This window comes from Myxine glutinosa, chromosome 7 (genome assembly GCF_964187855.1).
Source record: "Myxine glutinosa chromosome 7, kmMyxGlut1.1, whole genome shotgun sequence".
NCBI lineage: Eukaryota > Metazoa > Chordata > Myxini > Myxiniformes > Myxinidae > Myxine > Myxine glutinosa.
Genome location: NC_136267.1, coordinates 150,151,835 through 150,223,923, shown reverse-complemented (window position 1 = coordinate 150,223,923; position 72,089 = coordinate 150,151,835). Strand labels below are relative to the sequence as shown.

The window sequence follows — 72,089 nt, the reverse complement described above, 5'->3', positions numbered from 1 at the left end:
TTCAAGTGTTGAACGTCAAGCTTGGAAGCAGCTCGTCAGAACCGTGCAGCAACCTCTCAGGTACGAGTTTCTCAGCAGGTGATGAAATAATTCCGAAACGAGCACTGTACTCGGCAGAGAGAGTACCTCCACCAGTTAAAACAGTACCCTCGGCAATAAACTGCTCCGACAACACCAACCCTCTCCCAAGAGTATGGCACCCAGGCTGACCAGGTGTCCCGTATTTTAAGGGATCGTCCCGTTTTTTGCTCAAATGTCCCGCGTCCCGTTTGAAAGCTTCCTGGGAAGCCCTTTTTCCCATATTTTTCGTCCTCCGAACAATATTTGAAAAAGCAAAGGAATGGCAGCATGCAGCGTGGCGTGTACACTTCCATCCTGGCAACAATATGCTGTCAAGAAGGCCAATCAGTGGCTTGAAACGAAACACTGTCATGGCATCATGAGACTCGACAAACGGGACTGGGAGTGATGAAACTTTGAAGGACCAAAGTTCACTGAAAAAGAGGAAGGTGTCCACAAAAAGGACGTTTGTCTTTCGTGACGAATGGCTGCTTTCCCCTAGTTATGACTGGTTGATGAAGGATACTGAAAATAGTCATGGAGCTTACTGTACTGTACTGTGTGCTCGCGGAGTTTCTCCATTTCCCACGGCGGCTTATCGAATATCAAGCGCGATATTGTTCAAAAAATTCATGAGGGGTGACCTTCCTCCAAACAGCTGGAACGAAGAGACAATCAGAAAGATAAAAACTGATTGCTGCTTTCGCCAGGAATCGAACCCAGGTCTCCCACATGGCAGCCAAAAACTCTACCACTGAACCACCAATGCTCAATTTGCTAAATTACCATTCCCTTCCCGGTGTTGTTTGACCGTGCTCTATCCTTTCAAGTGTTGAACGACAAGCTTGGAAGCAGCTCGTCAGAACCAAGCTGCAACATCTCAGCAACAAGTTTCTCTCCAGATGATGAAATAATTCCGAAACTCGCACTGTACTCAGAAGAGAGTGTACCTCCATCAAGTAGAACAGTACCCTCGACAATAAACTGCTTCGACAACACCAACCCTCTGTAAAGAGAATGGCAGCCAGGCTGACCAGGTGTCCTGTATTTTATGGGATCATCCCGTTTTTTGCTCAAATGGCCCGCGTCCCGTTTGAAAGCTCCCCGGGAAGCCCTTTGTCCCATATTTTTTGTCCTCCAAACAATATTTGAAAAGGCAAAGGAAAGGCAGCATGCAGCGCTGGCGCGTATACTTCCATCATGGCAACAATATGCTGTCAATAAGGCGAATCAGCAGCTCGAAACGAAACACTGTCATGGTCGACAAACGTGACTGGGAGCGGTGAAATTTTGAAGGATCAAAGTTCACTGAAAAAGAGGAAGGTGACTACAAAAAGGATGTGTGTCTTTCGTCACGAATGGCTGCTTTCCAAGAGTTATGACTGGTTGATGAAGGATACTGAAAATAGTCATGGAGCTTACTGTGCTGAACTGTGCGCACGCGGAGTTTCTCCATTCCCCAGGGCGGTTTATCGGATAGCAAGCGCGATACTGTTCAAAAAATTCAAGAGGTTTGACCTTCATCCAATCAGCTGGAACGAAGAGACAATCAGAAAGATAAAAATTGCTGCATTGAATCAAAAACAATCACTGCATTGGCTGGGAATCAAACCCAGGCCTCCCACATGGCAGGCAAGAATTCTACCACTGAACCACCAATGCTCGACTTGTTAAGCTACCATTGCCTTCCCGGTGTTGTTTGGCAGTGCTCTATCCTTTCAAGTGTTGAACGTCAAGCTTGGAAACAGCTTGTCAGAACCGTGCAGCAACCTCTCAGCAACGAGTTTCTCAGCAGGTGATGAAATAATTCCGAAACTAGCACTGTACTCGGTAGAGAGAGTACCTCCACCAGTTAGAACAGCACCCTGCAATAAACTGCTCCGACAACACCAACCCTCTCCCAAGAGTATGGCACCCAGGCTGACCAGGTGTCCTGTATTTTATGGGATCGTCCCATTTTTGCTCAAATGTCCCGCGTCCCGTTTGAAAGCTTCCTCGGAAGCCCGTTGTCCCATATTTTTCGTCCTCCGAACAATATTTGAAAAGGCAAAGGAATGGCAGCATGCAGCGATGGCGCATACACTTCCATCATGGCAACAATATGCTGTCAAAAAGACCAATCAGTAGCTTGAAACGAAACACTGTCATGGCGTCATGAGACTCGACAAACGGGACTGGGAGTGATGAAACTTTGAAGGACCAAAGTTCACTGAAAAAGAGAAAGGTGTCCACAAAAAGGACGTTTGTCTTTCGTGACGAATTGCTGCTTTCCCCGAGTTATGACTGGTTGATGAAGGATACTGAAAATAGTCATGGAGCTCAATGGACTGTCCTGTGTCCTCGCGGAGTTTCTCAATTTCCCAAGGCGGCTTATCGGATATCAAGCAGCATGCTGCAGGAAGCACGCACAAGGATAAACTGATTAGTCGCCGCATATCAAGCAGCATGCTGCAGGAAGCACGCATAAGGCTAAACTGATGGGACACCGCATATCAAGCAGCATGCTGCAGGAAGCATGCACAAGGATAAACTGATGGTCGCTGCATATCAAGCAGCATGCTGCAGGAAGCATGCACAAGGCTGAACTGATAGTTACCACATCTCAAGCAGCATGCTACAGGAAGCACGCACAAGTCTAAACTGATGGGTCACCGTATATCAAGCAGCATGCTGCAGGAAGCATGCACAAGGCTAAACTGATGGTCGCCTCATATCAAGCAGCATGCTGCAGGAAGCACGCACATGGCTAAACTGATGGGTCACCGCATATCAAGCAGCATGCTGCAGGAAGCACGCACAAGGCTAAACTGATGGGTCACCGCATATCAAGCAGCATGCTGCAGGAATTACGCACAAATCTAAATTGATGATGGCCGCAACAAGCCAAGTGATATAAACCTTCTTCACAGTAAAAGACTCTTTAGAAGCAGAAAAGGTGAGAATAAACATTTAAACATAACAAACATTCAAACATATTGTTACGGTCCGCGGATAAGGATGTTGTTTGCCGAGCGGATGGCACCGCGGCCGAACAGTTTTCCCCGACTAAACCCGATTCCCAAACGTTGGCCGGATCGCGCCACAGATATTCAATTTGGAAACCTCTAAAGCGACCGAATGTAAAGAGGAAGAAGAAGACGTACAGAAGAGTAACGGGATTTATTATTTACACACACAAGCAAAAGGAGCAGTCAAGGTTATATACAGGGAACATGGAAAAAGCAGGTGACACAGTGAAAATACTAGCTTATCTAAACTGGTTTAATTAATACCCCAAGACAGAACAAACGAAGACGACTCACACGGGGAATGATGATAGGAATGGCGGAGGTGGATGGCTTGGAAGGGGGAGGCCGGTCCACGGATACCGCAGCACGATCGGCGCGTTTGGCAGCCGCCGTTCCTTTTCGGTCCTGCTCAAAACGTCCGTCCAGGCCCCAAGCTGCTGTGGCTGCAGTTTCAGTGGCTCAAGCTGCTGTTGATGCAGCCGCGGTGGCTCAAGCTGCTCTCTTCAGGGATCCCTTACTCAACTCTCTTCTCGGTGATCTCTTCGCCGCAACTCTTGTCATGGACCTCTCTCACGGCTTCCGTGCGCGCTCTTTTATATCGCCGCGGGCAAATCAAGCCACCGGCCTCCCGGACACGCCCATCGGTGAGCTCCTTCGGCCCTGATTGGTGGGCACAGCCCTCTGGCTCCACTCTTGATGACGAGGTCCAGACCCGCCCTTCTTCCCCAACCTTGCCTCGTGGCCAATGGTGGTTGAAGAAAACCGCCCAAAATGCATTTGGCCATTGAAATGAAATGAAAGGGAATCTACTCTTATTTCACTTGGTGCAATGGAGTATTTAAATTAATGGGAGACACAGCCTTACCCTAACACACATAATAAGGATATAAGCTACTGAACAAGGGTATTATAGTGTCCTTCAATGTATGCTTTATGGAAGTAACTACCGGAACGCCCTTTGACCTTTATACAACAGACTGGAGGCAGGAAGGCGATATTTTACAACAATTTACTTTACAATAAAAACACAATAAAAAAAATACAATCCTCATATCCGCAACACTGCACCCTCCTCCTCTTAGGCACGTCCCGGGCCTATAACTTTAGCTTAGTGTGACACGTAGGTGTAGTTCCCTCTACATTTAACCTGACCCTGAGTGCGACAGTTTTAAACCATAAATAAATATGTCCCGCTGCTCCATTGCACCCTGCCTAACAGACTCACGCCCACACCTAACCGAATTGCGGAATGGTCTTCAAACTATACACTGACGGTGGGGAGCATTATTTACACTGACGTGACTTTATTTACAAAACTAACCCAGGACCTGTGATTGTTCTTTCTGGGGGGAAGACAGTCTGCTCTGCATCGACGCACCATGAAAGCACCCTAAAACGCACCAATACACCCTCAGGCACCAATCGGTGCACAGTCATCACTGTTCAATAATAAAAATAAACCAACAACCCCTAACCCTGCAGGTGGTCTCTTGCTCTTCGGCTCCCTCTGCTGGCTATTATTATTTTCCTGATGTTGTCATCTTCTTTGCTGGCGGCCTATTTGTATCAAAATAAAATGCACCCAACGTGTCCATTTCTTTTTATTTATGGCCCACAGGGGCCGACTATGTATGGTTCACCTGTGGGGCATCGGTGCCCTGTGGCCAAGGTCCGCCAGCAAGATTTCGGGCCCTCATGGCCGGTTCCAGCAGAGGGGTCATGCCCCAACCCATGGGGTCCATCAGTGGTGCTCAGCCACAGACATGTGGTTCATAACATGGTGCATCGATGCAGACAGCTGGTTCTGGGAGTTCCGGGCGCACAATGGCGGACTCACGCACGCTCCACTCGGCGCCCAGTGGCGCACAGGTCCTCATGTGGGAGACAAAGGGGGGGACAGACAGATGAGCGAGGGGTAAGGTCACAAGGGTACACATCAATCAAGGCAATGCAAGGTGAAGTGCGTACGGAGAGCGAAGTGAGAAAAGCTCGTCCCTACCGTATGTCACCCCCCCCTGTCACCTATCTACCCTTGTCCTTACCCCATATTTACAAAAATCTACACATTTACAAATCCGTCGCTACCGTCACATCTTCCCCCTATACCAAATTCGTCTTCACTCCCTCTACTTCAAAATTTTCCATCACCAATTCATCATCAATCCTCATAAGGAGGGAGAGATGGAACATCAAGCACAATGTCACACCCACGTCATGATGCGTCTCACAATCCAAAACATTTGCACAATAAAAATAATAAAACATGGCATGGTGTAGAGTTACGTCACCTCAGGTGAGTGGATGCAGATGGTGCGAGGAGATCTTCATCCTAACTATCCTCTAAATGACATTAACACACTTTACACTACCCGGGGTCTTTCCCTGCCAATCCATTGGCCACTTACACTATGGGTTCTAAAAACCAATTCCCATTGACCAAACTGTGGTGCTTCTCAATTTGGGGTCTCACTCCCCCGATGCAACTCCCTGTGCCCTTGCACAATTTCAGGACTGGGGCGTGTAGCTCTCCCAGCAGGTCTACCCACCTGCACACCTCCACCACTGCAGTTGCCACCCGAGCTTACCTAGCTCCTCACCCTAACCTATCTAATTGGGGAAGGCCCCTCCTGGCTCTGTCACCCCTCGGTGCCCTCTGGCACTGGGCTACCCGGGTCCGTCCTCCGGATCCTCGGGCCCCATCCACAACAACTCTACCGGCTCCCAGAGCCCACCTGCGGCCTCACCTGGCCGACATCCTCACAGTGGTAGAGTGCCCAAACCAACTACACACACTAACAGGCCACACGCCCAGCCATTTCCACAACACTAATGCACCCATCCAAATACCATTCTTTCACCCGCACCACAGATGCCAATATCCAACCACAATTTACCTATGCCCTCTAGCTAACACTTACACTACCCTCCCCAGGTATTCGTGATGGGGGTCCATCCTTCCCCCATTCACACCTTCGCACCATCCACTCCACTCCATAGTTTCCACCATACTCACTCCACGACCATCCATTCCAATACTCCATATATTCCACACAACCATTTATTCCATACACCTGTTCCTCATACCTGTTGTTGCATACCTGTGCAATCACACCTGGTGCCACGTGCACCCTCCTTCCTCCCTGGACCATTTGGTCAACACAATACACATCACTATCACTATCACTCTCACACTGCTCCATACACCTGTCCAGTTGCACACCTGTGCAATCACACCTGTTCCTCACACACTTTTCACAATACGCTTCCGAATACACCTCCAACACTCACACGGCATCATCTAAACTACCTGTTGCCCTGCTAACTCAGTGCTCCCCGTCTTCCCTTTAAACTAAGCACATACCACGTCATTATCATCCACACTAATCTACCTGCGTCCCCACTACAGGTATCATTGTCACTAACTAATCTTAACGTTACCTATTGTCATCTTCTCTAGATCCCTATCATTATATCCTAACCCTCCCGGGCTAGTTTTCACTGCCATAAACCCCATAAGACAAGTGCTCCTTTGCCCCCGCTGAGAGAGATGGCAGAGTTGCCATCCCACCACATCGATCGGGCATCTCCCACTATCAATTTTGCACACCAAATTTCAACCAATCAAAAATTTGCCAATCACTACCCATCATCTGCCAATCATCACTCTGCCAATCATCAAATTTTGTTTCTATAATTTCGGGGCCAAAACACTATCCTCGTCATCAGTCTTCTCACTAGTGCCTCTCGGTGCGCCAATTCACTTCTAAAGCTCGGCTTCGTACAGCCGAGCAATGAATGCGGGTTGCTTGGTGCCGGCGGCTGGATACGTCCCGCATTCGGTGCAGGGACGGGGGCTTACCCGGGCCAAGATCCCATGCACCATCTCGGCACAGAGCCATCCAATGGCCCGATCTCGACCTGCCGGAACGCCTCAACAAAAAGGGGTCGCCATGACGACCCTTCCTATTGGGCTGCCCGCTCCGCCTAGTGGAGCACGGACGCGGCCGTTCAAAGCGCGGCCCGGCGTGGATCGCGTATGGCGATTCTTTCGAAACCGCCGTGGTTCGGATCGCCGCTGGTCCTCGCGGCACGCGAAGCTGCCCGGCGCGCACCCAGGGCCCGATTCAGCTAGAAGTCGCTCTAACCGCTAACCCGGTTACCGTCGATGCTTCACCTGCATGCTCACATGCATAAGCTACCCATTTCACCCTCACCGAGCTCGGTGCTCCAACGCCGCACGTACACCCCGCGTACTTCGTTATTGTACTCATTCTTTCGCTCACAGACTTGGTCACACACCTGACCACCGCACACCTTTGCACACACTCGTTGTTCGCACACCTCACCAACACACCTCTTCGCGCCCCCTTCTCGGTCACCTCCTCTGTGACAATCACAGGTGTGCTCTCACTTGCACACCCAACCACATGCCTCACTACTAACTCAAGTGTGCATTCCCACACACGCTGTACCATTCCAGGTGTGCATCCTTCCATTCCAGGTGTACATCCTCTCTCACCTGCCACAACCAACTCACGCTCCGTGTCACTCTTACTACTCTCACCACCACTCTTGACAGCACACTCTTTCCCCATGCACCCGTCCGTTACACACCTTTCTCGCGCACACTCTTGCGCACACTCTCCCGTTACACCCTCTGTAACACTCACCACAGGTGTGCATTCTCCCTTACTCTTGACAGCGCACTCTTTCCCCATGCACCCGTCCGTTACACACCTTTCTCGCGCACCCTCTTGCGCACACTCTCTCGTTACTCCCTCCGTAACACTCACCACAGGTGTACACTCTCTCGTTACATCCTCTGTAACACTCCCCACTCCGCGCTTCCATGTGCCCCCTCGCACACGCGGTATGACCAACTTACTCTCGACAGCACACTCACTCCTCGGCGCGCACTTTTTCCTCACACACCCCAGAGTCGGACATTCTCGCACACCTCCTCCTTCGCACACCATACCTGTCGCACACTTCACCAACGGCCTCTCACGAACACCCGGATCCAAATCAACCCCCAAGCCGACTGAAGCTCCCCTCACATCATATACATTTCCACGTATATCGCCACTCACCTTGGCACCTCGTCTCCGCACCTCCTTCGCCACCTGCAAACTCTTTATTTGGTTAGCGAGCACATAATCACGATTTGAGCACCGACCTTGTACATATTCCATCACCTCCTCCTGTATTTCTCTCTTAGTTTCTGTCCGTCTCTTCTTAATTTCACTCACCCCCTCTTCCACCTCCTTTAACTTTTGCTTCACCTCTTTTATCTCCCGGTGCGTTTCCTCAATCTCGTCCTCTAAGGCTACCTTGACCGTCTCTATGTGCGTCCTCACCTCCCGGTCCTTCATCTCCATTACTTCTGTCACCTCGTCCAACCTCGTTGTCAGTCCCTCACGTACCATCTGACATTGCCTCTGTGTCGCTATTAAGTCATTTTTAATGTCGTTTTGTGTCGCTTTTAACCCTCCTAGTACCGCAGTGTTCCTTTGAACCTGCTCCACTAACTCCGTCTGTCCCACCGTCAGCTGTTCCACCTCCTCCGTCAGGTCCTCTATGCCGCCTTGTAACTTTGCCGTCCCATTTCTCACCTCTTTTTCCATACGCTTCTCGCCTCGCTTTACCTCCTCGCGTACCCCCGAGACCTCCTCGCTTACACCTCGTCGTATCTCCTCCTTCATCTCCTCCATCTCTTTTGTAGATACCACCCTCATCTGTCCCAATTCATCCCTCTGAGCATCCAATTTACCTTCTAACCAGATTTTCACCTCCTCTATCTGGTTCCCCATCCGTTTAATTTCCCGGGCGGATTGCTCCCCTACTTCCCGCAATTTGTCGTCCATTGTGTTTTCTAACCCCCTTAACCCATTTTTCACCCCCTCTATCTGATTCTCCTGGGCAGCCATTCTATTTTCCACCCCCGTTAACCCATGTTTCACCCCTTCTATCCCATTGTCTAACCCCTCAAATTTCTTGTCTAACCCCTAAAATTTCTTGTCTAACCCCTCAAATTTCTTGTCTAACCCCTTTAGATTGTTGTCTAACCCTTCAAATTTCTTGTCTAACCCCTCAAATTTAGCTTCTAGCCGCTCCCCCATTTGCTCACCCATTTCTCTTTGCTCTTGGGTGGACTTATCACTTTGGGCATCCATTTTTGCCATCATTTGAATCATAAAGACTTGCATGTACTCTGGCATCTCTGGCTCGGCTGGCGCGACCACGTGCGCAGCGCAATTTGGTGCTGCTACGGTCACGGGCGCGGCAAAATTTGGTGCCGCTACAACCACGTGCGCGATGGCTCCATTTTGTGCGCCTGAAACCTCCTCAACCACATTGCCATTTTTCTCCTCCTCCCTTTCCTCCACATACATTTCCCCGAGGTCCTGGGTCGATCCTACCCCGTCTATCTCTCCCACTGACATCCCGTCGCCTTGACCAGCCATGGCGCGATTTCAAAATTCGGGTTCTGTCTTTAAAACAATTTCAGCAGCTTGTAATTTTGAGCGCGTTAAGCGCGCTTCGGGTCCGTTCCCTCTCCCGACACCAATTGTTACGGTCCGCGGATAAGGATGTTATCCGAACAGTTTTCCCCGACTAAACCCGATTCCCGAACGTTGGCCGGATCGCGCCACAGATATTCAATTTGGAAACCTCTAAAGCGACCGAATGTAAAGAGGAAGAAGAAGACGTACAGAAGAGTAACGGGATTTATTATTTACACATACAAGCAAAAGGAGCAGTCAAGGTTATATACAGGGAACATGGAAAAAGCAGGTGACACAGTGAAAATACTAGCTTATCTAAACTGGCTTAATTAATACCCCAAGACAGAACAAACGAAGACGACTCACATGGGGAATGATGATAGGAATGGCGGAGGTGGATGGCTTGGAGGGGGGAGGCCGGTCCACGGATACCGCAGCACGATCGGCGCGTTTGGCAGCCGCCGTTCTTTTTCGGGCCTGCTCAAAACGTCCGTCCAGGCCCCAAGCTGCTGTGGCTGCAGTTTCGGTGGCTCAAGCTGCTGTTGATGCAGCCGCAGTGGCTCAAGCTGCTCTCTTCAGGGATCCCTTACTCAACTCTCTTCTCGGTGATCTCTTCGCCGCAACTCTTGTCATGGACCTCTCTCACGGCTTCCGCGCGCGCTCTTTTATATCGCCGCGGGCAAATCAAGCCGCCGGCCTCCCGGACACGCCCATCGGTGAGCTCCTTCGGTCCTGATTGGTGGGCACAGCCCTCTGGCTCCACCCTTGATGACGAGGTCCAGACCCGCCCTTCTTCCCCAACCTTGCCTCGTGGCCAATGGTGGTTGAAGAAAACCGCCCAAAATGCATTTGGCCATTGAAATGAAATGAAAGGGGATCTACTCTTATTTCACTTGGTGCAATGGAGTATTTAAATTAATGGGAGACACAGCCTTACCCTAACACACATAATAAGAATATAAGCTACTGACACAGGGGATTATAGTGTCCTTCAATGTATGCTTTATGGAATTAACTACCGGAACGCCCTTTGACCTTTATACAACAGACTGGAGGCAGGAAGGCGATATTTTACAACAATTTACTATACAATAAAAACACAATAAAAAAAATACAATCCTCATATCCGCAACAATATTAATCATTCAAACATAATAAACATTCTAACATAATGTACATTCAAACATAACAAACATTCAAACATAATAAACATTCAAACAAAACAAACATTCTAACATGAACATTCAAACATGACAAACATTCAAACATGACAAACATTCAAACATGACAAACATTCAAACAAAATAAATATTCCAACATCATAAACATTCGAACATAATAAACATTCAAACATAATAAACAATATAACCAAATAAACATTCAAACCTAAGAAACATTCCAACAAAATAAACATTCAAATGTAACATACATTCAAACATAATAAACATTCAAACTTCATAAACATTCAAACATAACAAACATTCAAACATAATAAACATCCAAACATCATAAACATTCAACCATAATATACATTCTGGCATAATAAACATTCTCACAAAAGAAACATTCCAAAACAAAAAACATCTCACAAAATAAACATTCAAACGTAACATACATTCAAACATAATAAACATTCAAACATAATAAACATTCAAACAAAATAAACATTCTAACATAATAAACATTCAAACACAATAAACATTCAAACATAATAAACATTTAAAAACAATAAACATTCTCACAAAATATACATTCAAACATAATAAGCATTCAAACATAATAAACATTCAAACAAAATAAACATTAAAACATAATAAACATTCAAACATCATAAATATTCTGACATCATAAATATTCTGACATCATAAACATTCTAAAATAATAAACATTCAAACAGAATAAACATTGTAATATAATAAACATTCGAACATAATAAATATTATAACATATTAAACATTGCAACATAATAAACATTTCAACATAATAAACATTCAAACATAACAAACATTCAAACATAAAAAACATTCTAACATAATAAACATTCTGACATAATAAACATTCAAACATAATAAACATTATAACATAATAAACATTCAAACATCATAAACATTTTCACAAAATAATCATTCAAACGTAATAAACATTCAAACATAATAAACATTCAAACATAATAAACATTCAAACATCATAAACATACTCACATAATAAACATGCAAAAATAATAAACATTCAAACATAATAAACATTCAAACATCATAAACATTCAAACAAAATAAACATTCTGACATAATAAACATTCAAACATCATAAATATTCTAACATCATAAACATTCGAAAATAAACATTCAAACATAATAAACATTCTAACATAATAAACATTCTAAAATAATAAACATTCAAACATAATAAACATTCAAACATAATAAACATTGTAACATAATAAACATTCAAACATAATAAACAACATAACATAATAAACATTCAAACACAAGAAACATTCCAATAAAATAAACATTCAAACGTAACAAACATTCAAACATAATAAACATACAAACGTCATAAACATTCAAACATAACAAACATTCAAACATAATAAACATCCAAACATCATCAGCATTCAAAAATAATAAACATTCAAACATAATATACATTCTAACATAATAAACATTCTCACGTAATAAACATTCAAAAACAAAAAACATTCTCACAAATTAAACATTCAAAAATAATAAACATTCAAACATAATAAACATTCAAACAATATAAACATTCTCACATAATAAACATTCAAACAAAATAAACATTCAAACATAATAAACATTTAAAAACAATAAACATTCTCACAAAATAAACATTCAAACATAATAAACATTCAAACATAATAAACATTCAAACAAAATAAACATTAAAACATAATAAATATTCTAACATCATAAACATTCGAAAATAACAAACATTCAAACATAATAAACATTCTAACATAATAAACATTCTAAAATAACAAACATTCAAACATGATAAACATTGTAACATAATAAACATTCAAACATAATAAATATTATAACATAATAAACATTGCAACATAATAAACATTCCAACATAATAAACATTCAAGCATAACAAACATTCAAACATAAAAAACATTCGAACATAATAAACATTCGAACATAATAAACATTCAAACATAATAAACATTATAACATAATAAACATTCAAACATAACAAACATTTTAACAAAATAAACATTCAAATGTAATAAACATTCAAACATAATAAACATTCAAACATCATAAACATTCTCACAAAATAAACATGCAAAAATAATAAACATTCAAACATAATAAACATTCAAACATCATAAACATTCAAACAAAATAAACATTCTAACATAATAAACAACATAACATCATAAACATTCAAACATAAGAAACATTCCAACAAAATAAACATTCAAACGTAACAAACATTTTAACAAAATAAACATTCAAACATAATACACATTCAAACATAATAAACATTCAAACATAATAAACATTCAAACATCATAAACATTCTCACAAAATAAATACGCAAAAATAATAAACATTCAAACATAATAAACATTCAAACATTATAAATATTCTAACATCATAAACATTCAAACATAATAAACAACATAACATCATAAACATTCAAACATAAGAAACATTCCAACAAAATAAACATTCAAACGTAACAAACATTCAAACATAATAAACATATAAACATCACAAACATTCAAACATAACAAACATACAAACGTCATAAACATTCAAACATAACAAACATTCAAACATAATAAACATCCAAACATAAACATTCAAAAATAATAAACATTCAAACATAATATACATTCTAACATAATAAACATTCTCACAAAATAAACATTAAAAAACAAAAAACATTCTCACAAAATAAACATTCAAAAATAATAAACATTCAAACATAATAACCATTCAAACAAAATAAACATTCTAACATAATAAACATTCAAACATAAACATTCAAACATAATAAACATTTAAAAACAATAAACATTCTCACAAAATAAACATTCAAACATAATAAACATTCAAACAAAATATACATTAAAACATAATAAATATTCAAACATCATAAATATTCCAACATCATAAACATTCGAAAATAACAAACATTCAAACATAATGCACATTCTAACATAATAAACATTCTAAAATAACAAACATTCAAACATAATAAACATTGTAACATAATAAACATTCAAACATAATAAATATTATAACATAACAAACATTCAAACATAATAAACATCCAAACATCATCAGCATTCAAAAATAATAAACATTCAAACATAATATACATTCTAACATAATAAACATTCTCACATAATAAACATTCAAAAACAAAAAACATTCTCACAAATTAAACATTCAAACATCATAAACATTCAAACATAATAAACATTCAAACATAACAAACATTTTAACAAAATAAACATTCAAATGTAATAAACATTCAAACATAATAAACATTCTAACATAATAAACATTCAAACATAATAAACATTCAAACATAATGAACATTCAAACATAACAAACATTTTAACAAAATAAACATTCAAATGTAATAAACATTCAAACATAATAAACATTCAAACATATTAAACATTTAAACATCATAAACATTCTCACAAAATAAACATGCAAAAATAATAAACATTCACCCACAATAAACATTCAAACATCATAAACATTCAAACAAAATAAACATTCTAACATAATAAACATTTTAACAAAATAAACATTCAAACATAATAAACATTCAAACATAATAAACATTCAAACATCATAAACATTCTCACAAAATAAATACGCAAAAATAATAAACATTCAAACATAATAAACATTCAAACAGCATAAACATTCAAACAAAATAAACATTCTAACATAATAAACATTCAAACATCATAAATATTCTAACATCATAAACATTCGAAAATAACAAACATTGAAACATAATAAACATTCTAACATAATAAACATTCTAAAATAATAAACATTCAAACATAATAAACATTGTAACATAATAAACATTCGAACATAATAAATATTATAACATAATAAACATTGCAACATCATAAACATTCCAACATAATAAACATTCAAACATAACAAACATTCAGACATAAAAAAAACATTCAAACAGAATAAACATTCCAATATAATAAACATTCAAAAATTATAATAAACATTCAAACATAATAAACATTCTAACATAATAAACATTCAAACATTATAAATATTGCAACATAATAAATATTTTAAAGATAGCTTGGTAATTATTTACTCTTTCACGTAAACATTTTTCCAACTTTTAGTGCATGTTTCCATTTGGAAACACGTTGTTTTCCCTTTATTAGTTGAGCAGAACATAGTTATTTCAGAGTAAAGATCGAATAACCGAAAACTTTTTGCCTTCACATTTAAATATTGTGATGCTTATCGATTTGGTCGAAGAGCAAAATAACCCAATGGACGCGATAATTCTCACACTTTGACCATGTCTCCTCCGTCCACCCTGAACCTCCAGGACTTCTAGTGGGTTCGAAAAGGTAATTCCAAAGAGTTCTAAAGGGTAATTGTGATGGGTTCTTAAGGGTAATTGTAATGAGTTCGAAAGGGGAATTGTACTGGTTATAAAGGTAATTGTAATGGGTTCAAAAGGGTAATTGTAATGGGTTCTAAATGGTAATTGTACTGGTTATAAAGGGTAATTGTAATGGGTTCTAAAGGGTAATTGTAATGGGTTCTAAAGGGTAATTGTTCTGGTTATAAACGGTAATTATAATGGGTTCGAAAGGGTAATTGTAATGTGTTCCAAAAGGTAATTCCAAAGAGTTCTAAAGGGTAATTGTAATGGGTTCGAAAGGGTAATTGTAATGTGTTCCAAAAGGTAATTCCAAAGAGTTCTAAAGGGTAATTGTAATGGGTTCTAAAGGGTAATTGTAATGGGTTCTAAAGGGTCGTTGTACTGGTTTTAAAGGGTTATTGTAATGGGTTCGAAAGGGTAATTGTAATGGGTTCTAAAGGGTGATTGTAATGGGTTCTAACGATTAATTCCTAAGAGTTCTAACGGGTAATTGTAATGGGTTCTCAAGGGTAATTGCACTGGTTCTCAGGTATAAATGTACTGGTTCTAAAGGGAAATTGTAATGGGTTCTAAAGGGTAATTATAATGGGTTCAAAGGGTAATTGTAATGGGTTCTAAACGGTAATTGTAATGGGTTCTAAACGGTAATTGTAATGGGTTCTAAAGTGTAATTCTAAAGGGTTCTAAAGAGTAATTGTACTGGTTCTAAAGGGTAATTGTAATGGGTGCTAAAGGGTAATTGTATTGGGTTCTAAAGGGTAATTGTCATGAGTTCTAAAAGGTAATTCTAAAGGGTTCTAAAGAGTAATTGTGCTGGGTTCTAAAGGGTAATTGTAGTGGGTTCTAAAGGGTAATTGTAATGGGTACTAAAGTGTAATTGCAATGGATTTTAAGCGGTAATTGAAATGGTTATAAAGGGTAATTGTAATGGGTTCTAAAGGGTAATTGTACTGGTTATAAAGGGTTATTGTAATGGGTTCAAAAGGGTAATTGTAATGGGTTCTGATGGGTAATTGTAATCGGTTCTAAATGGTAATTCCAAAAGGTCCCAAAGGGTAATTGTAATGGGTTCTAAAGGGTCATTGTAATGGGTTATAAAGGGTAATTGCACTGGTTCTTAGGTGTAATTGTACTGGTTCTAAAGGGCAATTGTAATGGGTTCTAAAGGGGAATTCTAAAGGGTTCCAAAGGGTAATTGTAATGGGTTCTAAACGGTAATTGTAATGGGTTCTAAAGCGTAAATCTAAAGGGTTCTAAAGAGTAATGGGCATATGGGCAGTAATGGGCGTCGCACCGCGGAGTGAAAGGGGGACTATGGTTTTCCCCTCCGTCCGTGTGTCCGTCCGTCCGTCCGTCCGTGCGTGCCGGCATGCGTGCGTGTGTGCGGGCGTGCGTGCATGCATGCGTACGTGCGTGCGTGCATGCGTAAGTGAAGGACCACATTCGAATTTGGTGTGTGGGTGCAACCCACGTCAAAATCCAGGATGGCCGCCGCCATGTATGTCTGATGCCATGTATGTCTGAACCTTGTGAGTGGAATATCTTGAAAAATAAGCGAAGTACCAACTTCTAATCTGGTGTGTGGGTGTATCTAGGCACAAGGAAGAACCCTTTTGAAAATTGGGTCGCCACGTCAAAATCCAAGATGGCCGCCGCCATGTATGTCTGAACCTTGTGAGCTAAATATCTTGAAAAATAAGCGATGTACCAACTTCTAATCTGGTGTGTGAGTGTATCTGGGCACAAGGAAGAACGCTGTTGAAAATTGGGTCGCCACGTCAAAATCCAAGATGGCCGCCACCATATATATGTCTGAACGTTGTGAGCGAAATATCCTGAAAACTAAGCGAAGTACCAGCTTCTAATCTGGTGTGTGGGTGTATCTAGGCATAAGGAAGAACCCTATTGAAAATTGGGTCGCCACGTCAAAATCCAAGATGGCCGCCGCCATGTATGTCTGAACCTTGTGAGCGGATTTTCTTGAAAAACAAGCATTCTGAGTATTGCGCTGCAATACATGTCCCCTACCAAAGTTCAAAGTGCCATTACTTTGTCAAAAATGATCGAATATGCAAATTTATGCATGGTGGATGCTGGTTTTCAAACTTGATCTGAGGTATGCTGAGACACGTGTGTCACGCCTCGCCTCGTTGATAAGCCCGCAAGGTCGCTCCGTGGAGCGGCCTGCACGTATTGCACTGTGTGAATTATATAAATTATTACCAACTCACGGTCTGAGGTACTAGCGATTCAAGAGATATCCATTTTTTATGGCACATTGGAGAAGCCAATGCGAGGTTTCTTCTTCCTCAGCTTGTCACAACTCTGTCAAATGCGATCGAGTTCAAAAAGTCAGAATTTGACCAAATCTGTTTTATTCGTTTGTTAATATACCTCAGCTAATGACAAATCTAAAATTAGAATTTTATTTGAGGTTAAAATGACCGCGACAGGTCGTGTCCAACGATGCTTTCAGTCTGTACATGTGATAAATAATTAAATCCGCACACATGACCCCTCTTCTTCTTCACACAATAACAACTTCTAGCTTCCAGATCGTACATCCAATCATCTTGAAATTTTGCACACTTGTTACTCGTCATGACTTCTACTACAGTATGAAGTTTCACGTCGATCAATAAAGCGATTCAAGAGATATCCATTTTTTCAATATTTCGTTTAATTAACGATATCTGCCAAACCACGTGAGCTATCGCAAATTCCAAAAGGACATTTTAGTAGACTGACATACGGAACAGATTTGTGAAGTTTCCCCTCGATTGGATCAAAAATGAGGGAGGAGCTCGGTTTTAAAGGTTCATGCTTAAAAACGTCGCACTCTGAAACCATGTGACGCATGACGTCATGCTCGCTGACTGTTTTGTTCGTCATGGGTATGCGATTCTGCCTGCAAAGTTTGGCCTCGATCTGTTCAGCCGTTGCAGAGAAAAAGGGGTTTTCGTGTTTTCACGAAAAACAATATGGCGCCAGAACCACGTGATCTGTGACGTCATAATTAGCATTAAAATATTCTACAGACCGAGTCCCTCCTATGGTGAAAATTTGATCTCAATCGGTCCAATTATTGCAGAGAAAATCTTTTTAAAAGGAAATTAAAACTTTAAATGGCACTGAGTTAAGGATCATCAGAATTATCAGAATTCCCAAAGTTCAAAGTGCCATAACTTTGTCAAAAATGATCGAAACGTCGTGAAGTTCGAACTTGATCTGTAACTTATCATGAGGAAACCATGTGCCAAGTTTGAAATCATTAGCCTTAAGCGTTTAGAAAAAAAGTCCAGAAAACTGTTCTTTGCGTGACGGACTGACGGACTGACGGACTGACGGACTGACGGACTGACGGACTGACGGACTGACAGACTGACGGACGGAGGGACGGCGTGCAAACCTATAGTCCCCTCCGGTGTACACCGGTAGGGGACTAATAAGCGAAGTCCCAACTTCTAATCTGGTGTGTCAGTTTATCTAGGCATAAGGAAGAACGCTATTGAAAATTGGGTCGCCACGTCAAAATCCAAGATGGCCGCCACCATATATATGTCTGAACATTGTGAACGAAATATCTTGAAAAATAAGCGAAGTACCAACTTCTAATCTGGTGTGTGGGTGTATCTAGGCATAAGGAAGAACCCGATTGAAAATTGGGTCGCCACGTCAAAATCTAAGATGACCGCCACCATATATATGTGTCTGAACATTGTGAGCGAAATATCTTGAAAAATAAACGAACTACTAACTTCTAATCTGGTGTGCGGGTGTATCTACGCATAAGGAAGAACGCTATTGAAAATTGGGTCGCCACGTCAAAATCCAAGATGGCCGCCGCCATGTATGTCTGAACCTTGTGAGCAGAATATCTTGAAGAATAAGCGAAGTACCAACTTCTAATCTGGTGTGTGGGTGTATCTAGGCAAAAGTAAGAACGCTTTTGAAAATTGGGTCGCCACGTCAAAATCCAAGATGGCCGCCTCCATGTATGTCTGAGCCTTGTGAGCGAAAAATCATATCATAGCATGTTTTCTGCATCTTCCACTTTGTCAACTCACATCACTTCCCTAACGGGGGACCTCGGCATATCGCTTGTTGTACTGGTTCTAAAGGGTAATTGTAATGGGTGCTAAAGGGTAATTATAATGGATTATAAGGGGTAATTGAAATGGTTCTAAAGTGTAATTATAATGGGTTCTAAAGGGTAATTGTAATGAGATCTAAAAGGTAATTATAAAGGGTTCTAAAGAGTAATTGTACTGGGTTCTAAAGGGTAATTGTAGTGGGTTCTAAAGGGTAATTGTAATGGGTACTAAATGGTAATTGTAATGGATTATAAGGGGTAATTGAAATGGTTCTAAAGGGTAATTGTACAGTGTTCTAAAAGGTAATTGTGCAGTGTTCTAAAGGGTAATTGTAATGGGTTCTAAAGGGTAATTGTAAAGGGTTCTCAAGGGTAATTATAGTTGGTTCCAAAGGGTAATTGTAATGGGTTCCAAAGGGTAATTGCCTGAGTGTCCCATGTTTTTTTTCCCTCAGACATGGTAGCCCTGATGGCTCCGGTACATCAAATAAAATAACATCAATCAAAACGTATAAATAAAAACCTTGTGGTCTCAAACACAAGCATTGGTGGCTCAGTGGTAGCATTCTTGCTTGCCACATGGGAAGCCCGTTTTTGATTCCTGGCCAAAGCAACAATTTATTTTTATCTTTCTGATTGTCTCTTCATTCCAGCTGGTTGGAGGCAGGTAAGAGCTCGTGAAGTTTTTGAAAATTATCACGCTGCGAAATATATTAATGTACACTGTACAGTCACGTGAAAAAGTAAGTCCATTGTACATTTTGTAGTCCATTGTATAATTTAAATAAACATAAATGCAAATTTTGCATGTGGAAAAAGTAAGTACACCCCTACATTTATCACTACTTCAAATACCTAAAATTAGAATCAGGTGCACCAACTCAGGTGCATATGATTAGAACATCATTAGAGAGGATCTTGGAGGAACCTGTCTTATTTAAACCTCAGACATTTAGTTTCGTTTGTTCTTTGTTGTTGAAGTGTGCGGAGTCACCATGCCTAGATCAAAAGAGCTCTCTGAGGCCTTCAGAAAGAAGGTTGTAGATGCTTACGTGTCTGGGAAGGGATTTAAAAAGATCTCCAAACATTCTGAAATCAATCATTCGACTGTCCGGAATATCATCTACAAGTGGAGAAGATTCCAAACAACTGCCAACTTGTTCAGGCCAGGCCGCCCCAGAGAGCAGACCACAAGATGCTGAAAGAAGTCTTTAAGAACCCCAGAATGTCATCACGGAACCTTCAGGTAGCTCTTGCCACTGTTGATGTCAAAGTGCACGAGTCTACCATTAGAAAGAGGCTGCACAAATTTGATCTACATGGGAGGTGCGCCAGGAGGAAACCTTTGCTGTCCAGAAAGAACATCAGGGCAAGACTAAAGTTTGCCAATGAACACCTCGGCAAAGACCAGCACTTCTGGAACAATGTGCTCTGGACAGATGAGTCAAAGGTAGAGCTATTTGGCCACAGTACCAGAAGACATGTTTGGCGAAAACCAAAGACAGCATTTGACCACAAGAACCTGATACCAACTGTAAAGCATGGTGGTGGAAATATTATGGTTTGGGGCAGCTTTGCTGCATCAGGGCCTGGGCAGCTCACCATCATAGAATCCGCTATGAATTCTTCATTGTACCAGAGGGTGCTTGAGGATAATGTGAGGCCATCTGTCGGAGAGTTGAAGCTCAATCGAAGGTGGACCTTGCAACATGACAATGACCCTAAACATACCAGTAAATCCACCAAGGAATGGCTGAAAAGAGAGAAATGGCGGGTTCTGGAATGGCCAAGCCAAAGCCCGGATCTAAATCCCATCGAGATGTTGTGGGGGGATTTTAAACGAGCTGTGCATGCAAGAAACCCCTCAAACATCGCACAGCTGAAATAATTCTGCATGGAGGAGTGGGCAAAAATTTCTCCCAGTCGATGTCAGAGACTGGTAGACAGTTATAAGAAACGCCTGCTTGAGGTTGTTTCTGCCAAAGGGGGCAAGACCACCGATTGGAGCCAAGGGGGCACTTACTTTTTCCGCATGCGAAATTTGCATTTATGTTTATTTAAATTATACAATGGACTACAAGATGTAAATGTTTCATGATATTTGTTATATTATATCACCTTTATCTATCAATATTGTTGAAATGAGGATCAAATAGCTGTATGTTGAAATATGTTTAAAAAGTCAAAACTTTAGGGTGTACTTACTTTTTCACGTGACTGTATATCAAACTCGTTAATGTAAGAGAGCCGTTGGTCTGTGTGTCACCATTTTTCTCAGAGATGGCTGAACGGATCTTCGTCAAACTTTCAGAGGTTCATCATTGAGTGCCTGGGAGTGTTTCAGGCCAAAAAACCAAAATTTGTTTTTTTTTTGTAAGTTCTTTTTTTTGTGTATTTTCAAAAATCGCTCTTTCGTGCCTAACCCTTTTTGATTAATGACAGTTATATATACAAGTACACATTCGCTTAAATAAATACAAAACAATCACCAGACATTTGAACACAAATAATAAAACAATTCCGGAAGCGGTCAAAGTTGGTGGTAAGGCTTCTTCCTGAACGTCATCATACTTAACTCAGAAACGTGATCAACGGTACATTCACCAGCATATATTCGGACGAAAAGGTATTCGGACATCAAATGATGATTTGACATTTGTGATGGATTCTGATTTGGATGTAATTGCTTTTCCATATTTGCCCACATTTCAAATACTAGGACGTGCCCGTACGTGGGTGCCCGTTCCTTGCCAAAAAAAAAAAAAAAAAAAAATTTCCAAATTTAAATCAAGTTTACCTCCCTGTCTTTGCTAGCCATGACATTCGATGCCATTGACCATTGCCACTCCTACGCCACGGTGAGGCGACAGGGTAGGATTTGTAGGAGACCTGAAAGTGCAGTGTCAGTATGTATTCCATGTTCGAATTGTTTTAGTTTTAAAGCAATTTAATCGCAAGGAAAAGTAGAAAGAGAAGAGAAAAAAAAATGAAAAGGAAAAACATTCCAAACCGCGAGGGAAAACAACACGGCACGTCGACACAACAACGTGTCCTGTGATTGCCCGTACGTGGCTGCCAGTAGCTGCCCAAAAAAAAAAACTTTCACCGTCCGGCGACTGAATTTTAGGGGAAAAATAAAACGCTCTTCACTTTCGCGTGATCGTGCGTGGGGAAAAAAAACAAAAAAAACAACGCCCTTCGCTCTGACTGAATTGGGACAATGTTTTTATGTTTTTAATTGAATTACTATCCGTAATGGCGCACGCGCTCTCACATCGGCCACGCCTACGCAACAACGTGTTCTGTGATTGGCTGGCCTACCCCGCAACCTGTTCTGTGATTAGTTTGGTAAATAAATCGCCATAGCTCGGTAACTACTTCTCCGATTAATATGAAACCTTGAAAAGGCACATCCTCAGGTCCCCAGCAATATATCTGGCAATTTTAATTGAATTACTATCCGTAATGGCGCATGCGCTCTCACATCGGCCACGCCTACGCAACAACGTGTTCTGTGATTGGCTGGCCTACCCCGCAACCTGTTCTGTGATTAGTTTGGTAAATAAATCGCCATAGCTCGGTAACTACTTCTCCGATTAATATGAAACCTTGAAAAGGCACATCCTCAGGTCCCCAGCAATATATCTGGCAAGTTTCAATTAGATCGGACCCGTGGTTGTCGAGAAACAGCGGTCACAGACAAACACACACACACACACACACACACACAGACACACACACATACACACAGAGATTACTGGAATTATAGATAGATGTTAATGTTTCTTTTTCACTTGAGCAACGCCGGGTACTCCAGATTTAAACACTTATATACTTTACTCTTTGTACAAATACAAAAACGACTTTGTCTGGGGGGGAAACATAGGCTATGTGGCTGCAACCTCATGCGGGGTTGTGGGGTTGTAAATTATTATCAATGTAAATGTGTACCGTGGAGCGCCCCTTGGTGATGGTGGCACAGGGTATTACAATTTCCTCTACGAGTGAGGTACCTGTGCTACGCACGGGTGGGAGGCCAGAAGCAAACAGGCAATGCAGATACGGCGAATGCTAAAGCATGAAACCAATAAATTCCACATTCCTGTAGCACCCTCAGTTACACGTCAGATATGGACAGCAAGTTCGTGAAGGCACAAAGTACAGGTTTCGGACAACTGCACTCTCTTCCTCGTAGACCTTCTTGGCTTTGAGTGCCATGGACAGTGACTTTTTTGGCTTTGCTGCAAATGTGGCAAGTTTTATTGGGGCTATTTTCTCACTGTCTGTTTTTCTTGCTGCAGCCAGTGCCTCCAGTCCTTTTTCACGGGCGCTCACCAAGTCTGCAGATGCAGCTTTGTGGCCTGTTGAGAGGTTCATCAGCTCCTGTTCTTCACATGTGAATGGATTGATCATCTGGTTGTTGATGACATCTGTTATTTTCCTAACACTTTCAGCCTCCATTGTGCCTTGGCTGTTGGAGTCCTCATGGTGTTTGGTGTCATCCATATCCAGGTGTGCCATAGCCTTTGTCTGCTCTGAAACTGCTGTCAGAAATGGAAGAGCTCGCAAGTATTTCTCCATGGCCGCTGGCTGCTGACAGTGAAGAGTTTTGTCTTGGTATCACGGTTGTAGGTTTTCTCGAGTGCCATGTCTGTCCAGACACCATTGAAACGACCTTCTGTTTGACGTACAGTGAACTGCCCATCCTTGAATTCCCTATGGATGTTCGGAGCCAGTGTAGGTAGGCTTCTCATTGTTTCTAGGTAGTGGGGCAGGCAGGATACATACTTGAAGTGGCCAGCAACTACAAGGTATGGTAACATCTTTTCTACTTCAGCCAGGTGTTCCTCCCACAGGCCTGCACAGCCAGGTGTTCCTCCCACAGGCCTGCACACTCAGCGTGGGTGAACCGTTTCAGAATCATCACCATGTCCATGTACATTAGCCATAGCTTTGTGGTAGGTGACGTACATACTTCATCAAACTCAGCCATCAAACGTGACAGCTTTTTCAGTTGGTCGGTTGCATCAGCACATGTAGAAGATGCCTTCTCTACATCCTTTTCTGACAGGGCATCTAGGAGTAGCTGGACATTGATGGCAAGCACAGACATGCACTCCAGGTCCTTCTCTTCAATGATCAACTATCTGGCAAATGCTTCCCAGTGTAGGGCGAACATGGCTGCATGCACCATAGTGTGGGCACGCAGCATTGCGTAGTAGTCTTTTCCACTGATGATCTTGTTTGCTGTTCCACGGAGACAAACATCAGCTTCTACCATGATGTCATCGATTCCAGTGGCCTGCATCAAATGCCCAATTGCTCCCAGGAATTTTTGAGCAATATGGAAGCCACCCATGCGCAAGATAAGTTTGGCATACTTCTGGGGGTTCTTCTTTTGCAGACCCAGAACCACTTCATAGATTGCTTGGTCGCATGTGATGATGGTGAACTCTTGGCCCTGTTTTCTTGACACATCCATGCAGTACTGAACTGACTATTCAACCGCATCTGGGTCCGTTGGCCACAATTTTTTTTAGCAAGCTGAAAATAATGGAAAAATGCAAAAAAAAATAGGGGGCGCTTTTGCATAAAAATGATTCTAAATCATTTGGAAAGGTTTTGTAAGTGTATTTCTCAACTTGATGTTGTCAACACATGTGTTCTGTGTATCTGGGATGCATTTATTGACAGCCAACACAACCCACTGAGGATTTAAAGAAAAAAAACATCTTTCACATTTTTCGGTCAAAAAATAAAGGCTGCATATACAAAAATGGCCACAAATTTTTTTCGCAAGGATTCCAGCAGAGCAGACCTCATTCAGCGGACCTTAATGTCCAAATTAATAGAAAAAACACAAACAAAAAGTATAGCATGCCATGTCAGGTTCTCTCAAATGTTGGTGACTGGATCCCAGACTATATGGGTGTGCAGTTTTTCAGATTGCAAAATTAGGTTCATCAACATGGTAAATTGATGAAGCTCTCATCTTGACTGATCTGTATACTCGTCCAAAATGTTTCAACTTTGATTTTGAGCAGTTGGTACATTGTTTGGCATGTTGCAGGGCATTGTCACCACGCATCCTTCCACAGTTACCTCCACCATGCAGAATATGGACAGAGGTCGGTTATGTTTCCGCCACTCCCTGTCTATCTGTGAGCAAGATATATGATCTCAAAATGTTGCGGACGGATTCGGACGAAACTTGCTGGACAGGTTGGGTTTGTGACAAGGAAGATTCAGTTGGATTTTGGTGAAGATCGTAATATGATCTGTAAACGATAATTATTTCATTTATAAGTGATTCTTCACCATTGAGTAAAAACCACCTTTAGAGGCCATTTTCCCCCGCAAAGCGGGGGTTGGCCTTTTTCGGGAACCGTGGTTGTTGTTGTTTTTCGGTCCCCTTTTTGAAGCAATGTTTTACGGCCGGATGCCCTTCCTGACGCCAACCCTTTTTGCCGCCTTTAACGACAAACAGGGAACTTCTATGGAAACAGGGAAACAGGGAAACAGGAAACGACCACTATGCTTCACCATTGAGTGATAGGGACAAAAAGTATATATGGCATAATATTTCAAAAAGTTGTGGACGACTTATGACAAAAGTTGGTGGATGAGTTGGGTAAGTGACAAGAACAAGCCTTTTCGATTTTGGTTCATGTCGGATCCAGATCTGACCAATGAGTGGGATACAAACTGTAAACTGTTCTACCTGGTGGAGGTACGCTCTCAACCGTGTACAGTTCTAGTTTCGGAGTGATTTCATCATCTGTTGAGAAACTCCATGTTGAGAGGTTGGTGCGAGGTTCTGACGAGCTGCTTCCATGCTTAACGTTCAACGCTTGAAAGGAAGGAGTACGGGCAAACAACACCGGGAAGGGAATGGGTGTTTAGCAAGTCGAGCATTGGTGGTTCAGTGGTAGAATTCTCGCCTGCCACGCGGGAGGCCCGGGTTCGATTCCCGGCCAATGCAGCGGTTCATTTTTATCTTCCTGATTGGACGAAGTTGATATCTCGTGAAATTTTTGAAAAGTATTGCACTGGAAAATTAATGAATGTCTATCAAACTCGTCAATGTATGTACAGTAATTGTGACGAGGCCATCATCATCTTGAGTTTCATCATCATCGTCGAGGTTAAACATCTCTTGATCTCAGATCCCGACGTGTCGATGTTCCCTGTTTTTACAAATCAGGTCTGTTCCCCCTCCCCGTTATGGTGGTTCTGTGTTTCTTCCCCCTCTGTCTCACGTCGTCTTCGCCTCTGGGTCCCCAATTGCACTCCGCATTCCAAAACCCTTGCTTCGTCTCACAGTGATTCCAGGCGATGCATTCCTGCCATACAATAGTGCGGGAAGTTTGGGTTTTGGGAGTTAAAATCGGGTTGCGGGTTTAAGAGAAGAACACGTGCATCCCGGAGGAGATCGGGATGTGCGGAGGGAGGGGAGGTGGTAAAGAAAACATGGAACATCGACACTTCGGGATTTGAGATGAAGTTTTGGGTGGATCTCGCACTCCCACTTTTGATCTCCCACTCCCACTATGGATCTCGCACTCCCACTTTGGATCTCCCACTCCCACTTTGGATCTCCCACTCCCACTATGGATCTCGCACTCCCACTTTGGATCTCCCACTCCCACTTTAGCTCTCGCACTCCCACTATGGTTCTCGCACTCCCACTATGGATCTCGCACTCCCACTATGGATCTCCCATTCCCACTATGGATCTCCCACTCCCACTATGGATCTCGTACTCCCACTTTGGATCTCACACTCCCACTATGGATCTCGCACTCCCACTTTGGATCTCACACTCCCACTTTGGATCTCGCACTCCCACTTTGGATCTCGCACTCCCACTTTTGATCTCCCACTCCCACTATGGATCTCCCACTCCCACTTTGGATCTCCCACTCCCACTATGGATCTCGCACTCCCACTTTGGATCTCGCACTCCCACTTTTGATCTCCCACTCCCACTATGGATCTCGCACTCCCACTTTGGATCTCGCACTCCCACTTTGGATCTCGCACTCCCACTTTGGATCTCGCACTCCCACTATGGATCTCCCACTCCCACTATGGATCTCCCACTCCCACTATGGATCTCCCACTCCCACTATGGATCTCGCACTCCCACTTTGGATCTCGCACTCCCACTTTTGATCTCCCACTCCCACTATGGATCTCGCACTCCCACTTTGGATCTCCCACTCCCACTATGGATCTCGCACTCCCACTTTGGATCTCCCACTATGGTTCTCGCACTCCCACAATGGATCTCGCACTCCCACTATGGATCACCCATTCCCACTATGGATCTCCCACTCCCACTATGGATCTCGCACTCCCACTTTGGATCTCACACTCCCACTATGGATCTCGCACTCCCACTTTGGATCTCACACTCCCACTTTGGATCTCGCACTCCCACTATAGATCTCCCACTCCCACTTTGGATCTCACACTCCCACTTTGGATCTCTCACACCCACTTTGGGTCTCGCACTCCCACTTTGGATCTTCCACTCCCACTTTGGATCTCCCACTCCCACTTTGGATCTCCCACTCCCACTTTGGATCTCCCTCTCCCACTTTGGATCTCCCTCTCCCACTTTGGATCTCCCTCTCCCACTTTGGATCTCCCTCTCCCACTTTGGATCTCCCACTCCCACTTTGGATCTCCCCCTCCCACTTTGGATCTCCCCCTCCCACTTTGGATCTCCCTCTCCCACTTTGGATCTCCCACTCCCACTTTGGATCTCCCCCTCCCACTTTGGATCTCCCCCTCCCACTTTGGATCTCCCACTCCCACTTTGGATCTCCCCCTCCCACTTTGGATCTCCCACTCCCACTTTGGATCCGTCACTCCCACTTTGGATCTCCCACTCCCACTCCCACTAAGGATCTCCCACTCCCACTTTGGATCTTCCACTCCCACTATGGATCTTCCACTCCCACTATGGATCTCCCACTCCCACTATGGATCTCCCACTCCCACTTTGGATCTCCCACTGATTGGAAGTTAACAAGAACAAATGTTGAACATCGGCCTCGTCACAATTACCGCATATACATTTATGAGTTTGATGTGTTGATGTGCATTCCTTTATTTATCATTGTGACTGTGATGCAGTACCTTTCAAAATCTCCACGAGCTTTTCTCTGCCTCGAATCAGTTGAATGGAAGATTGCAAAATAAAAAAAACACTAGCATTGGCCAGGAATCGAACCCGGGCCTCCCGCGTGGTCAGGCGAGAATTCTACCACTGAACCACCAATGCTCGTCCTAGTTTAATTTCACGTCGTCCACGATTGAAACTTCTTCTCCGAAACCGCTGATGTGCTTGTGACCGAATTTGGCACAAATAATATTTGTTATGTTGTGACTAAAGTTTGTTCACGGCATTTTAAAAAATTGGGGTTTTCGGGGGTCTGCCAGGGGGGGGGGGGGGGGGTCAATGTGCATCCAGGTTTGATCCCCCAAAATAGGAATTTGCTTTCTTCTTTGAAACTACACACATCCTTTCAATGAAACTTGACCACAACCTTCATCACCCGTGATGTACCAAAGTTTGTTCACAGCATTAAAAAAAAAATCGTGCCTTGACGGTCTACTGGGGGCTTACCCCCCAAAATAGGTATTTGCTCTTTTCTTGAAAACTAAATACACAATTTCGATGAAACTTGACCACAACCTTCATCACCCGTGATGTACCAATGTTTGTTCAAGGCATTAGAAAAATTGGGGTCTTAGGAGGTATACCGGGGAGGGGTAGGGGTTGCCCCCCAAATAGGTATTTTTTTGTTGGTTTAAAGTCTTATGATTATGCTAGTATGATTCAAAATGCTGCCCTGTCTTCTCGAAACCATTCAAACTCTACCACCTCTGACATCAACTCATCCTGGGAATTCTTCCAAAGTAAATTGCTCTCTCTCATGCACAGATTTATCCCATCTCGTCTTCAGTTGTCATACCCTTCCTCCCGTCCATGGTACACGGAATCTTGTGGTGAGGCTGTTGCCCAGAAACAACTTGCCTTCGTCTCCTGGAAAGCAAATCCAACGGAAGGAAATCTCATTTCCTTTCACAAAGCCCGAAACAAGTGTGTGTCCACCCTCAGGAGAGCCAGGAAACAATATCTCTCCGTTCTCAAGACCGAACTCTCTTATCTGTCTCCCTCTTCCAAATCCTGGTGGCGTCTGGTCAAATCCGTTTCTGGTGTTTGTTCCCCCTCCATCCCCTCCCTTACCTCAAACGGCTACACAGCTGACTCCGCACGTGAAAAAGCTGAATGCCTCAACTCTGTGTTTGCCTCTAAATCTTGTGTCCCAAACCCATCCCTCTCTGTACCCACCATACCCAGTCGTACCCTGCTGCTCCTGGACTCCGTGTCCTTTCCTCCTGACAAGGTGGAAAAGTTTCTGTCAACCCTCGACTCTGATTCTGCAACTGGACCCGACGGCATCAGCCCACGGGTCCTAAAATCCTGCTCTGCTGCTCTGTCTCACCCTCTCTCTGTTCTCTTCACCCTCTCTTTTGCTCAAGGTCAACTGCCATCTGCTTGGAAATCAGCCAACATCACCGCTTTGCACAAAAAAGGTGCAAAAACAGATCCTAGCAACTACAGACCAATCAGCCTTCTCCCAATTATCAGCAAAGTCATGGAATCCATCATTGCTTCGGATATGAAATCTTTCCTCTTCTCCAATGGCTTGATCTCTGATCATCAATTTGGTTTCAGACCAGGTCACTCTACTCTGGACATGCTGCTTCTGCTGTCTCAACAATGGATGGAGGTCCTCAATGCCAAACAGGAAATTAGAGCTGTCTCCCTCGACATATCACGTGCCTTCGACACGGTCTGGCACCCCGCTCTGCTCACCAAACTCTCCTCCTTTGGTATCCATGGAAATCTCCACGCATGGCTGGCGGACTTCCTCTCTAGTCGTCGTCAACGTGTGGCCCTGAATGGGTTTCTCTCATCTCCTCTTCCTGTTCAGGCTGGAGTTCCCCAAGGCAGTGTTCTGGGCCCCGTGCTTTTTCTGGTCTTCATCAATGATCTCTCTGACTCTCTCGAAAATCCTCTCTATCTCTTTGCTGATGACTCCACTCTCTGCCGCTCCATTCCTCTTCCCTCAGATCGGCAGTCTGCTGCCTCCTCACTCTCTGAAGACCTGGACAAAATCACAGACTGGTCAAACAAGTGGAACATGTCTTTCAATCCTGACAAATCTCACACTCTTACTATGTCTCTCCGAAAAGATCGACTGGACAACCCTCCCATCTACTTTCTCAACAATCCTCTCCAAGAAGTTCTGTCGCTCAAGATTTTGGGTCTCACTATCTGCCATGATCTTTCTTGGGAAAACCACATTTCCAAGCTGGCCTCCAAAGCCAGTCGCCGACTGGGCATCCTCCGTCGTGCGAAGTCCTTCCTCGGCACACCTGAGCTCCTCACCACATACAAGGCTTTCATCCGCAGCTCAATGGAATACTGTTCTCCCCTATGGGCCGGTGCTCCTGCCTCACACCTAGCTCGGCTTCACGCTGTTGAAACCAAAGCTTTCAGAATTATTGGAATCTCCCGCGATGAAGCTATCTCTGAGGGCCTTTCACTCACTCACCGCAGGCAGGTAGGTGGTCTTTCTGTCTTCTACCGACTCCTCTCCAGCCTTGCACCCCCAGCTCTCTCTGTGCTCTGTCCCCCAAATATTCCTACAGGTCGCACAAGATCTGCCAGCAACCCTCTGATGGTTAAACTGCCGAAATCTCGGCTCTCTGCTCACCTTCACTCTTTCATTCCTCTTTTCTCCCGCCTCTGGAACAAACTCCCTCACTCCCTTCAATCCCACTCCTCCCTCCAGGTCTTTAAAACAGCTGTTCACCACCATCTCTTATCTTCCCCCATCCAAAACCTTGATCTTTTCTACCCCCGCTAATTCACCCCAGATCCACCTTGTTTGAAATTCCAACTTCTTTCCTGGAAGTCCTGGCAGTGTCCATATGTTTTATACCTCTCCCACCGCCCCCTTCCCACGCCCCCCCCCCCCCCCAGCCCTCGCCCTCTCTCAGATCTCTCGATGTCTCCATGTCTCTCGGTCACTGCTCTCAAATGTTGTGTTTGTGTCCTTCCCCCTCTCTCCCCATCTTGTCTACCGCTCCCTATGTTATATGTTTTATGTGTCGGTTTGTCTTTCTGTGTGATTAATGTTCGCTCTTTCACGAGCCTCGACCTTGTATACAAAAAAAAAAAAAAAAAAAAAAAAAAAAAAAAAAAAAAATTGTTTTAACCCTTTGAATACGGGATTTTTTTTTGATAAAAATATTCCCGGTATGGGATTAATTTGGCATTTTCGTACGGGAATGCAACCACGTCATGACGATCTATTTATAGGTTTAGTCGTTGACGTGTAGTAACGTCATCCGTACACAAAACTTTTTCGCGGGTTGTGGCACTGGTCGTCATCCGTACTCAAAGGGTTAAAATACCTTTCGTCAGTGTAGTATACTGTTTATTCTACCATAGTCAGGTTCACTGTTTTTTGTTCCAATTTTTTGGAGATTAGCAAAACTATACATTTTTGGAATATTCAGAGCATGAGGAATCCAAAAATTAATGTTCGCATTTGCGTAGACACCTTTGCGAAAATGACACTCAGGACAGTGATGAAGATCTGTAAAAGCAAATTCCTGAACGGTATAGACATCGTAGATCCTGTGTATAGGACTTATAGTTCAATCTGATACTAACAAGGCTGCTTTCTTGCTTTATAAACCCATACCTATAACTTCAAAGGACTTGCAATATCATGTATTATGTAATACCGTTATATCACAAATATAAAGACAATGGTTTTCAATTACCCTTGTTTGTTGCTTTTCTATAATCCTGAGCACTATTTTGAGGTCTTTATTGGATTCCTTGACCCAGAAAACATAGGATTAGCATATTTAATTAAGTTTCGAGGTTGACTAGACGCCGAGATAGCGCAAAATATGTATTTTATGGCGGCCATTTTGAAAATCGAAAATGGCGGCCATGCAGGTGTCTGCGCAAATGCCAACATTGATTTCCGGATTCTCCATGCTCTGATTCCAAAAATGTACAGGTTTGCTAATCTCCAAAAATTTCTAACGAAATTATATTTGTTAACATAGTAAACCTGACTACCAGGTTAGTTTCACTCTCACTTATACCACTACTTATATACTCTCTCACTTATACTCTCAGTACCAGGTCTCTCAGAAAGACTGACTGGATAACCCTCCCATCTACTTTCTCAACAATCCTCTCCAAGAACTTCTGTCACTCAACCTTTTGGGTGTCACTATCTGCCATGATCTTTCCTGGGAAAACCACATTTCCAAGCTAACCTCCAAAGCCAGCCACAGATTTGTTATCCTCCGTCGTGCGAAGTCCTTCCTTGGTACACCTGAGCTCCTCACCACATACACGGCTTTCATCCGCAGCTCAATGGAATACTGCTCTCCCCTCTGTCCTCACGCTGTTGAAACCAAAGCTTTCAGAATCATTGGAATCTCCCGCGATGAAGTTATCTCCGAGGGCCTTTCACTCACTCACCGCAGGCAGGTTGGTGGTCTTTCTGTCTTCTACCGACTCCTCTCCGGCCTTGCTCCCCCAGCTCTCTCTGGGCTCTGTCCCCCAAATATTCCTGCAGACCACACAAGATCTGCCAGCAACCCTCTTATGGTTAAACTGCCAAAATCAAGACTCTCTGCTCACCTTCGTTCCTCTTTACTCCCGCCGATGGAACAAACTCCCTCACTCTCTTCAATCCTACTCCTCCCTCCAGGTCTTTAAAACAGCTGGTCACCACCATCTCTTATCTTCCCCCATCCAAAACCTGGATCGCTTCTACCTCTGTTAATTCACCCCAGATCCACTTTTTTGAAATACCGACTTCTTTCTTGGAAGTCCTTGCAGTGTCCATGTGTTTTATACCTCTCCCCCCCCCCACCCTCACCTTCCCATGCCTCCTCCCCCAAGCCCTCTCCCTCCCACAGATCTCCCGATGTCCCTGTTCTCTGCTGTTGTACTTGTGTGCTTCCCTCTCTCTCCCCATTTTGTCTCCCGCTCCCTTTATTGTATGTTTTGTGTGTCCGTTTTTTTTTGTGACTGACGTTAGCTTTTACACGAGCCTCGATCTTGTATACAAAAAAAAAAAAAAAAAAAGGTGAGCACCACTATGTGTTTTTTTTAATGCCGTGAACAAACTTTGATACATCATGGGTGTTGAAGGTTGTGCTCGAGTTTCATCGAAATTGTGTGTAGTTTCGGAGAAGATCCGAGTGTTTACATATTGTCACTGACTCACTGATAGACGGACATTGAGCGATGCTAATACCTCACCTGAACCATGTTCCCGGTGAGGTAAAAGTGTAACAGCCAAAATTCCATGTGACAGCCAAAATATGTCATCACTTAAATGTATTCAAGACATTAAAGGGTGAACCAGAGAAACATCAAATCTATGTTCTTTGTATTCAGCATACTTCAATCAAAGTTTTATTCATTTCATCCATTTTCCACCTGCCCACTGAAGCAGATCGATACTCGCAAGACTATTTCTTCATTCTCTTATGAGTTTACCTGTTTTGCATTCCCATTTCAATCCATATGTCATCATGAATGACGTACAGGTTCATTCAAATCACATATGGTGCGATGATTTCTCGGTTGTCTGCTGTACTAATGCCGTTGGCTTGCACAAGCTGCTCCATGACTTTTAAACACCATTTCTAAAAAAATTCCTCTCCTGAATTATTCTTGGAAAATTTTTGATACATTTTATTTCAAAAATGTAACATGAAGAATGAAAATTAAATATATAGAAGATGCCTTTGACTTTTTCATATTTGATCTTGTTTTTGCTGTAGATTGCAGGGACATTTATAGAGCTTGCTGAACAGGATGTCAAGACTTCATCGCTGTGAGTGGACTCAAAAAGACACCCGTCAACCGACCGCAGTCCTCAAGAATTTCCTTTTCCTTCTGAAACATCTTGGGAGTAAGGAATGGGAACAGAAAACATCAGATAAAGTAAGGGACACAACAGTAAGTGCATTCAGAAAGTATTCAGACCCCTTCACTTTTTAACATTTTGTTATGTTGCAGCCTTATGCTGAAGTCGTTCAAATTCACTTTTTCCCTCATCAATCTACACTCAATACCCCATAATGACAAAGAGAAAACAGGATTTTAGAAAGTTTTGCAAATTTATTAAAAAGAAAAAACTGAAATATCACATTGACATAAGTATTCAGACCCTTTGCTATGACACTTGAAATTTAGCTCATGTGCCTCCCATTTCTCTTGATCATCTTTGAGATGTTTCTGCACCGAGATTGGAGTCCACCTGTGGTAAATTCAATTGATTGGACATGATTTGGAAAGGCACACACCTGTCTATATAAGGTCTCACAGCTGACAATGCATATCAGAGCAAAAACCAAGCCATGAGGTCGAAGGAACTGCCTGCAGAGCTCAGAGAAAGGATTGTGTCGAGGCACAGATCTGGGGAAGCCTACAAAAAATTTCTGCGGCATTGAAGGTTCCCAAGAACACAGTGGCCTCCATAATTCTTAAATGGAAGAACCTTGGAACAACCAGGACTCTTCCTAGAGCTGGCCGCCCGGCCAAACTGAGCAATTGGGGGGAGAAGGGCCTTGGTAAGAGAGGTGACCAAGAACCCGATGGTCACTGGCTGAGCTCCAGATATCCTGTGTGGAGATGGAAGAAACTTCCAGAAGGACAACCATCACTGCAACACTCCACCAATCTGGGCTTTATGGCAGAGTGGCCAGACGGAAGCCTCTCGTCAGTGAAAGACACGTGAAAGCCAACAGAATCTTGTTTCTCACAGTCTGAGAGTCCTTTAAGTGCTTTTTTGCAAACTCCAAGCGGGCTTTCATGTGTCTTTCACTGACGAGAGGCTTCCGTCTGGCCACTCTGCCATAAAGCCCAGATTGGTGGAGTGTTGCAGTGATGGTTGTCCTGGAAGTTTCTTCCATCTCCACACAAGATATCTGGAGCTCAGCCAGAGTGACCATCGGGTTCTTGGTCACCTCTCTTACCAAGGCCCTTCTCCCCCGATTGCTCAGTTTGGACGGGCGGCCAGCTTTAGGAAGAGTACTGGTTGTTCCAAAGTTCTTCCATTTAAGAATTATGGAGGCCACTGTGCTCTTGGGAACCTTCAATGCAGCAGAAATTTTTTATAGGCTTCCCCAGATCTGTGCCTCGACACAATCCTGTCTCCGAGTTCTGTAGGCACTTCCTTCGACCTCATGGCTTGGTTTTTGCTCTGATATGCATTGTCAGCTGTGAGACCTTATATAGACAGGTGTGTGCCTTTCCAAATCATGTCCAATCAATTGAATTTACCACAGGTGGACTCCAATCAAGGTGTAGAAACATCTCAAAGATTATCAAGAGAAATGGGAGGCACCTGAGCTAAATTTCAAGTGTCATAGCAAAGGGTCTGAATACTTATGTCAATGTGATATTTCAGTCTTTTCTTTTTGATAAATTTGCAAAACTTTCTAAAATCCTGTTTTCTCTTTGTCATTATAGGGTATTGAGTGTAGATTGATGAGGGAAAAAGTGAATTTAAACGATTTCAGCATAAGGTTGCAACATAACTAAGTGTGAAAAAAGTGAAGGGGTCTGAATACTTTCTAAATGCACTGTAGATGAGAATTTCAAAAAATATTGTGGGTAAGTAATCTCATGTAGGGCTGGCAGGATGGCCTGGGCCCTGGAGGCATGCACACTCACCCCTAAGTGGTCTAGCCTGGGTTCAAAGGTCGACCTAGCTGTAAACTGATAAACAAACCCAGCAATAAACATAAGCTACAAGTCTGGGAGGTCTGCCGTTTGAACCCCGGCAGAGCTATACCAGAAGGCTTTAAAAACGGTATGTGCTGCTTCCTTGCTCGACGCTCAGCATTTAAAAGGATAGAACACAGACAATCCCCATAGATTGGCACCCATGGAGAGGAGAAAATTCCTCCTTAGGAAATGATCTGCAAAGTGTGGTTGAGAAAAGCGACACCATTGTTGTGACATCGCTGGTACCCAGAGTGCCCCAGGAAGTGACAGCACTTCTCCAAGCTCAGTGGCTGTGGTTGTCTTATCCAAGTGTTGGGTTATGTCTCATGTATTCGTGTGTGCGCGTGTGCGTGTGCGTGTCAGCTCCAATACGAGATTTAGCCCTGTTAAAAAAAAAAAAATTGTCATCCCGGTGTTTCGCTGGCAGCGAGATTTGGGTGCTGTCGCTCAGATGGATGTCAAACTGGGCATCCCATTTTCTGGCATTAGCTGGTGGACATTAATGATCCCACGGTATTCTTCGTGAAGAGTAGGCGAGCTTTTGCCGGCACCCTGGCCAAGTTCCAAATTATTGCCCTGACTACTGTTGGGAAGGCAATGGCAAACTACCCAGTACAATCCTTGTCAATAAACTGCTTCGGCAGTACTGACGCTCTGTAACAGAGTTTAGTACATCAGAATCATTCTCATGTATACTTGTGCTATACATGAGAATAGCCCGAGTATACAGGAAATGGTGGTGCACAGTCTGCTTAAAGCCATAAGAGTGAAGTGTGGAGAGAGAGCAGGTGTCGGAAGGAGGCTCAACAGATAGGAGAAGTGAGGAACAAAGGATTGGTGTGCAATAAGCTTCGCTTTTTGGAGTCAAATCAGTTGGGGGCGCTTAATGGAAGTACACACTATGCATAAGGAACTGGGGAGGGCCAGATAACTGACAAGGCAGAAGGAGCTACATCGGAGGGGACGCGGTGAAAAGAAGAGGCCACTGACATGTTGACAATGTGAGCGGAACAGATCTTGAGCTTCGACATCCTCGCAATTACATACACCTACGAGTACGATATACATCATTATCTACAAGTACGATATACATTTATTATCTACGAGTATGATATACAGTACATTCAATTTCATTATCTACGAGTATGATATACATTTATTATCTGCGAGTACGATACTTCTCTACAACCTTATGACTGATTACCTGTCTCCAATCAGCTTCATTCTCATGAGTGTACCCAAGTAGATGGCAAATACCATGAAGGGTTGTTATCTGAAAAAAATATATAATGCAAACTCATCAATACAAATGGACCTGGACAATCTGTCCGAGCAAAAACAAATGTAATGAATCAATGGGTTATTGAAAAATGAGAGACGGGAGATAAAATCAGAATAAACAACAAAAACAAAACCATACTGTGAGCAGGTTGTGCAGATGCTCTGAAGTACATTCGTGCGAAGCGTTATCATTTTGACCCAAGTCTCGTATGTATTCGACACCGAGGAATATGTCTCCCAAGTTACAGTCCTCGGGATGTTCTAGCTCTGGGAGTTTTCCCAGTTCCTCAATCTGTAAAGGAAATAATTTGCAATGTTTGCAATGTTGCAGTCCCTCTGAAAACTAGATGGTATTCATAGAATACTTACCCTGCGCAGTCAACTTGGTGCAAGCCAACTCTTCTGTTTTTAAAGGTTTTTTTTCTTAGATCCAATATGGCTGCCAGACCACATGAGCATTGACATCATCAATTTACATTCTCTAAAATAATTGTTTCATAGATCATGCTCAATAAATTTCAAACTAACCAGACTAAGTGTTGTCCCTGTTGAATTATTATGTCACAATTACGGCACCAATGACGTCATCGTTAACAACACCCATTCCCAGGCAGATTGCGGAGTTCTTTACAATGAGCCACGTTTCAATTTTTTCCATGGAGCAGTTTTGGAGATATGGAAGTACAATGTTTTTTCCAAGATGGCACCTGTACCACGTGTCCTATGACATCATAATTATCATTGAAAATTTCCTATAAGAGGAAGCGCTCCTAAGGTGAAAATTTTGTGTCCATCAGACCAACAGTTGCAGAGAAAAAAAAATTCATACTGATCGGAAGAAACGTTATACTTGACGATTTATGACGTCATAATGAAGGCACCGATGACATCATCATTAACATATCTTATTCCCCATGGGAGTACTTGACAATGAGCTGTGTTTCTATTTTTTCCATGGAGTGGTTTCGGAGATATAGAGGTGCAACGTTTTTAGATTTTCTCAAGATGGCGCCTGTATCACGTGACCTATGATGTCGGAATTATCATAAAAATATTCTACAGGAGCAGTTGCTCCTATGCTACAAATTTCGTGTCCATCGGATTGACAGTTGTAGGGGATTTTTTTTTCCATACTGATCAGATCAAGCATTGTATTTGTCGAATTATGACGTCATAATGAAGGCACTGATGACATCATAATCACCAAATCTTATTCCCCATGGGGAGTACTTGACAATGAGTTATGTTTCAATTTTTTCCATCGAGCGGTTTGGGAGATACAGAGGTGTAATATGTTTCCAAGATGGCGTCCGTACCAAGTGATGTATGAAATCATAATTATGAGTAAAAAAAATTCTACAGGTGGAGGCGCTCCTATGGTAACATTTCGTGTCAATCGGACCAATGGTTGCCAAGAAAATGAATTTTTAAAAAATGCAGACACGACACGTACGCACCCGAATGCCTATCCCTGCTTTTCGCTTCACGGCGCGAGGTAAAAAATGAAAGAACTAGAACGGGCACTCGGTAGAGAGCATACCTCCACAAGGCTGAACAGTTTATGTTTTGTATCCCACTGATATAGTCAGGTTCACTATGTTTTTTCGTTCAAAATCATGGTAGATTAGCAAACCTATACATTTTTGGAAACGTTATTACATGGAAAATCTGAAAATCAATGTTTACATTTGCCAATTCTGACCAATTCGATTCGACTAATTCGACCAATCGACCAATTCGACCATTCGCTTCGATCGACCATTCGACCAATTCGATCGATTCGATTCATCGAATTCGATTCGATCGACCATTCGACCAATTCGATTTGCCAATCAATTTGACCGACCTTTGCTTGTGTGGAACGGACTGTGAAAACGATGCGGACTATATTGTCGGATACGACACACAGGACAGTGATGACGAACTCTAAATGGCATATTCTGTAATCGTGTATGTTTGATGCCATTGACTGCCTGTGTATATTTTGTCATTGACTGCCTGTGTAGATGTGAAGTTATACTGACTGCATGTGTATATATGATTTTGCTGACTGCCTGTGTATGTTTGGTGATATGAATTATTGTGACACATTTTGATGTTATTAACTGCCTGTACAAAATGATAACATGTATTTGATTATGCAACTTATCGCGAATATAAAGACAGTATTTTGCAATTCAAAACCTTTGATTCGTGTCTTACCATTCCCCATAGCACTAATTTGATACTTTCATTGGATTCCTTGTCCCTGAAAATATAGGTTTAGTATATTTTAAAAAGTTTTTAGGGTAATTAGAGGCAGAAATAGAACAAAATATGTATTTTACAGTGGCCATTTTGAAAATCCAAAATGGCCGCCATACAGGCATCTCTCCAAATGTAAACATTGATTTTTAGTTTCCTTATGCTATAACCTTTCCAAAAATGTATAGGTTTGCTAATCTACCATGATTTTGAACGAAATATAATTTATTGACATAGTGAACCTGACTAATAGGCTGAATCTGGATCCGGACGTGAACCAAAATCTAATCGGCTTGTTCTTGCCACCTATCCATCTCCTCCACCAAGTTTTGTCATAATCCAGCTACAACTTTTGCTTGTTTGTGACAAAGAACAAACCCAACAGCAAGTGACCATTCTACGTTAGCAGATCCAATTTTAAGGGCAGGTACATTAGAGCGGTGCTCGTAGAGAACTCTTTAGCCGGAGTAAATCCGAGGTTTCAAGAACTGGCTGAGGTGTGTATGAATGGAAATTGGTCCATCGAAGCAGCAAACTCCGATCTGTCTGGGACCATGGGATGGAATAGTAGCATAAAGTGAGTCTGCGTGAACACAGCATAAGCATGTAGTCCAGCATAACTCTTTACAATGATTTGTGCAACAACATTGGTGAAGTCATCCACTGCCATACCTTATTATGATACCATGTAGTTTTGTTGCCTACCGCCTGACCCATATTAAGATGGGTTCAAACAGAAATAAGCTGTAGTAATTAGTCCATACAACATCTCAATAATTTTGATCTAAAGTTAGGTTTTGGCATACGATTACTGTTGTCGTGAGAGTTTCTACAATGAGTATCCATCGTTGGAGTGCACCCGCCCACAGTTGGTGTGTACCCTCCCACCGTTGGCGTGTACCCTCCCACCTCCCACAGTTGGCGTGCCCCCTCCCACAGTTGGCGTGCACCCTCCCACAGTTGGCGTGCACCCTCCCACAGTTGGCGTGCACCCTCCCACAGTTGGCGTGCACCCTCCCACAGTTGGCGTGCACCCTCCCACAGTTGGCGTGCACCCTCCCACAGTTGGCGTGCACCCTCCCACAGTTGGCGTGCACCCTCCCACAGATGGCTTAAACCCTCGCACAGTTGGCGAGCTCTCGCCCACAGTTGGCGAGCACCTGCCCACAGTTGGCGAACACCCGCCCCGCCCACAGTTGGCAAACACCCGCCCACAGTTGGCGAACACCCGCCCACAGTTGGCGAACACCCGCCCACAGTTGGCGAACACCCGCCAACAGTTGGCGAACACCCGCCAACAGTTGGCGAGCGCCCGCCCACAGTTGGCGACCGCCCGCCAACAGTTGGCGAACGCTCGCCAACAGTTGGCGACCGCCCGCCAACAGTTGGCGAACGCTCGCCAACAGTTGGCGAACGCTCGCCAACAGTTGGCGAACGCTCGCCAACAGTTGGCGAACGCTCGCCAACAGTTGGCGAACGCTCGCCAACAGTTGGTGAACTCTCGCCAACAGTTGGCGAGCACCCGCCCTAAGGTGGCATGTGCCCACCCACATTTGGTGAGTGCCCGTCCACAGTTGGCGAGTCCACACCATCACATGGCCACTGGCAAATCATAATGCAACAAATGTTTGTACCGTGTTCACACTAGTTACTCCTTAGCACTAAATGACACTAATTAATGGTCCGAGGTGGATCAACATTGTTATTGGAGTAAAAATATTGTGAATGAGTTGCTACTGGATTACTGGATTTTGAAACGTAAAGTGCAGCTTGTCTATGAGGATACCACGTAATATGTCCACGTAATATGCCCCTCGTCACGTAATACGTCGTATGCCTAATATGCAATATGCCACAATATATTGTAATACAAGCTTGGCTCGGCTCGCGCACGTCGTTACTGAGGAGCGGGCTTATTTTAGCTGAGGATAATGACTATACCTGAGTTGCTGTGTTGTCATGATTTACACCAATCATAATACAAACAATTACTTTGCACAAATGTATTTGTTGTGTTTGTGATATTATATTTTTATGGGCAATTTAGGTTGAAGATTTAGGTTGAATGTTTTTTTTTCAAGAAAGAACCCCTCAGCACACACATAGGGGAGGGGTAGGTGCAGACTGGAAGTTTGGGACGATTACACCTCACCACCACGTAATTTAAAACACCTCACCACCACATAATTTAAAACACCTTACCACCACATAATTTAAAACACCTCACCCCCACCTAATTCAAAGCACCTCACCACCATGTAATTCAAAACATCTCATCCCCACGTAATTCAAAACACCTCACCCCCACGTAATTTAAAACATCTCACCCCCACCTAATTCAAAACACCTCACCAACACGTAATTCAAAACACCTCACCACCACATAATTAAAACCACCTCAATACCAAGTAATTCAAAACAGCTCACCACCAAGTAATTTAAAACACCTCACCACCACATAATTAAACACACCTCACCACCAAGTAATTCAAAACACCTCACCAGTCACCACCACTTGATTCAAAACACCTCACCACCACTTAATTCAAAACACCTCACCACCACGAAAATTAAAACACCTCACCACCACGAAAATTAAAACACCTCACCACCACGAAAATTAAAACACCTCACCACCACATAATTAAACACACCTCACCACCAAGTAATTCAAAACACCTCACCAGTCACCACCACTCGATTCAAAACACCGCACCACCAATTAATTCAAAACACCTCACCACCACGTAATTCAAAACACCTCACCACCATGTGTCAAAACACCTCACCACCATGTAATTCAAAACACCTCACCACCACATAATTCAAAAGACCTCACCACCACATAATTCAAAACACTTCACCAGTCACCACCACTTGATTCAAAACACCTCACCACCACTTAATTAAAAACACCTCACCACAACGTAATTCAAAACACCTCACAGCCATAAAACACATAATAAAAACACCTCACAGCCACAAAATTGAAAACACCTCACGACCACTTCATTTAAAAACACCTCACCACCATGTAATTGAAAACACCTCACCACCACAAAATTGAAAACACCTCACAGCCATGAAATTAAAAACACCTCACCACCACTTCATTTAAAAACACCTCACCACCATATAATTCAAAATACCTCACCACCACTTGTTTCAAAACCACCACCACGTTATTAAAAACACTTCACAACCATGGAAACAAACGTTTCAGGGAGTAGTTCAGTGACAACAGACACTGCCCAGATATGTAGATATCTATCTATAATTCCAGTAATCTCTGTGTGTATGTATGTGTGTATGTGTGTGTGTGTGTGTCTGTGTGTTTGTCTGTGACCGCTGTTTCTCGACAACCACGGGTCCGATATACTTGAAACTTGCCAGGTATATTGCTGGGGACCCGAGGATGTGCCTTTTCAAGGTTTGAAATTAATCGGACAAGTGGTTCCCAAGGTATGGTCACCGTACTCGCAAGCCGTTCGCTTTGGCTTTGCGAATGGACCAAACCATTTCATGTAAATAGAGGGGGGGGGGGGGGGTTCTACCGTACTCGCAAGCCGTTCGCTTTGGCTTTGCGAATGGACCAAACCATTTCATGTAAATAGAGGGGGGGGGGGTTCTGTGGTCGTTACTGCCATGTGGTTTCAAAGTTTTTTTTTGTTGTTGTTGTTTGCACGCATGTTTTTTTGCACCCACGTACGGGCACGCCCAAGTCTATCTATAATTCCAGTAATCTCTGTATGTGTGTGTGTCTGTGTGTTTGTCTGTGACCGCTGTTTCTCGACAACCACCGGTCCGATATACTTGAAACTTGCCAGGTATATTGCTGGGGACCCGAGGATGTGCCTTTTCAAGGTTTGAAATTAATCGGACAAGTGGTTCCCAAGGTATGGTCACCGTACTCGCAAGCCGTTCGCTTTGGCTTTGCGAATGGACCAAACCATTTCATGTAAATAGAGGGGGGGGGGGGGGGGGTTCTACCGTACTCGCAAGCCGTTCGCTTTGGCTTTGCGAATGGACCAAACCATTTCATGTAAATAGAGGGGGGGGGGGGGGGTTCTGTGGTCGTTACTGCCACGTGGTTTCAAAGTTTTTTTTTGTTGTTGTTGTTTGCACGCATGTTTTTTTGCACCCACGTACGGGCACGCCCTAGTATAGATAAATGACTGTACCTGAGTTGCTGTTTTTTCATGGTTTACACCAATCATAATTCAAACAATTATTTTGCACAAATGTATTTGTAATATACGTGATATTACCTTTTATAAACAATTGAGTTGAAAAAAAAAAAAATTCCCAAAAATATTACAACAAAAATAAAAGTTTGGAATTTTTTTCCGAAAAAAATACCCTTAGGACATACCGACGGGAGAGATATGTGCATACCAGAAGTTTGGTACGATTTCACAAAAGTTTGAGAAAGTAGTTCAGTGACAACACAGGACAACACAACACAGACCCTGCACAGATATCTATATATTGTTACGGACGGCAGATAGGATGTTGTTTTGCCGAGCGGATGGTGCCGCGGCCCTAACAGTTACCCCGACTAACCCGATTCCTGAACGTTGGCCAAATTCGCGCTACAGATATTCAATATGGAAACCTCTAAAGCGACCGAATGTAAAGAGGAAGAAGAAGACGTACAGAAGAATAACAGGATTTATTATTTACATACACTAAAGCAAAAGGAGCAGTCAAGGTTATATACAGGGAAAATGGAAAAAGCAGGTGACAGTGAAAATACTAGCTTAACTATACAAGCTTAACTTATTCCCTGGGACAAGACAAACAAAACAAACTCACGTACATAAGAAGGATGGAATGGCAGGAATGAATGCTGGAAGGAGGAATGGGAAGGTTCAGCTGGGGCAGATGGTTCGGGCTTGATCCTGCACGGGACGTCGGGCTGGACCTCGACGGCCACCGATGCCACCGCAATCTGGTTCCCGCGGGGTAACGGGTCGAAGCGGCCTGGTGGAGTCAACGGCTGGTGGAGCCAAAACTACAGGTGGGGCGCAACTCTTTCGTTGCACTTCTTGTTTCGCACTTCTGTCAAGGCTTCCCCGCGCTTCTGTTTCGCACTTCTGTCAAAGGCTTCCCCGCGCTTCTCTCGCACTTCTCCGAACTCATCTGCTGCCTCAATCGTCTGCTCGTGCCGCTGTGTGGACGTCGCGTGGAATGCCAGGACTCGTCTGAGGTGGGGGCGTCTTCTGCGGGTTAAATATGCCACGCCCCTGAACCTTCGCGAACCTCCTTGATGTTTCTCTCCACACCCTCTCCAAGTCCAACCCCTTGTTCTTGGTTGGTTGAGTGGGGCTGACTCACTCCTCCCCTCTATGACGAGGTGGGGACACGCCTTTCTTCCCCGACCCGAGCACATGTTCAATGGCGGCAATTGCAGCAAACCGCCCAATTCAGTCGGCAAAGGATGCAAAAAGGGGAATACAGTTGGTAATGGAGGCTTTGAGGGAATTGAAAGGGGATCTATCTTATGTAATTCAGTGCAATGGAGTATTACGTTAATGGAAGACAAGGCCTTACCCTAATACACATAATAAGGATATAACTACTGAACAGGGATATATGGTGTCCTTCGTGTATGCTTTATGGAATTAACTACGGGAACGCCCTTTGATCTTTATACAACAACAATTGCAGGAAGGAGGGTGACATTTTACCACAATTCATTACACACAATAAAAAAAAAAACATTCTCATATCGACAACAATATATAAAGCAGTAAAGTATGTTTGTTTGTTTGTCCTCTTATAACTCGAGAACTACTCATCGCAGAGAAAAACCAGAGGCATATTCGGAATCAGTACGTCTCAGAGCAACTACAGCACACCTTAAATTTTAAAAAACTTCGGGTTTTAAAATTAGCGTATTAGCGCAGAAGCGCGAGCAGAAGAGGGAGGGAATCGAAGGGAGGGAGCGCAGCACTCCCTCTAGCGCTTCGCAGCGCCAGCGCTTCTGTTAGCGTAATGGTGCACAGGCGGTTCTCACTCTTGCGCATGCGCAAATGCGCTGTTCCGATGCTTCATGTTCCTGCAAAGACTTTGGCGCATGCGCAAATGACGACACATGGGCCACTGTATGTTCGTTTAATACGTACGCGCTTTGATGGGCGGGGCGTATGGCGTTCATGAAATGGTCGAATGCGGAAGTGCTTGAAGCCGTTGCGAGCGACTCGCACGATCTCTTGTCATGGTCCACAAGATTATCACAGAGACGTGCAGCTTCCAGCATTACGAGATATGATCGAGACCTAACTTTTGGGACCAGTCCCAGCCTTCTAGGCCACGTGGTTGGTTCAGACCACCCCGACAAAGGACGTGTTGGATTTTATCGCGAGCCGATTCGAGCGCCGACGTGCCGGCGAACAAAACCAGTCATATCTTTTTAACACGTGGTTCGATTTTTACAAAATAAACCTTTTCTTGAAGGGCTGAACCGTGCGCTCACAACGATACCGAGGTTGACCCTGGGAGATCCGTTTTGCGCCGGCAAAGGCGCCTTGTTTTCCGTGATGACCATGTCGTGCTGCATAGATTACCATAAATTATAATATATTACCGGCGGCGCGTTCCGTGACGTCACGGCTCACTTAATTGCAATTATCTCTGGGATTCCTTGGCCGAATCGTACCAACTTTTATCTATCTATAATTCCAGTAATCTCTGTGTGTATGTTTGTATGTCTGTATGTCTGTGACCGCTGTTTCTCGACAACCACGGGTCCGATATACTTTAAACTTGCCAGGTATATTGCTGGGGACCCGAGGATGTGCCTTTTCAAGGTTTCATATTAATCGGAGAAGTAGTTACCGAGCTATGTCCAAAAAACGATTCAACCAATCAGAGAGCAGCGAGCTATCACGTGTACCGAACGTGGCGAACAGACTCTGCCTCGGACGGCACATTTGAGAGCGTATTCATTTATTTCACGTTGGAAAACTATGTTGCCGTTAAACTATGTTTTAAAACTAATTAAAACTAATTTGCGATTCATTCGCTTTCCTGCGCGTTTGTGCACGCGATGGCGATTTCTTTACCAAACTCCGCAAGCGTTCGCTTTGGACCAAACCATTTCATGTAAATAGAGGGGGGGGGGGGGGGGATTGTCACCGTACTCGCAAGCCGTTCGCTTTGGACCAAACCATTTCATGTAAATAGAGGGGGGGGATTGTCACCGTACTCGCAAGCCGTTCGCTTTGGACCAAACCATTTCATGTAAATAGAGGGGGGGGGGATTGTCACCGTACTCGCAAGCCGTCCGCTTTGGCTTTGCGAATGGACCAAACCATTTCATGTAAATAGAGGGGGGGGGATATAATTTTAGATATATATATAGTACGGGCATGCCCTAGTATATATAAAGCAGTAAAGTATGTTTGTTTGTCCTCTTATAACTCAAGAACTACTCATCGCAGAGAAAAACCAAAGGCATATTCGGAATCAGTACGTCTCAGAGCAACTGCAGCACACCTTAAATTTTAAAAAAACTTCGGGTTTTAAAATTAGCGTATTAGCGCAGAAACGCTAGCAGAAGAGGGAGGGAATCGAAGGGAGGAGCGCAGCGCTCCCTCTAGCGCTTCGCAGCGCCAGCGCTTCTGTTAGTGTAATTAGCGTATTTCGGAACGTTAATTTTTCAACTTCATTATTCGGAATCAGTACGTCCCAGAGAAACTTCGTAATGTTAATTTTTCAACTTCATCCGATTGACATGGGACCAACGGCATGTGACAGAGAGTGAAACATACATGCTACATTTATTTGACGACAATGAGTTCCGACTTCCGGGTTCGTGCCGCCAACCCTGTTAGGCGCCTCTTGCGGCACACAGGGAATTACCAGTGAACTGGTACTCAATTTACCGACCTCGGTAGGATGACAGGCTGAGTCAACCCCCCTGGTGTTAAGGGGGAGGAGGAGGGAAGGGGGAAGAGGAGGGGAGGGGAACAGGGGGGGGGAAGGGGGAACAGGGGGGGAGGGGGAGGAGGGGGGAAGGGGGGGAGGGGAAGGGGGAAGGGGGGGAGGGGGAAGGGGGAAGGGGTGAGGGGCCCTTCTTCCCCCGGGCACCCCCACACCCTCCCCTCCCCCCCTTCCCCTCCACCCTGTTCCCCTCCCCTCCTCTTCCCCCTCCCCTACTCTTCCCCCTCCCCTCCTCCTCCCCACCCGGCAATGCCGGGTACTTCTGCTAGTATCTATATATATAAAACACAGTTTGTGTGTGTGTGTGTGTGTGTGTGTGTGTGTGTGTGTGTAATGTTACCGATAGACTCCTAAACGGAGAGGCTTACGTGCTTGATATTTGACATAGACATGGCCATTGAGCGTGGGACGAATATGGCCGAACTCAAAATATTTGACGATCCATATTTTTTATTCATATTTACCTCAGCGCATTTCAGCGCACGTAATCAACGGAATCAGAGCAGGTGGGCGCTGATTCGCTCAGAGCGATCACGCTATGAACGATATGACGCTATGAAAAAAAAAATCGCTATGACGCTATGAAACGCTATGAACGCTATGACGCTATGAAAAAAAAATCGCTATGACGCTATGAAAAAAAAATCGCTATGACGCTATGAAAAAAAAAATCGCTCGCTTTGCCAAGGGGCTCGCTCCCCCCCCCCCCCCCCCCCCCGTTCCCCTCCCCTCCCCCCGCCCGGCAATGCCGGGTACTTCTGCTAGTATATATATCTATCTATAATTCCAGTAATCTCTGTGTGTATGTTTGTTTGTACGTTTGTATGTTTGTATGTCTGTGACCGCTGTTTCTCGACAACTACCGGTCCGATATACTTGAAACTTGCCAGGTATATTGCTGGGGACCCGAGGATGTGCCTTTTCAAGGTTTGAAATTAATCGCAGAAGTAGTTACCGAGCTATGTCCAAAAAACGATTCAACCAATCAGAGAGCAGCGAGCTATCACGTGTGCCGAACGTGGCGAACACACTCTGCCTCGGATGGCACATTTGAGAGCGTATTCATTTATTTCCCGTCGGCAAACTATGTTGCCGTTAAACTATGTTTTAAAACTAATAAAAACTAATTTGCGATTCATCGTATTCATCGCTTCACATTTGCGACAGTGAAGACTTCACTTCCGGCAGCCAATCACAGGACGCGTTGTTGCGAGCCCGAGAGCCTGCGCCATTACGGTTCGTAATTCGATTTCTTCCGGAGAAAATAATAATTTCTCGATTTCTTATGCGCATTATTTCTCCCAATTCAGTCAGAGCGAAGGGCGGAAGCGAAGAGCGTTGTTTTTTTTGTTTACGGGTGTACGGGCGGGGTAGAGCGTACGGGTAGCGGTTTTTTTTTTTTTTGGCAAGGAACGGGCACCCACGTACGGGCGAGCTATGGCGATTTAGCCGTTCGCCGTTCGCTTTGGCGTTGCGAATGGGCCAAACCATTTCATAGAGGGGGGGGATATAATTTTAGATATATATATAGTACGGGCATATATATAGTACGGGCATGCCCTAGTATATATAGATAGATAGGGGTTAAACTTCAAGGGATGGTGGAACCAATGCTTCTTAAGAGCAGACAAACTGATTTATTGTGCCAGACTTATAAATCACATGACTAGGAAGACAATTCCAATCAGAGAGTGTGCCTTTTCCATCCATTGTATAAATAATTTTATTATTTCGCTATGCAGTATGTATGCAGCGCTATGCAGCAGTAATAATAAATAAATAATAATAAATAAATAATTATTTATACAATGGATGGAAAAGGCACACTCTCTGATTTTAGTCTGAAATTAAACTTCTGCTTGAGTGAATGACCTCTTGTCCTGGTGGATTCCTCTAGTGCGAAAACGTTTTTATAGTCCATATTATTCGATCCTCTGCTCTACTTCGTCAGTATTCAAGAGTGGTTCGACAAAGTGCCCTCAATCTATCTGGAGACTCCAGTCTACGAAGTTCTGGGAACAATCTTGTCGCACCTTCTCGAGGCAATCTTCATCTTTCTTGTAAAAAGGCGAGCAAACTACATTGCAGCACTCCAGTGTTGGCCGTACAATGGCTTTGTATTATAGTTATAGTACGAGCCACTTCTTATATGATGACGCAAAATGTAACACGATGCAAAATCCGCAACTGCACCTTGCCTGTAGGTAGGGAAACGCGAGCACGTCGGTGACTTCATCACGTCCACAGTACGTGCGGTTGAGAGCTCTCATTGTCGCACTGCTCGAGCACAGCACGGCGAGCCGTGCACGCTGTGCCCCGGCGAGCGCGCGCAGCCGTGTGACGTCGTGACGCAGCAACGCACGGCGAATCCGCACCGCGCCCTGTGCGTTTCGTATAACCAAGCTCATCGCGGCGGGTCCCCGCAGCGCCAACGAACCGCGTTGCCCTTGGAGAGTCGACTTACAATGCAAATTCCTGCGGGAAAACCAAGCCGAGGTTTTTCCGGACGTATAGGATACCATATGCGAAGTATGAACAAGAAACCTCAAACAAAAAGCAACATTTACACAATGCTGAAGGCACTTCCGTCATGCGTGACGAACTTCCTTCCATCAGAGGTATCTGCATTCAGAGGTCATCGTGGATGCGTATTTACATCAACAAAGTACACAAGACAAATACTGAGCACATTTTACATCTGCTTTGGAATTGAAACCGCTGTTAAGAGACATCGATATCACGCCAACGACACTACAACGTACTACTCTGCCATGACGCATATACATTGTAAAAATGGGAAAACTGTCTGACGAGATTAGAGCCAGTAGATACCGATGAGGGACTAGAGTATAAAAAACAGGCAATTGAATATAATCAACATTTTGCCATTGTTTCAGTATATTGTCTTCCTGTAGTTAAATTATCTTACTATAATTCACCAAATGTCCGTCCGTCCGTTTGAAGGTACCGCAAAAACCGCTCAACCGATCGCAATAATATTTTGGGTGGGTATTCCTGGAACCCCTGGGACTGGGAGTAAAATAGGCTATATTGTTTTTCCAATTTTTCCAATTTTTCCAAACACGATGGAATAATATTTACCGATATGAACAGTGATGTGGCTTTTGTTGAAATTCTACAAATAGTGTTTATTCTACGTACCAGGAGAGAGTAGATTGACTCCTGACGAACTCTTCCTATATAAACGTGCGGCTCCGAAGGAACATGGCAGCGTGTGAAAAGCGACTGAGAAACAGGTGTAGCAGTCGCTTCCGTGTTACAGATTCGGCGCGCACTCTTCACACATAAACGTGCGAATGAGAAAGACGTGTAGAGGCCGCTTCTGTTTTGCAGAATTCAATCTTTTTTCAAAATGGGCGCCATATACTGTTTTGATTTTGATGTTGCGTGTGATATGATTCAACGGATGTTTATATGAATCGTTTAAAATAAATAAAAGCCTTCAATCTATATATATAAAACACAGTTTGTGTGTGTGTGTGTGTGTGTGTGTGTGTGTGTGTGTGTGTGTGTGTGTGTGTGTGTGTGTGTGTGTGTAGCGGTTACCGCTGGGTGTACACAATCGCCTTGCACCTACCAAGGGCGCGGCCAGGGAGCAATCACCATGCCGGGCTCGTCCAGGCCGCCCGGACAGGTCCAGACGCGCCTCTCCCGGGCATGCCCGGACACGTTGTTCCCGGGCTTGCCCGAGCCTCCCGGGCACGCCCGGTCTCGTCTTTCCCGGGCATGCCCAGACTCGTCTTTCCAGGGCTCGCCCAGGACACCCGGGCATGCCCGCTCTCGCCTTTCCAGGGCTCGCCCAGGATGCCCGGGCATGCCCGCTCTCGCCTTTCCAGGACTCGCCCAGGACGCCCGGGCACGCCCAGCCTCGTCTTTCCAGGGCTCGCCCAGGATGCCCGGTCAGGTCCAGATTCGCCTTTCCAGGACTCGCCCTTGACGCCCGGGCATGCCCGGTCTCGCTTTTCCCGGGCAAACGCTCCGGCATAATGTGTATATATATTGCTGCCCGATAAACGGGCTTTTCAGAGTAACCGAGTTTGATACGTGCAACAAAGCAACTCGGACGAATTTCTGTCTTTGGTTGCGTCAATCCTTCCAACTCGCGTTGGAGCATAGCTCCTTCATTGGTGACCCCGAACATGGACACGGCAGTTGCCCTTAAACTGCCTACCTTCTGGGAGGCTCACGCGGCTGTTTGGTTCGCCCAGGCGGACTCCCAGTTCGCCCTAAGAGGCATCACCGCCGACGACACCCACTTCCACCATGTGGTAGCAGCGGTCGGCTCCGCCACCGCGGCCCGCGCCCTGAGCCTCCTCGAGCGCCCGCCAGCCACTGACAAGTATGGCGCGATCAAGACGCTCCTCCTCGACGCTTTCGCCCTCTCACCGGCGGAACGCGCACGACGCCTGCTCGACCTGCCCGAGCTCGGCGACACGCGCCCGTCCGAGCGAATGGACTACATGCTCTCGTTGCTCGGTGAGCACTCTCTGGATTTTCTGTTCCGAGAGCTGTTCCTCCGCCAGCTGCCTAACCAGGTACGCCTCGCCCTGGCAGGCACGTCGATCACGGATCCCCGCGCCCTCGCCAAGGAAGCCGACAAGATCTCCTCAGCAGGCCAGCACATCGGAGCGGCTACCTGGAGCCCGCCGCCGTCCGAGGCGACGCCCATGACGCCCGAGCGCCCTGCGCGGTTGGAGGCCGAACTGCCGGTGCAACTGGTGGCTGCCACGCCGCGCCGACCGCTTCCAACACGACGGCCGGGGCCTCCACCTGACCAGGCGTGGTGTCATTACCACGCCAGGTTCGGACACAAGGCTCGGACATGCCGCCACCCGTGCACTTTCGGCAAGTCGGGAAACGGCCTGGCCGGCGCTCATTACCAGCCATGAGCGCCGGCCACTCGGGCAACTTGCTTTTTATTAAGGACAAAGCATCCGGGCGGCGTTTCCTTTGTAACACCGGCGCCCAACTGAGCGTCATACCCGCCTCCGAGCAGGACAGGCAGAACGCCGTTTGCGGCCCCTCCTTGGTCGCTGCTAATGGATCGGCCATACGCACCTTCGGCCCGCGCAACGTCACCCTCTGCTTCGGCAGCCAGCGCTTTCAGTGGACCTTTGTGACCGCAAGCGTCCCCATGGCTTTGCTGGGCGCCGACTTCCTCTGCGCGCACGGGCTGCTGGTCGACGTCAAACGGCGTCGCCTTGTCAACGCCGAGACCTTCAGCTGCCTGGCATGTACGATGAGCAGCTCCGCGCCGACCGAACTGGCATGAGCCCTCCCAACGGTGAACGAGTTCGCTCGCCTGCTCGCGGAATTCCCGGCCCTCAAGTGGCTGACGTTTTCGGCCGTCGCAGTGCGACATGGGATCGAGCACCACATACCCACTACGGGCCCGCCGGTCTACGCCAGAGCCCGCCGCCTCGACCCGGCCAAGCTCACCATGGCCAAAGCTGAGTTCGACGCGTTGGAGCGCCTCGGCATCGTGCGGTGCTCCGATAGCGCGTGGGCCTCACCACTGCACATCGTGCCAAAGCCGGGGGGCGGATGGCGCCCGTGTGGCAACTACCGCCGCCTCAACGACGCTACCATCCCCGACAGGTATCCGATCCCGCCCATCCAAGACTTTTCCACCCGTTTGGCGGGACGGGTTATTTTTTCAAAAATTGACCTGATACGGGGATACCACCAGGTACCTGTCAGGCCGGCCGACGTCCCAAAAACGGCCGTCATCACACTGTTCGGCCTGTTCGAATTTTTGAGGATGCCGTTTGGCCTCAAGAACGCGGCCCAGGTGTTCCAACGCTTGATGGACGGCGTGCTGCGCGACCTGCTATTTATTTTCGTCTATCTGGACGACATCCTCGTCGCCAGCACGTCCCGGGCCGAGCACCTCCTCCACCTCCGAACACTGTTCAGACGCCTCAGCGAGCACGGCTTAATTGTCAACCCGGCCAAATGCCACTTCGGCACGACGACCGTTGACTATTTGGGCCACCGCATCACCAAGACCGGGGCCGTGCCGCTGCCGACCAAGGTCGAGGCCATCACCAAGTTCCCGCGTCCCCGCTCCATCAAGGCCCTGCAAGAGTTCCTCGGCATGGTGAATTTTTATCACCGATTCGTGCCCCGCGCTGCTCAGCTCATGCGGCCCCTTTACGAAGCCCTCCAGGGCAAGCCGGCCAAGCATGACATCGTTTGGTCCGCGACCATGGACGCGGCATTCATGGGCGCGAAGTGGGCCCTCGTCGACGCAACGCTGTTGGCTCACCCGGTGCTCAACGCTCCCATCGCCCTCACTACGGACGCCTCCAACTACACGGTGGGCGCCGTACATGAACAATGGGTGAACGGGGTTTGGCAGCCACTCGCTTTTTTCAGCCGGCAACTCCGGCCGAACGAGTTAAAATACAGCACGTTTTACCGCGAGCTCCTCGGTCTATTCCTGGCCGTTCGCCATTTCTGCCACCTCCTGGAGGGCCGCCCGTTCACGGCTTTCATCGGACACAAGCCATTGGTTTACGCAATGGCCAAAGTCACGGAGCCGTGTTCGGCCCACCAGCAGCGACACCTCTCCGCCGTGTCGGAATTTACCACGGACATCCGGCACGTCGCCGGCAAAGACAACGCCGTGGCCGACTGTCTTTCTCGGGCCAGCGCGAACGTGGTCCACCTCGGCGTGGACTTCGCGCTCATGGCGGCCGACCAAACCACCGACACCGCGGTGCAGGCCCTCTGGGCGGCGGACACGGGCCTCCGCCTGGCCGACATCCCCATCGCGGATACTGTCCTGCTCTGCGACGTCTCCCAAGGCCAGCCTCGCCCCATCGTGCCCGTTACCTGGCAGCGCCGCATCTTCGCCTCCATCCACGGCCTTTCTCACCCGGGCCGGAAAGCTTCACAGAAGCTGGTGTCGGCGCGTTTCGTCTGGCACGGCCTTCGACGGGACGTCCGCAACTGGGCCAACGCCTGCACGGCCTGCCAGCAGGCCAAGGTCCACCGCCACACCCAGGCCCCGCTGGCACCTTTCACCGTGCCCGAACGGCGTTTCGACCACGTCAACGTGGACCTGGTTGGCCCCCTTCCACCTTCGCGGGGTTTCACACACCTGCTCACCATGGTGGACAGGACCACCAGGTGGCCGGAGGCCGATCCCCTCATTTCCACCACCACCGCCGACGTGGCACAAGCTTTCATCGCCACCTGGGTCGCCCGTTTCGGCGCACCGGCAGACATCTCTTCGGACCGCGGTCCGCAGTTCACCTCCGAGCTGTGGGGCGCGGTCACCCGCAACCTGGGAGTCCGGCTCCACCATACCATGGCCTACCACCCCCAAGCCAATGGGTTGTGCGAGCATTTTCACCACTCCATGAAGGCCGCACTCAAGGCCGGCCTTCAGGACGACGGTTGGGCCGACCGGCTGCCGTGGGTCCTTTTGGGCCTCTGCACGGCCCCCACGGAGGACCTCCAGGCGTCCACCGCCGAGCTCGTCTACGGCCAGCCGCTCTGCGTCCTGGGCGAGTTCGTGCCCGACGCTACCAGTCCCTGGTCCGCAGCTCGCCAGCGCTCGGACCTCCAGGAGTCCGCCCGACGATTTGCCCCCGTGCCAACGTCCCGCCATGGTGGCCACCAGTCCTACGTCCCCCCAGCGCTTCGCACAGTGGAGTACGTCTTTGTGCGTCATGACGCACACCGGGGGCCACTCCGGCCGCCGTACGACGGGCCCTTCCGGGTCCTGCGATGGGACGACAAGTCATTCGTCATCGACTTCGGCGGCCGGTCGGACCGGATTTCAGTGGACCGCCTCAAGCCGGCGCACATGGACGTCGACCAACCACCACGGTTAGCCCTTCCTCCGCGGCGAGGCCGCCCCCCGTCCACAGTTCCCCCGGCTCGACCACCCACCACCACATCGGACACCCCCCCACGACCCTCCAGGTTTCGCTTCGGCCGGGTCATCAGGACCCCCCTTAAATTGACCCTGCCAGTGCAAGTCGATTCTGGAGGGGCGTGTGTAGCGGTTACCGCTGGCTGTACACAATCGCCTTGCACCTACCAAGGACGCGGCCAGGGAGCAATCACCATGCCGGGCTCGTCCAGGCCGCCCGGACAGGCCCAGACGCACCTCTCCCGGGCATGCCCGGACTCGTTGTTCCCGGGCTCGCCCGAGCCTCCCGGGCATGCCCGGTCTCGTCTTTCCTGGGCATGCCCAGACTCGGCTTTCCAGGGCTCGCCCAGGACACCCGGGCATGCCTGCTCTCGACTTTCCAGGGCTCGCCCAGGATGCCTGGGCATGCCCGCTCTCGCCTTTCCATGACTCGCCCAGGACGCCCGGGCACGCCCAGCCTCATCTTTCCAGGAGTACCCGGGCAGGTCCAGACTCGCCTTTCCAGGACTCGCCCTTGACGCCCGGGCATGCCCGGTCTCGCTTTTCCCGGGCAAATGCTCCGGCATAATGTGTATATATATATTGCTGCCCGATAAACGGGCTTTTCAGAGTACCCGAGTTTGATACGTGCAATAAAGCAACTCGGACGAATTTCTGTCTTTGGTCGCGTCAATCCTTCCGACTCGCGTTGGAGCATAGCTCCTTCATGTGTAATGTTACCGATAGACTCCTAAACGGAGAGGCTTACGTGCTTGATATTTGGCATAGACATGGCCATTGAGCCTGGGACGAACATGGCCGAACTCAAAATATTTGACGATCCATATTTTTTATTCATATTTACCTCAGCGCATTTCAGCGCACGGAATCAACGGAATCAGAGCAGGTGGGCGCTGATTCGCTCAGAGCGATCACGTGATGACGCTATGACGCTATGAATGCTATGAACGATATGACGCTATGAACGCTATGACGCTATGAAAAAAAAAATCGCTATGACGCTATGAAACGCTATGACGCTATAAACGATATGACGCTATGACCGCTATGACGCTATGAAAAAAAAAATCGCTATGACGCTATGAAACGTTATGACGCTATTGTAGGAGCTATGCTCCAACGTAAATCGAAAGAATGGACGCGACAAAAAGCTGGAATTCGTCCGAGTTTCTTTATTGTGTCAAATCAACTCGGGTACTCTGAAAAGCCCGTTTATCGGGCAGCAATATATATACACATTATCCCGGAGCGTTTGCCCGGGAAAGGCGAGAGGGGGCGTGTCCGGGCATCCCAGACGAGGCCTGTCAAGTCGAGAGCGGGCATGCCCGGGCGTCCTGGGCGAGCCCGGCATGGTGATCGCTCCGCGTCCTCCGTAGGTGCAAGGCGATTGTGTATACCCAGCGGTAGCCGCTACACACGTCCCCCCAGAATCGACTTGCATCGGCAGGGTCAATTTAAGGGGGGTCCTGATGACCCGGCCGAAGTGACCCCTGGAGGGTCGTGGGGGGGGGGCGGTCCGGTGTGGTGGTGGGCGGTCGAGTGGGGGGCACCGTGGACGGGGGGCGGCCTCGCCGTGGCGGAAGGGCCAACCGTGGCGGTTGGTCGATGTCCACGTGCGCCGGCTTGAGGCGGTCCACCGCAATCCGGTCCGACCTGCCGCCGATATCGATGACGAACGACTTGTCGTCCCGTCGCAGGACCCAGAAGGGCCCGTCGTACGGCGGCCGGAGTGGCCCCCGATGTGCGTCATGACGCACAAAAACGTACTCCGCTGTGCGAAGCGCTGGGGGGATGTAGGACTGGGGGTCACCGTGGTGGGACGTTGGCACGGGGGCAAACCGTCGGGCGGTCTCCTGGAGGTCCGAGCGCTGGTGAGCTGCGGACCAGGGACTGGTAGCGTCGGGCACGAATTCGCCCGGGACGCATAGTGCCTGGCCGTAGACAAGCTCGGCGGTGGATGCCCGGAGGTCCTCCTTGGGGGCCGTGCGGAGGCCCAAAAGGACCCACGGCAGCCGGTCGGCCCAACCACCGTCCTGAAGGCCGGCCATGAGCGCGGCCTTCATGGAGCGGTGGAATCGCTCGCACAACCCGTTGGCTTGGGGGTGGTAGGCCGTAGTACGGTGGAGCTTGACCCCCAGGTTGCGGGCGACCGCGCCCCACAGCTCGGAGGTGAACTGCGGTCCGCGGTCCGACTAGACGTCCGCCGGTGCGCCGAAGCGGGTGACCCAGGTGGCGATGAAAGCCTGCGCCACATCGGCGGTGGTGGTGGAGACGAGGGGAACGGCCTCCGGCCACCTGGTGGTCCTGTTTACCATGGTGAGCAGGTGTGTGAAACCCCGTGATGGGGGGAGGGGGCCCACCAGGTCCACGTTGACGTGGTCGAAACGTCGTTCGGGCAATGTGAAAGGTGCCAGCGGGGCCTGGGTGTGTCGGTGGACCTTGGCCTGTTGGCAGGCTGTGCAGGTGCTGGTCCAATCGCGGACGTCCCGTCGAAGGCCGTGCCAGACGAATCGCGCCGACACCAGCTTCTGGGAAGCTTTCCGGCCCGGGTGGGAAAGGCCGTGGAGGGAGGCGAAGATGCGGCGTTGCCAGGTAACGGGCACGATGGGGTGAGGCTGGCCTTGGGAGACGTCACAGAGCAGGACAGTGTCCGCGAAGGGGATGTCGGCCAGGCGGAGGCCCGTGTCCGCCGCCCGGAGGGCTTGCACCGTGGTGTCGGTGGTTTGGTCCGCCGCCATAAGCACGAAGTCCACGCCGAGGTGGACCGCGTTCGCGCTGGCCCAAGAAAGACAGTCGGCCACGGCGTTGTCTTTGCCGGCGACGTGCCGGATGTCCGTGGTAAACTCCGACACGGCGGAGAGTTGGCGCTGTTGGCGGGCCGACCACGGCTCCATGACCTTGGCCATTGCGTAAACCAACGGCTTGTGGTCGACGAACGCCGTGAAGGGTCGGCCCTCCAGGAGGTGGCGGAAATGGCGAACGGCCAGGTGTAGACCGAGGAGCTCACGGTCAAACGTGCTATATTTGAGCTCGTTCGGCCTGAGTTGCCGGCTGAAAAAAGCGAGTGGCTGCCAAACCCCGTTCACCCATTGCTCATGTACGGCACCCACCGCGTAGTCGGAGGCATCCGTGGTGAGGGCGATGGGAGCGTTGAGCACCGGGTGAGCCAGCAGTGTTGCGTCGGCGAGGGCCCGCTTTGAGCTTTTAAAGGCCGCGTCCATTGCTGCGGACCAGACGACGTCGTGCTTGGCCGGCTTGCCCCGTAGGGCTTCGTAGAGGGGCCGCAAGAGTTGAGCAGCGCGCGGCACGAAGCGGTGATAGAATTTCACCATTCCCAGGAATTCCTGCAGGGCCTTTATGGAGCGGGGACACGGAAACGTGGTGATGGCCTCGGCCTTGGTTGGCAGCGGCACGGCCCCGTTCTTGGTGATGTGGTGGCCCAAAAGATCAACGGCCATCGTGCCGAAGTGGCATTTGGCCGGGTTGACGATGAGGCCGTGCTCGCTGAGGCGCCCGAACAGTGTTCGGAGGTGGAGGAGGTGCTCGGCCCGGGACGTGCTGGTGACGAGGATGTCGTCCAGGTAAACGAAGAGGAACGGCAGGTCGCGCAGCACGCCGTCCATCAAGCGCTGGAACGCCTGAGCCGCGTTCTTGAGGCCAAACGGCATTCGCAGGAATTCGAATAAGCCGAACGGCGTGATGACGGCCGTTTTTGGGACGTCGGCCGCCCTGACAGGTACCTGGTGATATCCCCGTATTAAATCGATCTTTGAAAAAATGACCCGTCCTGCCAAACGGGCGGAGAAGTCTTGGATGTGCAGGATCAGATACCTGTCGGGGGTGGTAGCGTCATTAAGGCAGCGGTAGTCGCCACATGGGCGCCAGCCGCCCCCTGATTTTGGGACGATGTGTAGTGGCGAAGCCCACGCGCTATTGGAGCGCCGCACGATGCCGAGGTGTTCCAAAGCGTCGAACTCGGCTTTGGCCACGGCGAGCTTGGCTGGATCGAGGCGGCGGGCTCTGGCGTAGACCGGCGGGCCTGTGGTTGGTATGTGGTGCTCGATCCCATGTCGTACTGCGACGGCCGAAAACGTCGGCCGCGTGAGGGCCGGGAACTCCGTGAACAGGCAATCAAACTCGTTCGCCGCCGGGAGGGCGCATGCCAGCTCGGTCGGAGTGGAGCTGCTCAATGTGCCTGCCAGGGAGCTGAAGGTCTCGGCGTTGATGATGCGACGCCGTTGGATGTCCACCAGCAGTCCGTGTGCGCAAAGGAAGTCGGCGCCTAGCAGAGCCATGGGCAAGCTTGCGGTTACAAAAGTCCAATCAAAGCGTTGGCCGCCGAAGCAGAGGGTGACGTTGCGCGGCCGAAGGTGCGGATGGCCGATCCGTTGGCCGCAACCAAGGAGGGGCCGCAAACCGCGGACTGCCTGTCCTGATCGGAGGCGGGTATGACGCTCAGTTGAGCGCCGGTGTCACACAGGAAGCGCCGTTCGGACGCTTTGTCCATGATGAAAAGTAAGTTGCCCGTGTGACCGGCGCTCATGGCTGGTAATGAACGCCGGCCCGGCCGTTTCCCAGCTTGCCAAAGGTGCACGGGGGTCGGCATGTCCGGGCCTTCTGTCCGAACCTGGCATGATAATAACACCACGCCTGGTCAGGTGGAGGCTCCGGTCGTCGTGCTGGAGGTGGTCGGCACGGCGTTGCGGCCGCCAATTGCGTCTGCAGTTCGGTCGTCGACCGTGCCGGGTGCTCGGGCGCCATGGGCGTTGCTTCGGACGGCGGTGGGCTCCAGGTCGCTGCTCCAATGCGTTGGCCTGCCGCGGAGATCTTGTTGGCTTCCCTGGCGAGGGCGCGGGGAGCCGTGATCATCGTGCTTGCCAGGGTGAGGCGTACCGGGCTAGGCAGCTGACGGAGGAACAGCTCCCGGAACAGGAATGACGGAGAGTGCTCGCCGAGCAGCGAAAGCATGTAGTCCATTCGCTCGGACGGGCGCGTGTCGCCGAGCTCGGGCAGGTCGAGCAGGCACCGTGCGCGTTCCGCTGATGAGAGGGCGAAAGCGTCGAGGAGGAGCTTTTTAATCACGTCGTATTTGTCAGCGGCTGGCGGGCACTCGAGGAGGTTCAGGGCACCGGCCACGGTGGCTGAGCCGAGTGCTGCTACCACATGGTGGAAGCGGGTGTCGTCGGCCGTGATGCCTCGCAGGGCGAACAGGGAGTCCGCCTGGGCGAACCAAACCGCCGCGTGAGCCTCCCAGAAGGTAGGTAGTTTGAGGGCAACTGCCGTGTCCATGTCGGGTCACCAATGTAGGAGCTATGCTCCAACGTAAATCGAAGAATGGACGCGACAAAAAGCTGGAATTCGTCCGAGTTTCTTTATTGTGTAAAATCAACTCGGGTACTCTGAAAAGCCCGTTTATCGGGCAGCAATATATATACACATTATCCCGGAGTGTTTGCCCGGGAAAGGCGAGAGGGGGCGTGTCCGGGCATCCTGGACGAGGCCTGGCAAGTCGAGAGCGGGCATGCCCGAGCGTCCTGGGCGAGCCCGGCATGGTGATTGCTCCGTGTCCTCGGTAGGTGCAAGGCGATTGTGTATACCCAGCGGTATCCGCTACACTATGAATGATATGACGCTGCGAACGCTATGACGCTATGAAAACAAAAATCGCTATGACGCTATGAAACGCTATGACGCTATGAACGCTATGACGCTATGACGCTATGGAAAAAAAAATCGCTCGCTTTGCCAAGGGGCTCGCTCCCTCCCCCCCCCCCCCCCCCGTTCCCCTCGCCTCCCCCTCCCCTCCCCCACCCGGCAATGCCGGGTACTTCTGCTAGTTTCTGATATTTTGCCTTTTCATTTGGGCTTCCCAATTTAAGCCTCGCCCAGAGGGTGGGTACCGTTGCAAGTAAATGGAATTTTGTTGTGGTGTGGAAATAATTGGTGTGGAATGCATGGTGCGAAGGATTGAATGGGGGGGAGTGGAACTCATTCACGGAGGCCTGGGTGGGTAGTGTAAAGTTAGATAGAGGGTGTAGGTAAATTACAACGGATATTGACACCTGTGGTGCTGATTGTGGAAACGGTAGTGCTTTATGAGGTGCAGGAGGCAGTGGAATGGCTGGGCGTGTGGTTTATTGGTAGATAGTTGGCTGAGCACCCCGCCGGTCACTGGGAGCTCGTCTATACAATATGATAGTGTGGTGCTGCGCACACACGACTCGATTGCCAGAGAGGTAGGCCACAACGCGTTGGTATAACAAAGAGTCTTTATTCAGAGCTCGTCCTTCAGCCCTGAGCGGGCTCGAGCTTAGAGCCCGCATATATGTCCCGAGGCCACGCCTAGTCCCCGGGCGTGGCCGATCGGTCAAAAGGTGGGGCATGTGCTTTCGTTCCATGCCTGGACGCTCGCGCCACCCACTGGTGCGTAGATTTATTGCCCCTTGTGCCCGCCACACGCGCCCCCCCAGAATTCCTGCGCACCTGAAGGGTGAGTTTGTGGGGAAGCCGGATAACCCGGCCGAAACGCCCCCTGGCGGTGGGTGCAGGGCTGGGAGGTAACGGGACGGCGGGGTTGGGGAGTGCCGTGGGTCCGACCGCCAGGGGGTGGCCTCGACGCGGAGGCGGAGCTGCTTGCGGGGGGTGGTCCGGATCGAGGTGGGCACGAAGCGGTGGTAAAAATTTACCATGCCCAGGAACTCCTGGAGCCCCATGATCGTGCGGAGCCACGGGAAATCCCTGACCGCCTCCACCTTGGCCGGTAAAGGGATGGCCCCTTGCCTGGTGATGCGGTGCCCCAAGAAGTCGATGGTGGCGACGCCGAAACGGCACTTGGCGGGGTTGATGATTAGGCCATGCTGGCCCAGGCGTTCAAAAAGCGTGCGGAGGTGGAGCAGGTGCTCCTCCCGGGACGCGCTCGCGACTAGGATGTCATCCAGGTAGACAAAGAGGAAAGGTAAGTCGCGCAAGATGCTGTCCATAAGCCGTTGGAATGCCTGGGCCACATTCTTCAACCCAAAAGGCATTCTCAGGAACTCGAAGAGGCCGACAGGGGTGATGACGGCCGTCTTCGGGACATGGTCCGGTTGGACGGGGACCTGGTGGTAGCCCCGGATGAGGTCCACCTTGGAAAACACGGTCGTGTTTGCCAACCGGGCGGAAAAGTCCTGGATATGCGGGACCGGGTAGCGGTCGGGGGTGGTGGCATCATTGAGCCGGCGGAAGTCCCCGCACGGCCGCCATCCTCTGCCGGGCTTCGGCACAATGTGCAGAGGAGAAGCCCAAGCGCTGTTGGAGCGCCGTACGATCCCCAGCCGCTCCAGCGTGGCGAACTCCGCTTTCGCCACCGCGAGCTTCGTGGGTTCGAGTCGGCGTGCCCGGGCATAGACCGGTGGCCCGACCGTGGGTATATGGTGCTCCACCCCGTGTTTAATGGCCACCGCTGAGAAGGTGGGCTGCGTGAGGGCCGGGAAACTGGCGAGGAGGCGGGTAAAGTCGTCCGCTGCCGGAAGCGTGCAAACTAAACTCGCCGGGACGGAACCTTCCAGCAAGCCGCTTGGCAAGCCGCTCAGTGAGCCGCTCAACGAGCCGCTCAGCGAACAAGCGAGCGAGCTGAAGGTTTCGGCCTGGACAAGCCGTCTGTGCTTCACGTCGACCAACAGCCCATTCGCGCATAGGAGGTCCGCACCGAGCAGTGCCATTGGCACGCTGGCGGTCACGAACGACCATTGAAAGTGCTGCACTCCGAACCGCAGTGAGAGGCAACGCTTCCCGAATGTGTGGATGGGTGTACCGTTGGCGGCAAGCAAAGCGGGGCCCCGGCCCGCGGTTTGCTTGTCGGACGTGGAGGCGGGGAGGACGCTTACCTGTGCTCCTGTGTCGCAAAGAAAACGGCGCCCGGACAAGGTGTCCGTGATGAACAGGAGGCTCCCGGAATGGCCGATGCTCAGGGCCGCTAATGAGCGCCGGCCCGGTCGTTTCCCGACCTGTCAAAAGAGCATGGCGGGCGACACGTTTTAGCCCTGCGGCCGAACCTGGCGTGGTAGTAGCACCAGGTTTGCGGCGGCGGCGGCCGCGGCGGCCGTCCTGTTGGCGGCGGCGGTATTGGGCGGGGCGCAGCAGCGGCCACGAGGGAAGCCGGGGGCGCTGTAGCCTCTGCCCCGGGATCCACTACTGCAGCACCGTACACCGACCGCGTGTCGCAGGCCGCGAAAAACTTGTCGGCCTCTACGGCCAGGGCACGGGGTTCCTTTATATTGGAACCGGCCAGCGCGAGGCATACTTGTGCGGGTAGCTGGCGTAGGAAAAGCGCCCGGAATAAGAAATCCAGGGGCTGGTCACCAAGCAGCGACAGCATAAAATCCATCCGGACAGATGGTCATGTGTCGCCGAGTTCGGGAAGGTCCAGGAGGCGGTCGGCCCATTCGATCTCCGTGAGCCCGAACATGGCGAGCAGGAGACGTTTGAGCGCCTTGTACTTGTTGTCGCCCGGCGGGCGCCGAAGGATGGACACGACTCGGGCGGCAGTGCCAGGCCTGAGGGCGGCGACCACGTGGTAGTACCGGGTCTAGTCTGCCGTTATGCCTCGGAGCTGAAATTGAGCTTCGGCCTGGACGAACCAAACGTCGGCTTGTGCCTCCCAAAACTCCGGGAGTTTAACTGCGACGGCGTTGGTGGCCATGGCGCGTTCGGTGGTCAGCAACGGCTGAACCAATCGGGGTCACCAGTGTGGTGCTGCACACACACAACTCAATTGCCAGAGAGGTAGGCCACAACGCGTTGGTATAACAAAGAGTCTTTATTCAAAGCTCGTACTTCAGCACTGAGCGGGCTCGAGATTAGAGCCCGCATATATGTCCCGAGGCCACGCCTAGTCCCCGGGCGTGGCCGATCGGTCGAAAGGCAGGGCATGTGCTTTCGTTCCCCGCCTGGACGCTCGCGCCACCCACTGGTGCGCGGAATTATTGCCTCTGGTGCCCGCCACAATAGTGTCGAGAGGAGCCATTAAGAAGGTAAACATTGATTATGAAATTAAAGGCAGGATTGGTCTGTTGATCCGAAGCTTGGTCTGTTGATCCGAATCTTGGTTGCAATTGAACTACCAAGTAAAGGTAGGATGATGTATAAAATACCCCCCAATTGCTTGCGTAATAAATATATGGGGCAGAAATGTCAACATAAAATTAATTATGTTGAGGCAACGCAAAGGGAAGTACTAAAGTGTAAATTATATATACTAGCAACGGCACCCGCCCTATGGGCGGGGCTTCAATTGGGTGGCCCAAAAGAAAAGGCGAAATATCAGAAATTGAAGGCTTTTTTATTTTAAACGATTCATATAAACATCTGTTAAATCATATCACACGAAAATCATCAAAATCTAAACAATATTTGTAGAATTTCAATAAAAGTCAAATCACTGTTCATATCAGTAAATATTATTCCATCGTGTTTGGAAAAACTGGAAAATTGGAAAATTGGAAAGTGGAAAAATTGGAAAAAAATTGGAAAAACAATATAGTGTGGAGCTATGCTCTCACGATAAAGCCGGACAAAATGGATGACAACAGGAACGAAGTTTCAGTGAGCTATTTATTTCTAGCTCAACTCAAAAGTGCTGAAAAGCCCGATACGGCAATTTTTAACCAAAGTTCACCACACAAAAGCCACGCCTCTCAGGCGGGGCGTGGTATGCAAATCGGTAAGCCACGCCTCTCAACGGGGCGTGGTATGCAAACCAAGTGTCTGCCCGGGCAAGGACTTGCCCGGGCAAGTGACCGCCGCCGGTTACGTCATCGGCCGGTGCAAGGGGATTGTGTAATGCTTCCGGTTACCGCTACATGCGCCCCCCCCCCCTCCCCAGAATTAACTTGCACCGGGAGAGTCAGTTTGAGGGGGGTCTTGATGACCCGGCCGAAACGACCCCTGGCGATTCGTGTAGGGGTGGTAGGTGGCGTGGCGGTGGATGGTCGGGCGGGGGGCTTGGTTGACGGGGGACGGCCCCGTCGTGGAGGAAGGGCCAACCGTGGAGGTTGGTCGAGGTCCAAATGGGCTGGCTTGAGGCGGTCCACGGAGATGTAGTCCGGTTTGCCACCGATGTCCACGATGAACGACTTGTCGTCCCTCTTCAGGACCCGGAAAGGTCCATCGTACGGTGGCCGGAGCGGTCCCCGGTGTGCGTCGTTCCGGATGAAAACGTACTCCACAGTGCGAAGTGCTGGAGGGACATGGGGTTGGGGGCAGCCGTGATGGGACGTGGGCACGGGTTCAAACCTCCTGGCGGCCTCCTGGAGGACCGAGCGTTGGCGAGCCGTGGATCAGGGGCTGGTGGCGTCGGGGATGAACTCGCCCGGCATGCGCAGTGGCTGGCCATAGACCAGCTCAGTGGTGGAAGCCGGGAGGTCCTCTTTAGGGGCCGTTCGGAGGCCCAATAGGACCCACGGGAGCCTGTCAGCCCAACCGTCGTCCTGGAGGCTGGCCCTGAGAGCGGCCTTCATCGAGCGGTTGAACCGCTCGCACAAGCCGTTGGCTTGGGGGTGGTAGGCCGTGGTGCGGTGTAGCTTGACCCCAAAGGCCTGGGCGACCACGCCCCAAAGCTCAGAGGTGAATTGCGGGCCTCTGTCGGAGGAGATGTCTGAGAGGGTGCCGAAACGGGCAATCCAGGTGCCAATGAAGGCCTGTGCCACATCGGCGGATGTTGTTGATGCCAGCGGGATGGCCTCCGGCCACCTGGTGGTCCTGTCCACCACCGTGAGGAGGTGGGTGAAGCCCCGCGAGGAGGGAAGGGGTCCCACCAGGTCCACATTGACGTGGTCGAAGCGCCGCACGGGCACGTCGAATGGTGCCAACGGGACCTGGGTGTGCCGGTAGACCTTCATGCACTGGCAGGCGACACAGGCATTGGCCCAGTCACGGACGTCCTTACGGAGCCCGTGCCAGACGAATTTCGCGGCCACGAGCTTCTGCGACGCTTTCCGGCCCAGGTGGGAAAGGCTGTGGAGGGTCTCAAAAATGTGCCGCTGCCATCCGGTGGGCACGATGGGGCGAGGTTGGCCCAGGGAAACATCGCACAGGAGAACTGTGTCTGTGTCCTCGAAGGGGACGTCGGCCAACCGCAGGCCTGTGTCTGCTGTCCGGAGGGCTTGCACCGTGGGGTCGGCGGTCTGGTCGGCCGCCATGCGGGTGAAGTCCACACCGAGGTAGACGGCGTTCGCGCCTGACCCGGAGAGGCAATCGGCCACAGCGTTGTCCTTGCCCGCGATGTGCCGGATGTCCGTCGTAAATTCGGACACGGTGGAGAGGTGGCGCTGCTGCTGGGCTGACCACGGCTCTGAAACCTTGGCCATGGCGAAGACCAGAGGTTTGTGGTCCACAAACGCCGTGAACAGGCGGCCCTCTAAAAGATGGCGGAAGTGTAAAGGCCGAGGGGCTCGCGGTCGAAGGCGCTATACTTGCGCTCGTTAGGGCGAAGCTGTCGGCTGAAGAAGGCCAGCGGTTGCCAAGCCCCGTTCACCCACTGTTCATGCACGGCGCCCACCGCGTAGTCAGAAGCATCCGTGGTGAGGGCGATGGGTGCGTCGAGCGCCGGGTGCGCCAGCATGGTCGCGTTGGCGAGGGCCAGCATAGCGCCCGTGAATGCCTCGTCCATCTCTTTGGTCCAGTCGACGTCGTGCTTGGCCGGCTTGCCCCGGAGGGCTTCATACAGGGGGCACATGAGTTGGGCGGCGCGAGGCACGAACTGGTGGTAGAAATTTACCATTCCCAAAAATTACTGTAGGGCCTTGATGGAGCGGGGGCGCGGGAAACTTGTGACTGCCTCCACCTTGGTCGGCAGCGGAACGGCCCCGCGCTTCGTGATGCAGTGCCCCAGGAAGTCGACGGCCGTTACGCCAAACTGGCATTTCGCCGGGTTGATGATGAGGCCGTGCTGGCCGAGGCGCTCAAAAAGCGTGCGCAGGTGGATGAGGTGCTCCGCCAGGGAAGTGCTGGTGACGAGAATGTCGTCCAAGTAGACGAAAAGGAAGGTGAGGTTGTGCAGCACGCTGTACATCAGACGTTGGAAGGCCTGGGCTGCGTTCTTAAGGCCGAACGGCATGCAAAGGAACTCGAAGAGGCCAAAAGGTGTAATTACCGCCGTCTTCGGCATGTCGGCTGGTCGGACGGGTACCTGGTGGTAGCCCCGAATGAGGTCGACCTTGGAAAATATCACCCGCCCCGCCAAACTGGTGGGAAAGTCCTGTATATGTGGTATCAGGTACCGGTCGGGGGTGGTGGCGTCGTTGAGGTGGCGGTAATCGCCGCATGGTCGCCATCCGCCACCCGGTTTGGGCACGATGTGCAGGGGCGAGGCCCATGTGCTATTCGAGCGCCGCACAATGCCCAATCGCTCCAGCGCGTCGAATTCCTCCTTCGCCATGGCGAGTTTGGCCGGGTCGAGGCGACGAGCCCTGGCGTAGACCGGTGGACCTGTGGTCGGGATGTGGTGTTCGACGCCGTGTTTGACGGCGACGGCCGAAAACGTCAGCTGCGTGAGGGCGGGAAACTCGGCGAGTAGGCGGGTGAAATCATCCGCGGCCGGGAGAGCGCAGGCTAACTTGGTTGGTGCGGAGCCGCTCAATGAGCAAGCGAGTGAGCTGAAGGTCTACACGTTGATGAGCCGATGCCGTTTGACGTCAACCAAAAGCCCATGCGCGCAAAGAAAATCTGCACCCAGCAAGGCCATGGGTACATTCGCCGTGATGAAGTCCCACCTGAAGCGCTGGCCCCCGAAGCAGAATGCGATGTTGCGCAAACTGAAGGTGCGGATAGAGGAGCCATTTGCGGCGACCAAGGCGGGGCCGCAAAGTGCGGCCTGTTTGTCCTGCACCGAGGCGGGTATGATGCTCAGCTGAGTGCCGGTGTCGCACAAAAAACGCCGCCCGGACGCTGTGTCCATAATAAACAGAAGGCTGCCTGAATGGCTGATGCTCATGGCAGGCAGTGAGCGCCGGCCTGGTCGTTTCCCGACCTGCCGAAAGTGCATGGTGGGCGGCACGTTCTGGCCTTCTGCCCGAACCTGGTGTGGTAGTAGCACATGGTCCGCTCTGGTGGAGGCTCCGGCGGTCGCGTCGGGTTCAGTCGACGGGGCATCATGGCGGCCGCTGCCACCAGTGGTGCTAACTCGGCCGGTGGTGGTGCCGGTCATGGTGCGGGCGTTGCCTCGGTCGGCCCAGGGCTCCAGGCGGCCGCTCCGACGTGTCGCCTGGCCGAGAAAAATTTATCGGCCTCCTTGGCCAGGGCGCGAGGGTCCGTGATGGGCGAATTAGCCAAAGCTAATCGTACCTGCCCGGGTAGCTGCCGGAGGAACAGCTCGCGGAAGAGGAAATCTGGGTTGTGGTCGCCGAGTAGAGCAAGCATGTGGTCCATGCGTTTGGATGGACGGGCCTCACCCAGCTCCGGGAGGTCGAGCAGTTGTTGCGCGCGTTCGGTCTCCGTGAGTCCAAACGCACCGAGGAGTAGGCCTTTGAGTGCGGCCGTATTTGACGGCGTTCGGCGGGTTCTGTCGGAAGCTCAGGACCCGGGCGGCAGTGGAGGCGTTGAGCGCGGAGACCACATGGTGGTAGCGCGTCGTGTCCTCCGTAATGTTCCGCAGGGCGAATTGAGAAGCCGCTTGGGCGAACCAGATGGCTGCGTGCGATTCCCAAAAGCCAGGGACCTTCAAAGCTACAGATGACTCCATCGCCGTGTACTTGAAAAGGGGTCACCAATTGTGGAGCTATGCTCTCACGATAAAGCCGGACAAAATGGACGACACCAGGAACGAAGTTTCACTGAGCTATTTATTTCTAGCTCAACTCAAAAGCACTGAAAAGCCCGATAGAACGGGCGGCAATTTATAACCAAAGTTCACCACACAAAAGCCCCGCCTCTCAGGCGGGGCGTGGTATGCAAATCGGTAAGCCACGCCTCTCAACGGGGCATGGTATGCAAACCAAGTGTCCGCCCGGGCAAGGCAAGTCTGGGCGAGCCCGGGCAAGTGACCGCCCGCCGGTTACGTCATCGGCCGGTGCAAGGGGATTGTGTAATGCTTCCGGTAACCGTAACAATAGCCTATTTTACTCCAGGGGGTCCCAGGATTACCCACCCAAAATATCGTTGCGATTGGTTCAGCCGTTTTTGCGGCACCTGGGAACAGACGGACAGACGGACAGACGGACAGACGGACAGACAGACATTTGGTGAATTATAGTAAGATGCCCAAGGTCGGAATTACGTAACACTATTTTTGCGAAAATCTGACACCCCACCCTTCTGTAACGCCAGACCAAAACCCCCCGAAGATGTTATACGTAACACTTTAAGACACATCAGAGCCATAGAATACAAGAGCCCTAAAATACAAGAGTTAAGTTCGGCGAACTTAACAATAGGCGCCATGTTGTTACTCAACTGTTCAACTGCTATTGGAACGTATCTTTGATACCTTTCAGATCCCTTTGACATTTTTACAGATCTTTGACTTTGGACCCTCAGACCCTAAACATTTAAGATGCTTTAGACCCTCAGCACTTTAACTTTAGCCCCTTCCCTTATTGAAAGACCCCTCTAGACCCATTAACCTCTCAATATCGTTCGACACTTTACACCATTTAACTCAAACGACCCTTAAGACACCTTAGACCCTCAATACCCCATTAGACCCTCAAGATCCTTGACACTTCAACTCCCTAACACCTTTAAAATCCCTTTAGACTCTCAAGACACTGCAGACCCTTGAGACACTTTAAATGCTCAATATCATTTTAGACCCTTAAGGCACTTAAGACACTTTAGGCCTTCAAGACCCTTGAGGGCCTCTGTTATTTTTTCCTCTGTTCCTTATGACACCAGCAGCAAACACAAATAGTAAGAAATCGCCCATTTAACCACACTAAATAAAAACCAACTGGAAACAGGACATTGAGCACTACCGTGGATAACATCGACCTGGTGAGCACAGAGGCACAAAAGGTCTGTGAAGTAACGCCCCGAGGAGCAGTGAATGGTTCGGGATTGATTGGCAAAAAGACTACTAAGCTGGAACTCACTGATAGGAGCGGACACAGAGACATCGTGATATGATGTCAGTCTTGACTATAAAGGAATGCTCGGCCGACATTTTTCTCTCTTCCGCAAGGGAGATTCATCACACGCAGTCGTGTCCTGACATTTTGTCTCTTTCTTCTTCTCTCGCTTTCCTCGTGGCTTTCTCTCTTGTGTTTGGGGCGCTCTTGAGCGAGGGACATTCATTGGGAGCAGCCACAATTTTGTATCTCTCGGTTGCTGGATCCGGTGATGAACGGTCGGGTTCCGACATCATCGTGATCGTGAGGAGGAACAACTGTGGACGGAGAACTGCAGTTTCCCGCGCACGGACGACGAAGACGAGCGCGGCTGGTGGACGAGGATGCGCGAGGCCTAGTTCGTGCCCACGACAGTGCAGCCTGCGGTTTTGCCGCCAAGGACGCGAGGGGGTTTTGACGATTCCTGAGGAGGTTCAAGAGCCGATTAGAGCTAAGTGCCACACAAACACATTTATTTTTAGAGTAATTTTCCCCATTGTTTGTGTTTGATTCTGTGTGGGGGCGCTCCAATTAGGAATTTATTTTTATCGTGCTTTCCTTGGTACCGGCACTTTATTTAATCAAGCTGGTATTTTTGTACATTTTAACTCCGTGGCGTTTCAGTTTATTAATTTATCCAGGTGTGAAGAAGTCGGGTGGAAGCCGTCCAGGTAAGTTCGTCATCCATCTTTCCTTCGCGCGTGTATAGTAATGATTACCGTCATTTTGGATTGAACGCCTGGGAGTAAAGCTTGTTTGATCATCTGTGTCGCCCTGCGGTGTTCACCAGAGGACAGGAACACGACAATATTTAATCATAACATTTGATGTCACGTGGTAAAACTCCTGTTTCTACTTGGTGTGTAATTGATCATTTCAGCTCAAAATTAGCGAACTGTGTGGATGGAAAGAACAGTCAAAACTAACAAGAAGTTACTTAAAGTTACTTAACTAGGAAAGTTACTAAAGAAGGAAAGTTACTTAAAATGGTAGTTGATCCACCGTGAGAAAGGGAATCCATAAAAGGGGATCCCTCTCTCATCGGAGATCAATTACAATTTAAGATATTTCATTCGTATCTTACTATAATTCACCAAATGTCCGTCCGTCTGTCTATCCGTCCATCTGTCCGTCCGTTCGAAGGTACCGCAAAAACGGCTGAACTGATCCCAACGATATTTTGGGTGGGTAATACTGGGATCTCCTGGAGTAAAATAGGCTATATTGTTTTTCCAATTTCAGCTTTGGCCTCCAGCATTTTCAGGTTTGGACTCCTGCATGACGTTATTTTCCCAGGTGCTGCACATAACGCTGCACCGATCGCTGCACGACTGCACCGATCGGCTGCACCGATCGGACACGGTAACCTCGGACAAGGACCTTTTATAAGGACATGTGTTGAATCCCTACTTGAGAGAATGCCAACCCCCTCCCCGCCATCACGGCCATCTCTC

General features: G+C 48.2%; 1 protein-coding gene and 2 non-coding genes across 4 annotated transcripts; 1 reads left to right on the top strand and 2 right to left on the bottom strand.

Annotated features, from left to right (window-relative positions):
• Positions 1–1,651: 1,651 nt before the first annotated feature.
• Positions 1,652–1,722, bottom strand: TRNAG-GCC (transfer RNA glycine (anticodon GCC)). Its single transcript has one exon. It is a non-coding gene; the product is annotated as a tRNA-Gly (tRNA).
• A 24,505-nt stretch (positions 1,723–26,227) lies between these two features.
• Positions 26,228–26,298, top strand: TRNAS-GCU (transfer RNA serine (anticodon GCU)). Its single transcript has one exon. It is a non-coding gene; the product is annotated as a tRNA-Gly (tRNA).
• A 7,514-nt stretch (positions 26,299–33,812) lies between these two features.
• Positions 33,813–50,886, bottom strand: YBEY (ybeY metalloendoribonuclease). Of its 2 annotated transcripts, none has more exons than XM_078782419.1 (5): positions 50,812–50,886; positions 49,848–50,124; positions 37,598–37,750; positions 37,382–37,450; positions 33,813–34,350 (listed from the first exon to the last, which is right to left on the bottom strand). In XM_078782419.1, exons 2-5 carry the CDS (start codon positions 50,055–50,057, stop codon positions 34,264–34,266), a joined length of 519 nt encoding a protein of 172 aa, XP_078638545.1. In that variant the 5' UTR covers positions 50,058–50,124; positions 50,812–50,886; the 3' UTR covers positions 33,813–34,263. The 2 variants fall into 2 exon arrangements, with proteins under 2 accessions (XP_078638545.1, XP_078638543.1); XM_078782417.1 differs by lacking the exon at positions 50,812–50,886 and adding an exon at positions 50,217–50,273.
• Positions 50,887–72,089: the final 21,203 nt, after the last annotated feature.

Coding starts and splice junctions, on each gene's coding strand:
- YBEY (XM_078782419.1), bottom strand. CDS start 50,057: ATGAGCTTGGTTATACGAAACGCACAGGGCGCGGTGCGGATTCGCCGT. Junction 37,451..37,597: donor ATCTGCACAACCTGCTCACA/GTATGGTTTTGT, acceptor TATTTTTTTCAG/ATAACAACCCTTCATGGTAT. Junction 34,351..37,381: donor ATGAAGCTGATTGGAGACAG/GTAATCAGTCAT, acceptor CTTACTCCCAAG/ATGTTTCAGAAGGAAAAGGA.